The following is a 51,654-nucleotide window of genomic DNA, read 5'->3' as shown; positions in this document are numbered from 1 at the left end:
AACAAACGACACTTAAGGTGGTTTTTAGTGATTATGGAACTTGAGACCATCAACCTCTTAAGTTCAAGACGATTAAAAATAACTCTGTAACTCGTATTTTCATGTTATATATTTGTATAAGTGAAGTTTTTTTTATTATTTTAGAAAGTCCATATATAATATTATTATTATTATTATTATGAATAATGATTCATATAATTAAAGAATGAAATAAATAGTTGGATAAATATAGGTTGCTCTTGAAAATAGTAAATATTATATAATTAATATAATTTTAATCAATAAATACAAATGAGGCGATTAAATCATAGTAATTGCATAGAACCTGTTTCAACAAACAAAGACGTGATACTAACATGGCATTAGTTTTTTTTTTAATTCAAACATGATTTCAATTCAAAATAACAATTTTTAAATAAAGAATGATTTATTTAAATAAGCCGACCACATTTCACATCAAGTATAATTAGGCCATAAGGCCCATAACCACATTATTATTTCAATTTATTGTTTTCTCCTTCTAAAGGACAAAACAACATTATTGTCTTGTTCAAATTATTATATATTTATTTTTTTTATATATTTTCGAAAAAAACTTAATAAATAATTTTGTTTAAAATATGTTAATTTTATTTATAAATACACAAATGGTTACATAACAATAATTAAACAAAACAATTATAATCATATAGTTATAGATATAAAACATTACAAATAAAACACGAAAAATTAAATAGAAACAACAATCATGAATTTTAGATTGAGTAGTTGAATGTAAAAGAATGAATATTAATTCGATATTTTCTTTGGACAAACAATCAAATCGATAATTTGAGATTATGAATATAACCATTAGCTATTTCAAATTAAAATGAAGTTTCTTTATCATATGAGGAGCATATTTTTATGTATTCTAATATTATATTTCAACTTACTTGATGAAAACAAAGCAAATAGATAACTTGGATCCAGCTATATTCTAACATTTTCTTTGTACCTTGGTATTAGATGAAATTGAGGCAAAACTTTATATATAATCTAGGCCTAATTTATTTTCTATTTTCAATTGGTCCATTAATTTCTAGGGGAGGACAATGGCGGTTCGGTACTATCCCCCATCCCGTTTTACTTCGGGAATTTTTTACTACCATTCTCGTCGCGTTCGGTTTCGAAGAATCTCTGTGGGGCACCGTTTATATATATATATTCTTTAAAAAATATATATAATAAAATTATATAAACAGATTTTTAATATAATATATATTGTAATATATAAAAAAATTATATTATTATAACTTAAAATTCTTATAAAGTATAATGAATAAATAAATATATGAATGATTTTATATATTTAACTGTGTTTATAGTGTTCGGGATAAAATCGAGACGGATCAGAGTGGAAGATAAAATATCATCATGTTTCATCCCCGATTAACTACCGGTCAAATCGAAGAAAAACCACCTCAAATAGTAGAGCAATTCAATTCGATTACGTCTTGACTATTTAAATTGTTATCCTTTCTTTTTCGCCCATAAAGTGTTGCATCAGTGGTTTATCTTTTATAAGTATAGAACAAAAATAAATTCAATCTCAATAGATAATATGAGCCGACATAGAATTGCAATAGTCAATTTAAATTTAAAATTTTCTCCCTTCCATCCTACTTAAAAGTTCTTTTAAATTATTTTATATATTTTACCATTTGTATTAGTTGCTTTTGCTTTTTTGCTTTACTGATTATATTGTTTTTGTGATTATTTTTTAATAAAACTCATCAAATATTCTATCGCATCTCATTTTTTTAATCATCTAATTATACAATTAATCAATCAAAATATCAAAATAATTTAAATATAAAAGGCATTGCTATTATTGTTTTTGTGACTTGACTCGTTTATTTTATTTTTATCATGGTTTCGTTTTAATAAAAAAAATAAGTAATTATTTAGTAAAAAAATATAATAATAAATTCATAAAACCAAAAAATTGAATATAACATGGCTTGCATATATGTAAGGATGACAATTTTAAACCATCCCGCGAAAACCGAATTGAATTATCCTGTTTGGGACGGTTTTTCTCCGAAATCAAATATGAATGGGGCGGGAATGGTATTTGTGTCCCCCAATTTCACCCCGATTATGTTTTGAACACCATAAACATGATTAAATATATTAAATCACTCATATATTTATTTATTTACTATATTTTATAAAAGTAGTAAGGTTATTTCTTTATAATAATATAAAATTTTAATATACTACAGTATATATTATATTAAAAAATTCGTTTATATAATTTTATTGTATTTATAATATTTATTTATTTAAAAAAAATGATTAACGATGCCTTGCGGAATTCCTTGAAATCGAAAAAAATCAAACAAGACAAAAATGTTATAAAAAAAATCCCCAAAATTAAAACAGGATCCGCCCCCGTTGCCATCCGATAGCCAACCCAAAAACATTGTTCTGCCAAAAATATATTTCTTCTCAATACTTATGGTTTCTTCGAGAAAGTGAAAGCTGGATTGATTTGACCTTGTTTTAGAGTTTTATTTAAATAATTTAAAATAATAATAATAATAATTAATGATAATTTTAAAAAGATAATTTTTTTTAATTATTTAAAAGTATTAATAAATAAAATAAAAAATAATAATTTAAAATAAAAGGTATTTAAATATTTTGATTAAAAAATTAATTTATTTTATAAATTAAAAGAGGGTGAAATGATGTTTAATTTTTGTGAGTTACTTAATTAATTCAAAACCGAAATGAGACTTTTTGATTTTTATTATTTTTACAATTATTAAATAATTTAACACTTTTCAAAAAAAAATACATAGACAATTAAATTAAAAATCAAATATATATATATATATAATTAATATAGTAGAAACTTTTAAATTAATATTCAATAAATTAATAAATTCTTTAAAATAAAAATTTGTCGGTTCCGACTTAGACCAATGTAAAAATTGAAAATTTTGATAAAATAATATTTTTTCGGGAGATCTCTTTATAATTTTCGGTCCCAAAATAACCATAAATTAATAGTTCATAGAAACTGAAAACATATATTTTACGTCTTATTAAAATATGATTCAATAGTTGTCAACTATTTGATTTTCTTGAAAGTTTAAGTCTATTTGAAGCTCATCTCTAACTTTTTCTTATTACATCAAATAATTAGGTGTTGTATTTTTTTTACTGTATCATAAAGTTGTGAAGAATGTTCGACGCCATAAGTGCTTCCTTTCACGTAATAGGCTCCAAAGACACCGTACCATCATCGATGTCATCCTCTGCATTGTTCTCAATGATAGTACCCACAATATCTTCTAAACTCTGAACCTCCGAACATGCTTGATTTTCACCTTCATTAGATTGTCGATATTCATCTTATTACGATAACCACATTGATTGAATCTCTTTAAATTAATAATTATTAATTTATCGATAAATTAATAATTATTAATTAATCAATAAATTAATAACTCTCTAAATTTATAAATTTCTCCGATCCCGACATTATTAATTTAAAGAGTTTCTACTTTATATATAATAATAATCTCCTCTTCTAGCCTAGCGATAACCAAATGTGAATATCTTCAGCCTCTTAAGAGGTTCTAGATTCAAACTCGTCGGCGGCAAGTTCTACGATTGGTTAAATAGTTTAAGTTAAAGACGGACCCAGGATTTGGTGGTAGGTGCCCTTAAAAAAAATTAAGGTGGGCTTAAATAAATAACGAGTAAATAAATGTAAGTTGTACCATTTTTAATAATTAAATAAACAAAACAGTGAATTCTTTTGAAATTTTTGTAAAAATTAGGAGGTAATGTCAAATTTTAATCGTAAAAAAATAATAATTTATTTTCGGGGTGGGTTTTAGACCACCCAAACCCCTACATATATCCGTCCCTGATTTAAGTGTGTTTATATGATATGTGTTTAACCTCTTATAGTCACATTTTTTTTATATATAATCGAATTTGCTATATTTTGATGGACCTTTAAATTTTAAGTTGGTATGATATTGATTTTTTTAAAGATTTTTTATTAAAAATTTGTTTATTATATTATAGTTATTATTATTTAAAATATAAAAAATATTTATTTTACTTTTATAAATTTTATTTTTGAGTTTTTCCAGAATTTTATTCCAAAATTAAATTATTAATTCAACCATCTAATCAATTCATTTTATATATTTAAATACTAAAATTATTTTTTATTAAATCTAAAAAAAGATGGAAAAATTAAAATATAAGTTTATTTTAGTAATTTAACCAAAAAAAAATAATTTTTAAAAAATATTTATCAAACAAGATTTTATAAAAAAAAAAAAAAACTCTAAAAAAACATGTCCTCACATAAACCCTTACTCTGCTTATTTAAATACATCATAGATTTATTTAAATAAAATTATTATGTATGAATATATATATTTTTTAAATATTCATATTTAATGAGAAAATATATTATTTTTAAAAATAAAATAGATAAAAGAATTAATATTTTAGTGAATGAATTAAATTATAGGATTATAAGATAATGAATTATAAGATAAATATGAGTTTTTTAAATTATTTTAAAAAATCCAACCTAAGTTACTTGTTCATTCTTAGGATTAAAAAAAATAAAAATTAAACCATAATTAAACATATTTTATATATTTAAATCATTAAATTCATGTATTAAAATATTTTTTATTTAAAAAAATATAAAACATTTTAAGCTTTACTATATAACTAAATATGAATTTATTTTAATAAACTCAAACCCAACAAGTTTTTATTTTGATTAATTTGAGAGTTTTATTAAATTTAAAAAAAAAATAGATAATGAAGTAAAAATAATGTAATAGTATTTTCCTTATTTGATACAAAGTTATTAAAATAATTTAGGGACTGTGTTTCATTTTGTTTGGTATAACTGAAAAAAAAAAATACTATACAATGATAAAATAAGTGTATTTTAGGATTTGAATTGAATACTATGAGAAAATAAATTAAATGATTTTTTTTTATTAAATTAGGATTATTTGAAAATGTATTAATTATTTTTTTTCTAAATTCAAAAACATAACATAGTAGTATTCCCATAACTCATCAGTCTTCTCTGTATAGTCCACAACGATAGCTGTCTATAGTTTTTAACGTCATCTATATGAAACAAAAACGATTACAACATCTCTTTTCAACCACATAAAAACAATAACCAATCCCTCCTCCCCTTCATCATCAAGCTCCAACCTTGAAAGCTTAAACCAGAGCTGCTTTAATGGCGATTTCTTCTCCATCCCATCAAACCCAAATCCACATAGTTTTTGTTCCCATGTTAGCCCCAGGCCATTTCATCCCCATGATAGATATGGCTAAGTTATTAGCTATACATGGTGGCATCAAAGCCACCATCATCATCACTCCCACTATTGCAGCCAGATACAACCAATCGTCAGAACCCAGTTCAAATTCAATCCCCATCAGTTTCGTCCAAATACCTTTTCCGTCCGACGAATTCGGCCTGCCGGAAGGCTGCGAAACAGTAGACACACTCCCGTCAGGACAATGGGCTAATTTCGGTTCTGCACTCAAGATATGGCAGACTTCAGTTGAGAATTTCATCGAAAAGATGGAGCCTTTACCAACTTGTATGATATCCGACAGGTTTATTCCTCAAGTTGCTGGAATTGCAGAGAGGTTAGGTCTTAAAAGAATTATCTTTGATGGAATGGGTTGTTTAAATCTTTTAATCACTCATCAAATTGAAGTGTCTAAAATTTATGAAACTGTTGAAGAATCAGAACACTTTGTTGTTCCTGGTTTACCTCATGAAATTGAATTGACAAAAAAACAGATACCAAGTTTCATTTGTCCGGTATTACCTTCAATGATTGAATATCGAGACAATATAAAAGAAGCTGATCGTCATGCTTACGGGATTCTAATCAACAGTTTTGAAGAATTGGAACCTGATTACATTGTCGAATTGCAAAAAATATACAAGAACAGAGCATGGTGCATTGGACCCTTATCACTCCGTAACAAAGAGAAGAAAGAAAAAGCTATTAGGGGAAACAAAGCCGCAATCGACGAGCACGAATGTCTTAAATGGCTCGATAATCAAGACTCAGACTCCGTAATATACGCGTGTCTAGGAAGCCTGAGTAAAATCGCTCCGCCGCAGTTGGCGGAGCTAGGACTAGCCCTTGAGAAATCCAACCGTCCCTTCATTTGGGTATTGAGGGCAACCGAGACAAAACTAGAGATAGAGAAATGGATGTTGGAAAACAAGTACGAGGAAAGGATACATGGAAGAGGTCTTTTGATATGGGGATGGGCGCCACAAGTACTTATTCTGTCTCATAAGGCTGTCGGGGGATTTATTACACATTGCGGTTGGAATTCGACTATTGAAGGGATAAGTTCGGGGGTTCCTATGATTACTTGGCCACTTTTCGGGGAACAATTTTTCAATGAGAAGTTGGTTTCGCAGATTTTAGGAGTTGGTGTGAGTGTTGGAGCGAAGACGTCTATTGGTATTACCTCGGAACAAACAGAGGTGGAGGTGCTAGTAAAAAATGAGGAGATTTTGGAAGCGATCGAGAAGGTGATGAATGGAGACGAGGGAGGAACGGAGAGGAGGAAACGAGCGAAAGAAATGAGTGAGGCGGCGAAGAAAGCGACAGAAGAGGGAGGATCGTCTTACCATAATATTACTATGTTCCTTCAAGATATGGTCATTTCATAAACTAGACAAGTGTTTGATGAAATAAAAGTTTTAAAATCATCATAAATGCATATGAAAATTTGAATTTGTTATCAAATAAATTATATATCATATAGGAAAGATTGTTTTGTTGGGGGTTCTCTTTTTCTATTTTCTAAAAAATGCCACACAATAAAATAGAAACATCTGCGACATAAATATCGCACCATGGATAGTTTGACATGAAGTTTGTGATGCTTTAGTCGGAAAAAATAATTTTATTTAATGTTAAATTGATTAATTATAATAGTTTTATATTATAACTATAACAAAATAATATATATATATATATATCTAATTTAATTGTTTATATGTTATGCTAATACATTTTAGGAGGCCCTTAAGAGGGGTGACCTAGACGGTTTTCTGCTAACCTTACCCTAGGGCCGACACTAACTCAAATACACCAAGGACTACACTTAGATTTATTGAATTTGTTGTTAAAATTTCAATATTAAACTCGAAACTTTTGGCGAATGGCCAGTGGCCCAAAGAAATGAAAGAATGGAAGTCCAATGGCAAAAGGAAGGGGATTCATTAGCTCGTTATTTAGTACTAATTGGTGAAATGAAAAATTCTATAAAAATGGATTAGGCATATCGTCTGGGTACGCTGGTTCATATGGGGTTGCTTAATTTTCTCTTAGGCAAAAGTAAAGATGTCTCGGGCTAAACCTCCAGGATTCGAGCTCTTCGTTCTTTCATGCTGCTGAACGAACTAAACGGGCCAGAAATTCTACCTGCGTTAATCGCAATTCATTTTGTGTGTCGGACAGCGCAACACGCGTTAAGATTCGTCGCGTGATTGATAGGGCGAGGTAGTTGATCTATACAAACTAAGCAGTACACTAATGTATAAATTTCCTATACAAGATAACTTAACAAAGTATAAATGTTTTGGTTGGAGCAGCGGAAGATCCTTCTAGGGACTTGGGTGGGCTAAACCCACCAAATTTTTTTGTTTTATGCTAAAAATGTGATATAAATTCTAATTTCTTGATTTTTTTCAATTTAATTCATTATTTGTTTATCTTTCTTTGAAATAGAAAAACTTACTTTTATCCTCTCGTTTTATTCATAATTTTATCATTATTTATTGTAAGCTCACTCCAAACTTTTTAAGCCCACCCCAACTTAGATTTCTGGATTCTTTCTTAGGTCGGTATATGTATATGGACCTCAATGAGGTGAATCGGGGTGGGGAGTACATTTTTATCATCATAGTCTCATTCTACTTAAAAAGATTTTTTACTTTGTTCTACTTCAGAGTTTTTTTTATTATTATTAACTCTGCTATGTTCAGTTTTTGAAAATTCTCACAAGACACGGTTTATATCATATTTCTTTAAAAAAATAGTAATAAAATGTAATATTTTTTATATAATATATTAGAATATATTGAAATTTTATGTTATTTTAAATAAATAACTTAAAACTCTTATAAAGTATTAAAAAATATTATTATTAATGATCTTATATATTTGGAAAAGTAAGATGATTTCTAAGGGTTGTCGTTTAGTCTTTATTAAGAGCGCTATTTTTCAATGTCAACTTATATGATGTCTCTATTTATCCTCTCAAAGTGTGTGGCCGTGAAAATAGAGAGAATTATGTATAAATTCTTAAAAAAATCTTCTAATTCCTTGTTTAGTGAGTTTGGAATTAGGATAAAGTTAAATTAATAAAAGAGAATGAAGGGTTGGGCATCCACGGTTTTGTGGCTTTCAATAAAGCTTTATTATATAAATAATGTAGTATATTTATATTTGAGTAATAGAGTACTTGGACTAAATTGATTAAATGTAAATATGGAAATAATAAGTTTAGTTGGTTCACCAGGAAATCTTATAGACCCATGGAATGCAACATTTGGTGTGGTGGTAAATGCCACGTGGAAGGTTTATCGGGAGCATTCAATTTTATTGTGGGTGATGAACGCTCGATTAGTTTTGGGGACGATATTTGGTGTGGTGGTAAATACTTGGCGAATGTTTTCCCCCAGCTTGCTTCAATTTTTATTTGTAGAGATATTTCGGTAAAATATATGTTTGACATTCGGTCTAGTGGTTTTGTTAATCGTATCAGATATAAAAGAAGATTGAACAATGAGAAAATTATGTTCAGTGATATACTATTGTTCATGGTTAGCAATAAAGGGTTAAACTCGTCTTCTCGGGATTCTATGTGGCGGCGTGTACTTTCATGTGAGACATTATTACACTTTGTTCAATAAGGTCAGCTCGATTAATCTTTGTTGGGAAAATTTATGGCAGTCTAAGATGTCTACCAAGATCTCTTTTTTGGGTTAAAATGTTATTCACGGAGGAATTCTCACTAATGATAGATGTATACGAAAATGTATGAATATTGTGAGTCGTTGTCGTATGTGTTATAAAGAACTGGAGACAACTTTTCAACTGTTTTTACATTGTCACGTTCTTGTAAGTATATATGAAGTCTTTTTGTGGAATTTGACCAGAATCTAATGCGTTATGCCGAAGACCTTCGTTGGCTATTAAAAGACATGGATTGGAGAGACTAAAAAAGCGAGACTTAAAAGATGTATTTCTACCCCTATTATTTTATGATGGATTCTTTAATTGGAAAGAAATCGGAGAACATTTAATGATCAACCAAAGAAGACAGTTATAAATTATTCATAATGTCATTATATTGCCGATGTCGAAAATTAGATCCAGAAAACTTATGGAATCGTGTGGAGACCTTATTACCTTTCTTGAAAACATACGAGTCAATAAATGTTATGCTTAAACAATTATTACTTAATAAAATAGATCATTTAAAACAAAAACAAAAAACATATAAAAAAGCTTCAATAACGAATTGAATTTTTGGATATATATATATATATATATATATATATATATATATATTTATTTATTGAGATTCTTAAATTAAAGTTTTGCAGAATAAATTTATTAATAACAAAGTCTTAATAATTCATCTTCCACATTAATAAGATAATAAGATAAGATAAGGTCTTAAAAGGCGAAATAAAGATGAAGACGAAAAAATGTAAGCTTGGTGACGAGTCCCTTTTTTTTAAGGTAGACTGTGTGGACGAAGAATGCACATTTTTTTCAATAATAATATAAAAAATCATGCATATAGTTTTTGCAAAAACGGTTTCCGTCCTGAATTGTCCACGATAGTTGATCGGGATGAAGTCAAGATAGTATTTGTGTATCGAACACTAATAAACACAATTAAATATATAATATTATTAATATTTTATTTAAAATTTATAATAATTTTAAGTTTCGATTACATTAATATACATTTTTAATATATTATATAAATAATGTCCACAAGTATTCCCTAAAATCGAACAAAAACGAATAAGATACTAGAAAAGCATTCTCTTCGAAATGGTTATTGTTTTCCTTCAAAGTTTGTGCCAAGAGTAATTTGTCATCAAATTCTAAAAATGATATGGTGTGTGATTCTAGTCAAACTAGAAAATATCCTAGGGAAAATATTTGTTCAAAGGAGATAATAAAATATATAGAAAGGTTTGAATAATTGAGAAATGTGACATTTGAAACTCATGTTTGTTTTGGTAGACAAGATGGTCAATTTAAAATAATTTATATGAAAGTTGTGGGATAAGAAAGTTAAAAAAAAATTATTACTCAAATAGGGATGAATAATGAATGTGTTATGTGTCAATATGTCAATTTAAAAAAATAATAAATGTGTTAATGAATGGGTTATGTGTCAATCAATTTGTCGCTTTATTTAAGGAGTAAGGAGTAATGTCAAGGAGTAAAAGTTTTGCAGCGAAGAAGATGTGAAAGGGTGACATGACTAAGCATAATTTTAAATATTTATTTATCTCTCCTATTCATTAATAACTTATTTCTCTTCCCTTTATTAATAATTATTTTTTATCTTTACAATTAATATAAATAGATATTTATAAAAAATTAGAATAAAAATAAGAATAATAATAAATCAAATAAATAAATAACAAAATAAATATATATTATATTTGATAAATATATAAGAGAATAATAAAATAAATATAAAAATTCTTACTTTTTTTAATTAATTATTTCTCCTCTCGATTAATATATATATATATATATATATCTTAATAATTTATTTATTTATTTTTAAAATAAGTTATAATAAAAAAAATAAGAATTTATTGTTTTTAAAATGAGTTATAATAATAAAAAAAGAATTTATTGTTTTGAAATTCTACGTACTAATATTTAAAATAAATATAACCTAAATAAAAAAAATACTTTATAAGAAGAGTTAACCCAATATGATAATATAAAAGTAGATAATATAAGCGTTTGAGTTAATTGATTAAATTTAAAATATATATTATAAAAAAAAATAGAGAGTGAAAAATAATTAATTAAAAAATATAAAAAATTTATATTAAATTTTTTATTCTCTTAAATATATATTTATTTGAAAATATATATTTTTGCTATTTTTTTATTTGATTTATTATTAATCCTATTAATATTTAAAATAAATTATTAATAAAGATTAAAGATATAAAATATAAATCATTAAGTAAAAATTATTAATAAATATGAGAGATAAATAAACATTTAAAGTTATAATTAGTCATCCCCTTGTCAGAATTAGCATTACACAACATTTTCACTGCAAAATTTTCACTTTCCTTGTCATTACTCTTATTTAAAATAATTTCCCTTTATCATTACTCATATTTAAAATAATAAATGTGTCATGTGTCAATTAAATTTTCATATTTCAATATTTCAAATCGTGCGTATCGTGCGTATCGTGCGTAGTGAAGATTCGATCAGAAAGATTCGATCCAATTGATTCGGCCGTAGCAAGATAATCCAGATTTCTATCAACACTGTCTCTTCTAAATAGTCAGGATTTGAAGCTTTTTTTTTACTTACCCTCGATCTTTTACCCAGAGCTACAAATGGCGGCGATGTCTTCTCCATCCTCCCATGAAACCCTAATTCACATTGTTTTTGTTCCCTTGTTATCCCCAGGCCATTTCATCCCCATGATAGATCTGGCTAAGCTCATAGCTACGCGTCCTGGCGTTAAAGCCACCATCTTCATCACTCCCACTATTGCAGCCAGATACAACCAATCGTCGGAATCCGATTCAATCCCCATCAGTTTCGTCCAAATACCTTTTCCGACCGACGAATTTGGCCTGCCGGAAGGCTGCGAAACAGCAGACACACTCCCGTCGGGACAATTGGGCAAGTACGGTTCTGCACTCATGGTATGGCAGACTTCAGTTGAGCATTTCATCGAAAAGATGGAGCCTTTTCCAACTTGCATGATATCCGACAGGTTTATTCCTCAAATTGCCGGATTTGCAAACAGGTTAGGTCTTAAAAGAGTCATCTTTGACGGAATGGGTTGTTTAGGTCTTTTAGTTACTCATCAAATTGAAGTATCTAAAATTGATCAAACTGTTGAAGAATCAGAACCTTTTCTTGTTCCTGGTTTACCCCATGAAATTGAATTAACAAGAAAACAGATACCCAATTTCAGTTTACAGGAATCACCTTCAGTGATAGAATATCAAAACAAAATAAAAGAAGTTAATCGACGAGCTTACGGGATCTTAATCAACAGCTTTGAAGAATTAGAACCTGATTACATAATGGAATTGCGAAAAATACACAAAAACAGAGCATGGTGCGTTGGACCCTTATCTTTGTTGAAAAAAGAAAAAGCAATTGGAGGAAACAAAGCAGCAATCGAAGAGCACGAATGTCTTAAATGGCTTAATAATCAAGACTCGGGCTCCGTTATTTATGTATGTCTTGGAAGTCTGAGTAAAATCGCTCCATCGCAGATGGCGGAGCTGGGCATAGCCCTGCAGGCATCCAACCGCCCCTTCATCTGGGTATTGAGGGCAACGGAGACGAAGGGGGAGATAGAGAAATGGATGTCGGAAAACAAGTTCGAGGAAATGACAAATGGTAGAGGTCTTTTGGTATGGGGATGGGTGCCCCAAGTACTTATTCTGTCTCATAAGGCTGTTGGGGGATTTCTTACTCATTGCGGTTGGAATTCGACTATTGAAGGGATAAGTTCGGGGGTTCCGATGATAACTTGGCCTCTTTTTGGGGAACAGTTTTTCAATGAGAAGTTGATTTCGCAGATTTTAGGATTTGGTGTGAGTGTTGGAGCAAAGATATCTATTGGTATTGCAACGGAACAAACAGAGGTGAAGGTGCTCATAAAAAGTGAGGAGATTTTGGAAGCGATCGAGAAGGTGATGGATGGAGACGATGGAGGAATGGAGAGGAGGAAACGACTGAGGGATATGAGTGAGGCGGCGAAGAAAGCGACGGAAGAAGGTGGATCTTCTTATCATAATCTTACTCTATTGCTTCAAGATTTGATCCTTTCATAATCTATATAAGAGTAGGATGAAATAAAAGTTTCCTTGCTTATGAAATAAAAGTGTTAAAATCCTCGTAGATGCATTTGAAAATTTTAATTTGTTATCAAATAAATTATCATATATAAGGAAGATTGTTTGGTTGGGTTCTCTTTTTCTTATTTTCTTGAAAATGCCAAAAAAAAAAAAAAAATATATATATATATATATATATATAAACATCTTCAACATAAATATCTCACCAAGAAACTATCCATATTTCATATTATAATTTATAAAAAAAATATATATATAATTTAATTGGTTATAGGTTAGCAAAGACGGTGAATTAGAGCAAGGAGTGAATTGGAGCAAGGAGTGTATTTTTATCATTTCCGCATGAGAAGTTGGTATCGCAGATTTTAAGGTTTGGTATGAGCATTTGGAGTGAAGTCGGTTGTTTACTTTATAATTGAAACAATCCAAAGAAACATATGATTCAAATTTATGGTTAAAATTGATCATCTTTGTTTTCATGGATGTCAAACAACATGGAGGAAAAAAAATGCTTATTAGGGTTATTGGAGCTTGTCTTATTGACATTGAAGAATTATTTTTTTCAAAAGTTTATCATATACTCTAATAAATTTAAAGATTACTTGCATATAAATTTGTGCAAATAAGTTTGTACATATATAGTTAAGAGTAGTGATAGGCTAGAGTAGTGATAGGGAGACCGATGATAGGCTTCCGACATACAGTGAATCCCCGTGGCTGTCAAGAATATTTTGTCTCGTTGTATAAAAGACAAATAAAAGTGAAAAAGTTAAAACTACTTTCTCTTTTCTCTATCCTCTCTGAAGAAGACCACTTTCCTTTTACAAACCTTAGAACAGATTCGGATGCTCCAGAGAACCCTATTGACGGTGGTCGGAATATAACTCCATATAAATGTATATCGACGATGTCTGCTCCGTTGAACCCTATCGACGGTGGTCAGGTAACACCAAATAACTACTATATTTTGATAACGATGTATCTTTCATCGTTATCTTCTACTCAACGTAGTTATCTTCTGATCAATACAACTTATATTGACACGGTTATATTGAGCTCAATACAATGATATATTGAGCTCAATACAATGATATATTGAGCTCAATACACATTTATATTGAGTTAAATACACGGATATATTGAACTCAATACAGCTTAGTTAATAAGTAATTAACAAGTCCAAACATTTAGCAAATGTTAGTTTTTGCCTCATTGACTTGTTATATTGTGCTAGTCGATTAATTATATTGAATTCATTGCATTGTTATATAGAACTCATTGTCTAGTTATATTTAGTGTGATTCTAGTCAAACTACAAAATTCTAGTTATATTTAGTGTGATTCTAGTCAAACTACAAAATTTCTTATGATTTGATAAAGAGACTTGAGTAGTTTGTTCAAAGGAGTCCTAAAATATATAAAAAGATTTGAATCATTGAGAACTAGTCACATTTGAAATTCACGATGTTTGTTTTGGTAGACAAGATGGTCAACTTAAAATAATTTATATGAAAGTTGTGGGATGAGAAAGTTTAATTTTTCTTTTTTATAAAGAATGAATGTGTTATGTGTCAATTTGTCAAATAGGTGGATGAAGAATGATTGTGTTATGTGTCAATCAATTTGTCACTTTTTTTTAAATAATAAAATGTGTTATGTGTCAATCAAATTTTCATATTTCAACATGTATCATGCAGAGAGAATGACAGGTAGCAAAATAATCCAGATTTCTATCAACACTGTCTCTTCTAAATTCTTCTAAATAGTCAGGATTTTGAGCTTTTTTATATTTACCAGAACCACAATGGCGGCGATGTCTTCTCCATCCTCCCATGAAACCCTAATTCACATTGTTTTTGTTCCCTTATTATCCCCAGGCCATTTCATCCCCATGATAGATCTGGCTAAGCTCATATCTACACGTCCTGGCGTTAAAGCCACCATCTTCATCACTCCCACTATTGCAGCCAGATACAACCAATCGTCGGAATCCGATTCAACCCCCATCAGTTTCGTCCAAATACCTTTTCCGACCGACGAATTCGGCCTGCCGGAAGGCTGCGAAACAGCAGACACACTCCCATCAGGACAATTGGTCAATTACGGTTCTGCACTCATGGTATGGCAGACTTCAGTTGAGCATTTCATCGAAAAGATGGAGCCTTTACCAACTTGCATGATATCCGACAGGTTTATTCCTCAAATTGCCGGATTTGCAAACAGGTTAGGTCTTAAAAGAATTATCTTTGACGGAATGGGTTGTTTAGGTCTTTTAGTTACTCATCAAATTGAAGTATCTAAAATTGATCAAACCGTTGAAGAATCAGAACCCTTTCTTGTTCCTGGTTTACCCCATGAAATTAAATTAACAAGAAAACAGATACCCAATTTCAGTTTACAGGAATCACCTTCAGTGATAGAATATCTAGACAAAATAAAAGAAGTTAATCGACGAGCTTACGGGATTTTAATCAACAGTTTTGAAGAATTAGAACCTGATTACATAACCGAATTGCGAAAAATACACAAAAACAGAGCATGGTGCGTTGGACCCTTATCTCTCTGCAACAAAGAGAAGAAAGAAAAAGCTATTAGAGGAAACAAAGCAGCAATCGAAGAGCACGAATGTCTTAAATGGCTTAATAATCAAGACTCGGGCTCCGTTATTTATGTATGTCTTGGAAGTCTCAGTAAAATCGCTCCATTGCAGATGGCGGAGCTGGGCATAGCCCTGCAGGCATCCAACCGTCCCTTCATCTGGGTATTGAGGGCAACGGAGACAAAGGGGGAGATAGAGAAATGGATGTCGGAAAACAAGTTTGAGGAAATGACAAATGGTAGAGGTCTTTTGGTATGGGGATGGGCGCCACAAGTGCTTATTCTGTCTCATAAGGCTGTTGGGGGATTTCTTACTCATTGCGGTTGGAATTCGACTATTGAAGGGATAAGTTCGGGGGTTCCGATGATAACTTGGCCTCTATTTGGGGAACAATTTTTCAATGAGAAGTTGATTTCGCAGATATTAGGATTTGGTGTGAGTGTTGGAGCGAAGATACCTATTGGTATTGCGTCGGAACAAACAGAGGTGGAGGTGCTCGTAAAAAGTGAGGAGATTTTGGAAGCGATCGAGAAGGTGATGGATGGAGGAATGGAAAGGAGGAAACGACTTAGGGATATGAGTGAGGCAGCGAAGAAAGCTACCAAAGAAGGAGGATCTTCTTATCATAATCTTACTCTATTCCTTCAAGATATGGTCATTTCATAATCTATATAAGAGTAAGATATATCATCTTAATAAATGCATATGAAAATTTAAATGTTTTAAAATCTTTGAAAATTTTAATTATTTATCAAATAAATTATCATATAAGGAAGATTGTTTTGTTGGGTTCTCTTTTTATATTTTCTTGAAAATGTCACAAAAAAAAATATATATAGAAACATTTTCAACATAAATATCTCACCATGAATTAGCAAAGACGGTGAAATGGAGCGAGACAGTTACTTAGCGTGAATTCGATTTTGGAAGGAATATGTTGGGTATTCCTATGATAATTTGGCCTGACAGTTTTACTTAGCGTGAATTCGATTTTGGAATGAATATGTTGGGTATTCCTATGATAATTTGACCTATCTCCGCCGACGATTTTGGAAGGAATATGTTGGGTATTCCTATGATAATTTGGCCTATCTCCGCCGACGATTTTGGAAGGAATATGTTGGGTATTCCTATGATAATTTGGCCTATCTCCGCCAAGTGAGTGAAGTCGGCTGTTAGTGTTATCAACTTAGAAAATAATTATGGAAGCCATTGAGGAAGGATCGGAATATTAGTCGTAGAAGTAGTTAACTCAATGTTGTGTAAATTTGTAATCAAAACAACCAAATAAATTACAACTAAACAACTCCTTACTTTATAATTGAAACAATCCAAAGAAACATAAAATTTGGAAGTCCAACTTCCTTACTTGGAAGGTTAATAAGACTTAGACTAATATTGACAATGATTCAAATTTATGGTTAAAATTGATCATCTTTGTTTTCATGGATGTCAAATAACATGAAGCAAAAAAATGTTTATTAGGGTTATTGGAGCCTTGTCTTATTGACATTGAAGAATTATTTTTTCAAAAGTTTATCATATACTTTTATTAGATTTAAAGAGAAGACTTTCAGATAAGTTTGTGCAGATATAGTTAAATATGTGTAAGTAGGGAGATTTACATATTCATAAATTTATATTGAAAATTGATAATTATACACCAGTAAAAACAATTACCAACACACTGGTAAAGAAAAATATATGCGCGCGGAAATTTAATTTATCTAAATATTGATTTAATTCTTCTAAAATCATTTCACTAAATTTATCAATCAAAATATTGAATTAATATTATTTATTTTAATATTTTATCATTATATATTAATAAAAAAAATCATTTTCTTCAAAATTAAAATCAATCAAATATATATATATATATATCGAAGGTAGGAAGCTAACATGACTTTTAACACTTTCACTTTCATCAATATTTAATTCGATAAAAATCATAATTATCAATTTAGTTATTCTAACACTTTCACTTTCATCGATATTTAATTTCATAAAAATCATAATTATCAATTTAGTTATTCTAACAAGTACTTAATCAAAATACCAAAATATATTTTATTATTATATATTAATACATTTTAAGTTTAAAAAAAATCAAAATCACCTGATATCTATATAAAAAAATTATTTAAATAATCTCAACTAAACAAACTTAATAAAAAAATAAAAATAAGTTTTTCTTCCAATGTTGGCACCAACCCATTTCATTCTTATGATAGACATGGCTAAGTGTGGCATGACAGCCATTGCAGCCTAATATGGCCAAACCATTAACCAACCACCATTTGACAAAATTTTGATAAAAAATTCTTAATCTCTTATCAACTTCTTGTCGAAGATACTTAGTTCCTTCATTTTCAGAAGTTGATCATGGGCCATCTAGAGCTTGCCTCGTGAGCTTGTTCAATCATAATATAACACACACCCTCAAAACCTTTCTGAACAAGCTCTAAGAACAAGTCGTGTCTAATTTTTTAAATTTATTTTATAACCCTTAATTTAAATTAATTGTATGTTTAAATCTAAAGTTTTGTTTTAATTAGGTAAATCTAAAGAATTAGAAGTTGGTATCGCAGATTTTAAGGATTGGTACGAGCATTTGGAGTGAAGTCGGCTGTTAGTGTTATCAACTTAGAGGAAACTGAGGTGCAAGTAAAAAGTGAGGTAATTATGGAGGCCATTGAAAAGGTGATGGGCGGAGACCACGACAGACTTGAGAGGAGGAAACGGGTAAGAGAGTTGGGTGAGGCGGCGAAGAGATCGTCAGAAGAAGGAGGTTCGTCTCATCATAGTATTAGTGTCTTCCTCCGAGATATCGCCACAAAAAATACATAATAATACAGAAATAGTTAACTCAAGGCTGTGTAAATTTGTAATCAAAACAACCAAATAAAACTAAACAACTCAAGAATTTATAATTGAAACAATCCAAAGAAACATAAAATTTGGAAGTCCATGTTCCTTCCTTGGAAGGTTAATAAGACTTGACTAATATGACAATGATTCAAATTTATGGTTAAAATTGATCATCTTTGTTTTCATGGATGTCAAACAACGTGGAGTAAAAAATATTTATTAGGGTTATTGGAGCCTTGTTTTAATGACAAAGAATTGTTTTTTTCAAAATTTTATCATATACTTTCATTACTTTCATTAAATTTAAAGAGATTATTTGCAAATAAATTTGTACAAATAAGTTAAATAGGTGCAAGTAGGAGATTTACACATTCATAAATTTGTGTCAAAAATTAATAATTATACACAGATAAAAAATAATTACCGAGACATAACGTGTGCTGGTAAAAAAAAATTATCTACCCATAAAGTCAAATATTTATCAAAACCCATAAATTTGTACAGGTAAAAGATAAATATGTTTGTGAAAATTTAATTTATCTAAATATTGATTTAATTCATTTTTTAAAATCATTACACTAAATTCATCCATCAAAATATTTAATTAATATTCTTTATTTATTTTTAAATATTTTATCTTTATATTTTAATATTTTTTAATTATTTTTCTAAAACAAAAATCATTTTGTCAAAATTAAACCAAACAAACATTTTTAAACAATCTAAAATTTATTAAAATAAAATATTTAAAAATCTAAAAGATTGTTAATTTTTTTTTATGTAATCATAATTAAACATCCAAAATACTTTCACTTATTTAGTGTGATATTTAGTCTCTTACAATTATAATAGTCAATTTAGTTATTTAATGGAATTATTAATTAAAATACTAAAATATATTATTTTATTATTATATATTAATACATTTTAAGCTTAAAAATAAAATTCAAAATCACCCAACTATAAAAATATATATATTTATTTATTTAAATAATCTCAACTACACAAGTTTAATAAAAAAAAATATAATTTTTTTTTTTCCAATGTTGGCATCAACCCATTTCATTCTTATGATAGACAATTTGACAGCCATGAACCAACAATTTGACAATTTTGAAAAAAAAAAATCTTGAATTTCTTCTAGAAGACACTTAATTCTGTTATTTCAAAGTTGATCATGACCCTTCTAGAGTTAGCACTAGGGAGTTTTTTTTTTAAAAATAATCAAATATTATTTTATTATTTTTCTTATCAATTATACCTATTAATATCATTTTAAGTATTTTATGACCAAGTCCGTGAATAAGTTTTTAATTTATTTTATGACCCTTCATTTAAATTGAATTTGTATATTTAAATATTTAAAGTCTTGTTTTAACTAGGTAATTTATTTAGATTATATCAAACTTTTTACTTTAATAGCAACTTTGTCATGTTCTCTAGTCAAATGTTTTTTTTTCTTTTTTTTTGATAAATTGATGATTGATTGCTTTAATAATGTAACAGTCTACTTTAATAACAATTTCCCCATGTTCTATCAATAAAAAACAATAATACTTTCCAAAAACCTAAATCCAAAGTGACGTAACTGATGACTTAAATATTACTTTAATTTCTGTATGTGAATATTAAATTATAAAATAAAATAGGATTAAATATCCTTTAAGATTCACTCTTCACTTCACTCTTCAACCACAGAAAAACAGAGAGCTTCAAAACCAGAGCTTCAATGGCAAATTCTTCTCCATCTAATCAAACCCTTCACTTAGTTTTTGTTCCCATGTTATCCCCAGGCCATTACATACCCATGATAGACATGGCTAAGCTAATGGCTAACCATGGCGGCGTAACCGCCACCGTCTTCATCACTCCGGTTATCGCAGCCAGATACGGCGAAACCATTAACCAATTGTCGGAATCTATTTCCATCCGTTTCATTCAAGTACCTTTTCCATCGAAGGAGAATGGCCTGCCGGAAAACTGCGAAACCGCCGATAAACTCCCAAAGGGACAATGGATCAACTTTTTTCAAGCTCTCGATGAATGGCAAACATCAGTTGAGCATGTCGTGGAACAGATGGAGCCATTTCCTTCTTGCATGATATCAGACAGATTCATTCCTAAAATTGCAGGAACCGCGAAGAGATTAGGCATCAGGAGACTAATCTTCGATGGAATGGGTTGCTTATCCTTAATATTGATTCATCAAACTGAAGTTTCTGGAATTCTTGAAAGCGATGTGGAATTAGAACAACCTTTTGTCGTGCCAGGTTTACCAGATAGAATTGAGATAACAAAAGAACAGTTACCAGCTTTTGTATATTCGAATTCACCTGGAATGAAGGAATATCAAGAGAAGTTAAAAGAAGCAGATCGTCATGCGTATGGGATTTTAATCAACAGTTTTGATGAGTTAGAACCGGATTACATCCACGAATTACGAAAACTGCATCAAAACAGAGCATGGTGCGTTGGACCATTGTCCATGTCGAATAACAAGTCGGAGATGGCGAGGAGAGGAGACAAAGCATCAATAGACGAGAACCAATGCCTGAAATGGCTCGATGGTCATGAACCAGGGTCAGTAATCTATGTATGTTTAGGGAGTCTGAGTAAAATGACGCTACCCCAGATGTTAGAACTTGGTCTGGCCTTGGAGGAATCGAACCGTCCTTTCATTTGGGTAATTCGAGAAACAGATGGGAAGGAAGAGATTGAGAAATGGTTTTCGGATTATGAGTACGAGGAAAGGATATGTGGCAGAGGAATTCTAGTACGAGGTTGGGCTCCCCAGGTACTAATTCTGTCTCATGAATCTGTTGGTGGATTCTTGACGCATTGCGGTTGGAATTCGACTATCGAAGGGATAAGTTTTGGAGTTCCGATGATAACTTGGCCTCTTTTTGGTGAACAATTTTTCAACGAGAAGTTGCTCGTGCAAATTTTAGAAATTGGAGTTGGAGTTGGAGCTAAGATGTCTATGGCTGAATTCAAGCAAAATGAGACGTTGGATTATGTTTGGGTGAAAAGGGAGGCGATATTAGAGGCTATCGGGAAGGTGATGGGCGGAGGCGACGGCGAGGAGAGGAGGAAACGAGCGAGAGAGTTGGGAGAGGCGGCGAAGAAAGCGACAAAAGAGGGTGGATCGTCTTATTGTAACATCAATGATTTTCTTATAGATATAACTAAGTCACGATAAAATCATGAAAAAAATAAAAGTAAACTATTTTAAAAAATTTATATGTTTATTTGAAAACAATAGAAAGTTTAAATTAATTTCATTTTGGTAATTGACAATGAGATGTAATTTATGTATTTATTTTGAAAGAAATTTATGAATATTTACTTATATAATATTTTGAATGTTTTATTTTTATGAATGTAAACCATATTTGAAAATACTTGTTGAACTTAATATGAATTTATACTTAAAAAAATATTAATAAATTTAATATTTTTTTACAATATTTTATTGAGCATTTTATTGAGCGTTCATTTAAATTAGATAAAAAAAAATTTATATTTAAGTTATCTTGAAGGTGTCTCATTTGAAGTTTTGAACCATAATACGATGCGATGGACATTATTATTTTTTTAAACAGTTGTTCCGTGTTTTGTGAGAAGAAACTATGTGAGTTTAAGGTTTTCACTTAGTCGATATCGTTTGTATCTCAACCATCTCAATTGTCCTTTTTCACATCCTTGCAATGTTATCATCACTAGTAAATATTGAGATATTCCTCAGTAAAATAGTGAAAAAAGATTAGAGGGAATTTAGATGAGTATACAACCATCTCAATGGTCTTTTTTCACGTCCCTTACAATGTTATCATCACTAGTAAATATTGAGATATTCCTCAGTAAAATAGTAAAAAAAGATTAGAAGGAATTTGGATGAGTAAATGACGTTACTTAAAAATAAACACTTCTTAAAAATAAACACTTCTTCGAACCAATGACAATATGATGTATATACCGGCTAAATGTCCTTATATGAAATAAAATTTCTCCATCTCATTACTCTTTTGAAGAAATTTTACACATTAAGTTTTATTTATTTGTTTGATTTCTCACCACCATCATTATCATTATGAATCAATTACATAATATCATTGACCATTTAAATAATATATACATAAACATTTAATATTAAGATTATTCCAAGTTCAATCAAAGAATACCAATTGTGAAAAGGATTTTTTATTTTTTTTGCTTTCAGAATAGTATTGATAATAAGTAGAGCTGATAAGTCCTTTCCTAGAAGGAAGACGACTCAGAATATGAAGAAGCAAATGCAGGCTTGGTTTGGCGCTCTCGAACTTTCATATACAAGCCCTGTCAATTAGCGGAAGTTTGTCAGATCACCAATGAAGAAAATGAAACTAAAAAGAGAAGGATTTTGAATCCATAACATACATTTGTTGTGTGAATGGTGGCTCCTGTTGTCATGCTAATATTCTGATCAGGAACCAGTTCAAACTCCATCTTCTGAATAAAGATTGCAAGTGAAACAATGGCTTCCATCAAAGCAAACTGATCTCCAACACATTTCCGAGGCCCTCCACTAAACGGTATGAATCTACGATGAACACAAACACAAATTTTGAACCAATATTGTGTTAACTAAACATTAATTATTAAGAAGTGTACCTAAAATCAGTATTTGTTTCATTTGGCACTGGACCATCTAAATCAAATCTTTCTGGTATAAACTCTTCTGCCCTCTCCCAAACCTACAAAAAAAAAACACTTCTCATAACTTAATTGCGCGATTAATCTTAAAGTAAGGCCGATTGATCAAACCTGAGGCGAATGATGAATATTGTAAACTGAAATCATTATATCTTGACCCGGTTTAACATTATAATTTCCGGGCAGTTGATCGACAATCTGAGATCTTCTTATCAACACCTGCACCAAGAAAAACCAATCAAAAAATGGCGTAAAACAAACAAAACAATAAGAGAATTGAGAATTACGGGTGGATGTGGATATAAACGCATAGATTCATTGATGCAACGCATCAAATACTTAAGATCCTTTATGTCTTCATACGACGGAAGCCTTCCTTGTAAAACTCTATCAACTTCTTCTCGAGCCTTTTCCAAAGATGATGGATTCTTTCATCATGAAAAGAATTAACAAACTGAATTGATCACAAGTTTATATAATAATATAAGAAATGGAAACTATTATCTGTTAATGTTATACCTTACTTAGAAGATATGAAGTCCAAGTTAAAACTGAACCAGTCGTCTCATGACCTGCAACTAACATCGACAATAGGTCATCTCGCAATTGTACACTCGAAACCTACAATAAGTGGAAAAACATGAATATTAATTCAAAAACACACAAAATAAAACAACAGTTAATTGTGTTTTAATTTAAATACACCTCTTCTCTACTAGCAATCAAAAACCGAAGAATACTAGGATCTGCATCGTTTACATACTCCTCGTCGCCACTAATCCTTTCACCCTCAGCCTCGACAATTTCTTTACATTTGGTAATGAGTTCTTCCACAGTCCTTCTAATGACTGTAACAGCTTTTTCAGCTTTTATCTGTCTTGGAATGATCTTACATAGAACATCAATCTACAAATGAAGTTAAATGAAATGGGTATCGTTCAAGATTAACAATAATATAAAACCCAGAAAAGAATCATATTCATATACATAGATAGATGATATGCCTGCCAATAAGGTAACAGATCTGTAGAACGAGCTTCAGCTTCTTTTAAAGCAGTGTAAACCGCATCAATAACAGGGCTATCAGTTGTAAGAGAATCGAAATTGTAGTTGAAAACTGATAAACCAATTACATCCAGAGTCAGTTGAGAGAATTTCGCCTCCATGTTCACCGGAGTTCCAGTTAGGGAAGCAAGTTTAAGCTTTTCAACCAGTCTTTCAGCACATTTGCAGAATACACGATCAACCATGATCGATAAATACTTCTTGTGTAAAGATGGAACAACAGCCCTACGTCTAGCCTGAAAATGAAAACCCAATTTCTCTCAATTTGAGCTAAGAAACGTCAAAAGAGAACACAAAATTTGGAAGATTGTTTAAGTATACCGTCCAAAGGGGACCTTCAGCAATGGCGAATCCAGAACCAAATAGAAATTCAGATACCTCAGCAACAAGCCCTTTTGAGTATTTACCATAATTTCTCAAAACATGTTTAGCAATTGCAGGGTCACTTACAATAACGAAATTTCTTGGACCAGCTGCAAGTCTGTAAATTGGGCCATATTCATTCATCCATTTAAACAGAGGTAGAAAAAGAGCGCCGCCAAGAAGGTCAGACACATCTTCAAGCTTTGCATTCGCAATTGGTATGTTGGAATCGTCTTTTCCGATTGTTATGGATCGAGTTAGGGAAGTGAGCCAATTGGGGCTGACCCATGATCCTGTATTGGTATTGTTGCTCGGTTTGCCGTTTGAAGTTGTGGGTTTGTCTTTGTCGGCGGAGGATTTAACGGAGAGATGGTTTGGCGGCTTGGAAATGCGGTAACAAGGGCGGTTGTGGGAAGGAAGAGGAGAGGTGAGGAGAGAAAAGGAGAGTGAAGAAGGCATGATGCTTATGTTAATGGCCCAAGATGAATTTGGTGTTCTTCCTCCATTATCACTTTTACATAGTCGAGCTCAAGCTAGTGGTCCATTCCATTCAACAATTTCATTTTTCTTATTTTTCTTCCCGTTATACCCTTCTAAACTCATTAATTACTTCGCTTTAATTAAAATTAAAATAAAATATTTATTTAATTTTATAAATATAATACATTATATACAGGAAATTTGACGAGAAAGTCCTTGAATTTAATTGTGCACTGTAAACGATCCTGCCTTTTGCGAGACGATCTTGTCTTCGCGTTATGATTATGCTCTTCGCGTGACGATATTGCTCTTCGCGTGATAATATTACCTTTCGCGTCTCTCTTCACACTGTTTTGTCTTCTTTCCCCTTTTCTCTCTCCTCGTTGCTTTGTCTTCTTCCTTATTTTTAAAGATTTTTTCATCGCGAAACGATTCTGTCATTCGCGTTATGCGTGACGGTATAATTTCGTCAAAATATTTAAAAATTGTATCAACCAATTAATTTTATACCAGCACATTTAAGATATTTTTAGGGTCATTTCGTCACATTTTCCTTATATACATATCTAATGAAACAAACAACTTTTGTTTTAAAATAAGTTTATGAAATAAAATTAAATTACAGAGATAAAATATATTTATTTTTTTAATTTTATATAATATATTTAATTTTAATTTGTACGAAATTTATTTATTTTAGTTTATCATATTTATTATATCTAATATTATATTATATTTATAAATTAAGTAAGAGATAAAATGTGTGTTATTTTAATATTTATATAATATATTTTATTTTAATATTTATATAAGTATTTTTATTTTTATTCTAATATATATTATTTAAATTATTTAATTAAGTATTATTAATTTTAATTATATATATTTTATATTTATAAAATGAAGTAATTAATTGATTATAGAAGAAAATATATATTTAATGAGTTTTGATAGAAAAATATAAAAGATGGGTAGAGGATGATATGAATGAACTCAATTATTAACTAATTAATTTATATTATTAAATAAATAATTATTAAAAATACATTAAGTTAAATTAAGTGCTTATTAATTAATATAAGGAACTTATTAATGTTGAGTAACGTTTTTATTTTATATATTAAATTTATCTTCTCTTTATATAATAAATTGAGTTTTTTTATGCTAATATTGTTTAGTATGATTTTGAATAGTTAATTTTAGGTACTTTTTAAGTTTATTTTGGATTAATATGTTATTTTTCAAAATAGTAACACTATTTTATTGTAATCTTTTTTTTAAAATAGTTTTATATTTTATTAAAGCATACAATGAGAAGAATGATATTTAATTAATAATTTTAAATAAAAATACTTTAAATTGGATAGTGTAATCTTCAAAATAATTAAAAAAAGAAAGATAAATAATAGATTAAGTTAATTATATTGATTATCGCTGCGATTTGCCGCGTGGTTGCTGCGTTCCGACGCGTTTAAGCAAAAAAAATCAAACGCGAAGTGAACACTGTAGAAGAAGACTTCTTCTTACTGAGCATTTGGAAACATCTCCGACCGACGACTGATCGGACGGCCGGCCGGCCATCAATCTTGCTCACTTATAGTCAGTCATGTTCAAGTCCTTCTGGTAAATTAATCCTTCTTCTTAATTATTTCCTAACTTCTCCGCAGGATTAGGTTTTATCTGCTCGGCAGATTTCATATCATCCAATTTAATAATTGAAGCTGCTAAATGTTTTATCTTATAGTCTTTCCATAGATTCTAAGAAACTGAAAGTCCGAAATCAATTTTCTTTCTTTCAATGTACTATTGGCAGGGGTTCTCAAGAGAAACAGGATCAACAACAGATCCCTACAAACTCATGGTATCCTCCTCCTTCTGGAAGCTCTACCACTGTACATAATAGGTTTTCAGATCGCCCACAATCATTGTCTCCCGTTTCACCTTCTGAGGCTGCTGGATTTGTTTCTGTATTAAAAGATAAAAGGTAACCCTTTTATGTCCTTGGTTCTTATTATTACCTAAAAACTTTGCTTAATTTTGGGTCTAACATGTTTAGATTTGAACTTACTTTGAACAAGAACTTGATTATGTCTTCAATTTGTTTCAGTCTGGATGAATTAAGGAAGCTTTTGTCTGATAAAGATGCATACTATCACTTCTTACTTTCACTTGATCAGGTCAAAACACAAAACAATGTGAGTATTTTGACCCACCCTTTTACCACCTTTCCTTTTTACATTTAACCATTTCTCTTAACCTTTTCATTGAATGGTTAAACAAACAAAGGATATTGTCAATGTCAATGTTCCATATAGCTTGTGTCTCTCATTTTCATTTTAAAGCTCTCGTATATGTCTAGTTGCCAATGTCATTTACAATAACTGTTTTCTTTTCTTATAAGACGATTCCAAATGCATACATTGTGGCTTTTCAGAATAATATAGCATACAGATCATATTGTTAATAACTGACTCACAGTATGTATATGTCCACGTTCTATGGATCCTTTTCTGTTTCCTGAACACACAACTATCGAAAGTCTCAAACACAAGCCATATAAACTTGGAGATTATGATCAAAGAAATATTGAAAGTCGTTTAGCACAATCAAACTTGAGATCTTATGGTCTTAGTTTAAGACTCTTATTACTTGAGATCATTAATTTTATTCTAATGCTTCTTCTGTTATCAGATTTAGAATCAAAGTTGTCGTGCATGATTCGTAATCAAATATAGTAATGAAATTTCTTATATGGTTTGTTCGTTTTTACCCTAATGTCAGGTAAGAGATGAACTTCGCAAGGAAACCGTGCAGCTGGCTAGTGAGTGGTTCCATCTTGTGTTGATTAATTTAATTTCCTTTCCCTTTCGTTTCGAGCTAATTATGTTATTATTGTGGTGTTCCTAATGCTTTATTTTAAACTAGGGTCAAATCTGGAGAAAGAACCTCAGATAATGGAACTAAGGAATCAGGTGTGAGTAGACATAGGAATTTTTTATTATCACCCTTCAAATCATTCATTTGAGATATTCAAATAAACCACTGTACTTTACATTCATGTCAAAATTACAGTGCAGGATTATTCGAACAACTGAATTGGCTGCTTCATTGGAGAAGCTAAACGAGTTGGAGAGACAAAAAGGCGATATACTCAAGTTTTACTCCCCTTCATCCTTGCTCCAGAGGCTTGAAGGTATAAATTGCATTATTTAGTGATGATGAGAATTGAACCTAATTTAAGACCTCAGCTGGTCAAGACTGTTTCTACTTGAACTATCGCGGGTGGTTCATAAATTGGACCCTAATTTTGATGTGACCCGATATTGACAGATGCAATGAAGAAGAATGATGAGGAATCGGAGAGATTGCACGAGCAGCTGGTGGAAAGAGAGATCGAGGTTAGTGTTTTTGTTCAGAAATACAAGAAGATCAGGAACACATACCATAGGCGCGCACTCACACATCTCGCAGCAAAGACATCTCTACCTACATGAGTAATAGGCCAAGCCAAGCCAAGCCAAGCCGCCTTAAGATGGTCAATATATATTGTGTATATACGCTAAGTATTTGTGTCTTTGATCGTTATTTATTGACTTATGTTAGTTTAAGGCTAGAGTTTTTGTTGTTTTTTCCTTCTAGAAACACAACATGTCTCAGAATTCATACGATAATGATTGTGTGTTTTTCTTTATTATTGGTTTAACTTATTGAGCTTCCAAGTTTCTGTATTTGATTCTTCCAACTACAGCGAACAATAGGTACATTCATTTCCAATAATCCAAACTTGGGATCCATATATGACCCTCTTGGTTTTTGTTAATTGTTTATGCTGTTGTGTATGTTCTTAATTTTCTTATAAATTTGCATAGTTTTAAAATACGCGGTCTGACCGTCCGTCTAATCGATCCGACCGCGAAACCGTGGAATAGACGGTTCGGCTTTTGACTTATATACGGTAACCTTTCGAACCGGTCAAAATCCGGTTCGACCGAAAATTAGAGCCAGAAATTTTTCCGGTTAAAAAGGTTACCCACTGATCTTAACTCTAATCGTTTTTGCATTAAGAAGATTAGATATTTTCACTTCGTCTGATCAATTCCAGATTTGTTCAAGTTTAGTCGATCATATGTCTTCCTCTGTGTCCAGAGTCTTACCTTTCAAGTTTAGTTGATCATATGTCTTCCTCTGTGTCCAGAGTCTTACCTTTCCTGGAAGATGAGATAGTATGAAACGGTAAATCTCTAGTCGGAAGATGATACTGAGAAATATTTTGTTATTGTTATTTATTACTTTTAAATAATCCCATTTGTTTATTTATTTGTTTTACCTTTACAAAAATTAATTCCAGTCCAACTTAAAAAATTGGGTTGATGACCCGCAATGGTTTTCAAAAGAATGTGAATTTGTATATATTCTCTTCTAATTTGAATTATTTCATCACACAAATTAGTTAAAATCTCCATTGGATTACTAAAAGCGAAACATTTTACTACTACTACGTAACATTTTAGAGAATTATTTTAATTAAACTTTTGAATAGTTAAACTTTTACAATATTATAAATAATTTTGATTTTACTATTTCATAAAAAAAAAATGAATTTTATATTTATAAATAAAAATTTAATTATTTATTCAAATAAATGAATTCATATAATTTGTTATGTAAAATGATTTTTTTTAGTTTTATTTATTATTTATTTAATTTTATACTTAATTATATATAAATATACTTTAATATTTTTTAAAATAAACTATTTTAAGTAAGTTTTCAAAATTAACTCTTAATCTCACATTAAAAATAACTAGAAAAATGGTATATTTTAGTAAAAAAATTAACAAGTAAATGAATTATTATTACATTTTGTTTAAACTTTTATCTCTTTAGTTTAGGCCGAATAAACTTTAAATATTGTAAAAAAACAATTTTTGTTTTATAAATGTATGAAAGCATTTTATTGATCAAAGTAAGGATTTTAGTAATATATCCCCTTTTGTAATGAACTTAAAAATTAATAAAAAAAAACTGATAAACTAAAATTTGTTTTCATGTTAATAGGAATTAATGTTTTTTTATTCCATTTTACTAAATTAAAATGATAGAGACTAATTACTCTCATTCAACTTACAACTTTTTAAGAAAAATAAAATTTAAGACTTTTAGTTAAGTAGATAAATTTTAGTGGAATAAAACTTAAGATTTTTAACTAATTACATAAAACTAGTTTAAATTGAAATAATGATAATTAAAAATAAAACAATAAAATCAAATATAAAATCAAACAAAACAACAAAGTCAAAAGATAAATTATTTGTGTGCCTCCATCAATCTCTATTACCGATTTTAAATTGTTGATAAATGTATAATTAATATAAGTTACAAACCATTCAAAATAAATTTCCAAACTCATATTAAAAATATTACATAGATTTTTTTATCCTATGTACTTTAATATACACAAATTTCAAATAGAGTCACAAAAAGGTATTAAACACAAATAATAAATACATTCTATTATTAAAATTATATATTTTTTTTCAATCAGTGGTGCAAGCAAAATCAAAAAATCGATCCGAACTGATCAATCCACCGATTTTATAACCAACCAAACTGAACCATCCTCCTACCTTCAACATCTTGAAAAACATGACACCAACCATTGCGTGACTTTTTTTTTTTTTTTTTAACAACCTAGTCCTTAACAACCCTATTTTCAATACCACAATTCATATAAAAAAACAAATCTCATCATCAAAGAATAAATTAGTAAATAAAAAAATATGTGTATTAGTTGGAATTAGGTATTACTACACTTAGAACCCTTTTATCTTCCCCGCCACTTCCAGTCCAGTCTCCGCCAGAAGCTCGAGTAAACGTTTCCATGGAAGCCCTTCATTTTGCTCCTACCCATCAACTACTTCTTCGCCAAAAAAATACAAACAAAACTAAATCCCATTTCAACGATATCTTCACTAGCAAGCCCGCCGCCGCCGCCGCCGCCAACAAGATCAGACCATTAATCTACTCCGCCCTATCTAAACCCACAGACGGGGCATCCTCAAAACCATCCCTTTTGAATGGCACGACTTCACCTCAGTCAAATTTACCGGCGCCGCCTTTGTTACGTGTGTCATCTGATTCTCTCCAATACCCAGCCGGGTTCCTCGGCGCAGTGCCCGATCAAGACATTCAAGGATCCGGCACCAATTTGCTCAACGCGATGGAATACTTGACCAATGTATTGTCTTCGAAGGTCTATGATGTTGCTATTGAATCTCCTTTGCAGCTAGCTCCAAAGCTTTCAGAAAAACTTGGTGTTAATATCTGGCTAAAAAGAGAAGATTTGCAGCCAGTAAGTTAGATCTATTACTGATGGGGAAATAGAATTGATGTCTTTCTTTAATTAGTGACTAAGAATGTTTATAAACTTTAGGTGTTCTCATTCAAACTTAGAGGAGCTTATAATATGATGGCTAAACTTTCAAAAGAGCAATTGGAAAGAGGGGTTATATGTTCATCTGCTGGAAATCATGCCCAAGGGGTTGCTTTATCTGCTCAAAGGCTTGGTTGTGATGCTGTGATTGTGATGCCTGTTACAACTCCTGAAATCAAGGTATATGATTTGTTTCTTCTACATTCTGAAAATGCTTTCTATTCGTTTTAATCAACATGGGTTGTAAAATAAAACAGTGGAAATCAGTTAAACGATTGGGTGCTTGTGTTGTTCTTATTGGGGATTCATATGATGAAGCACAAGCATATGCAAAGAAAAGAGGAGAAGAGGAAGGCCGGACATTCATACCTCCATTTGATCATCCTGATGTTATCATAGGACAGGCTACTACTGGTATGGAGATTGTGCGTCAAATGAAATCCCCATTGCATGCTATCTTTGTGCCCGTTGGAGGTGGTGGGTTAATAGCTGGTATTGCAGCATATGTGAAGAGGGTGTCTCCAGAGGTTTGATTTCTATCTCTTTTGTTCAATGATGGTTTTCTTTTATTAAATATCAACATCAAGTTGCTATTTTTTAAATGTAATTTTTTTGAAAAGGTCAGCAAATATTGTGATGGATCTACATAATTTTCCTATTGACATTTCTCAATAGGAAGTATAAGGTCTTGCCATTTCTTTATATTTAAGCGTGTTTCATTGACCTTTTCTTGAATTCACGAACACTCACGTCGTGACTTGTACTATTTGAATATATTTCTTTTATTGCCGACGCGACTGTAGCTTTGACTGAGGTTGTAATGAAATTATATATTTTTTTTTTCAAAAGAAAAAGGTCAGCCCTTTCTTGCAACTGTTGAGAATGAGGTGAATGGTCTTTTCATTCTAAGATAGATCTGGGCTTGTTCTTATAAATCTTTGACACAAGCCATATTGTTTAACTGCCAGCCATCTTCTTATGAGTTCTCCTTCAGCCTTTCTAAAGTTTTACACTAGGAAATCATCAAGGCTATATCCTTCACGAGTTTTGAGCTTGTCTACTACTAAATGCCAAGATTTAGTTGGTTTATTGGTTCTTATTACTTTTAGTGTGTGATGTAATAGTTTGTGAGGGAACTAGAGCTATGTTTCTTGACGAGTAAGAAAATTTTATAAAATTTAAATTTTTAAGTACAAAAGGTCATTACAGTAATTTCACCAATTAAAAACTCAAATAACCCAACATTAAACATGTAAGCTCTAAGTGTTTCCAAATGGGGCCATTTGGAAAGATGCGATGTTTTGATTCTTGGTCTCTTCCACAAAGGGAGCCCCTACCTGCTGTTTCTTATTGTTTCCTAGTATTTTTCATCTAAAGAACATTTGCCCTTATATTGAGGTGCTGAATTCTAATGGCACTTATTTATGCTAACTTGTCATAAACATATTTCTAGAACATGGGTTGTTTGAACCGCTGATCGAGAGTAAAGTTTTTTTCCACATATTTTAAGCTCCTATTCTTTGTACATGTGCTCCAGGTGAAGATAATCGGTGTGGAGCCTGCAGATGCAAATGCCATGGCATTATCATTGCACCATGGACAAAGAGTCATGCTGGATCAAGTTGGAGGTTTTGCTGATGGTGTGGCTGTTAAAGTAGTTGGAGAAGAGACTTTCCGTCTGTGCAAAGATTTGATAGACGGAATTGTCCTTGTTAGTCGTGATGCTATTTGCGCATCCATAAAGGTAGTAGACCTTTTTCGTCTATTTGTTATCATACCTAAGTTGATTCATTTAGTTTGAAACTATATTCCTAGTTTACTAGGGATTTTTTTGGGAAAAGACTAGCACATAGAACAACATCCTATCGCCATGACTCCCCCTCCAGGTGCTTTCAGTGGAAATTGAACTTGAGACATCACCTCTCAAGTTCATCACTCTTTCCACTTGAGCTACCATGGGTGGGTTCAGTTCTTATTTTACTTTTTTTGTGACCGAGATTTATTCCATAGGGAGACTATTACGAATTTACGACCCCTAACTGCCATGACCCTACATTTAATTCAGAGTGTACTTAGTGGAAACTAAAACTGAGAACTTTGATAAGACTCTTTTATATATACTTGAGCTATCCTAATGGGGTTCGGTTGTTATTTTTGGTAACTAGCATTTTTTTCTTTTACGTGTTAATAAATGAAAATGGTAATTGACAGGACATGTTTGAGGAGAAAAGGAGCATTCTTGAGCCAGCGGGTGCTCTGTCTCTTGCTGGAGCTGAAGCTTATTGCAAATATTACGGTCTGAAGGGAGTAAATGTTGTAGCTATAACGAGTGGGGCTAACATGAACTTCGACAGACTTAGATTAGTAACCGAACTGGCAGATGTTGGTAGGCAAAGAGAAGCCGTACTCACAACTTTCATGCCTGAGGAGCCTGGAAGCTTCAAAAGATTTTGTGAACTTGTATGTCCTCCCTTCAAAACCTTTACATAAAAACAATATCTTTCTGCTTCGGTTCTTTGGAATATTTTTATAAATTTTCAGGTTGGTCCGATGAATATAACAGAGTTCAAATACAGATATAATATCAATAAAAAAGAAGCTCTAGTGTTGTATAGGTGAGCGAGACTTCGCTCTTATGTTTTTTCTTCTGTTTTTTGCTGTAATAAATGATGAATTTGATTTGTAGTGTGGGGCTCCACACTGTTTCAGAGCTTGAAGCAATGGTGAAGAGGATGAAATCTGCTGGACTTAGAACAAACAATCTAACAGACAATGATTTGGTTAAGGATCATTTAAGACATCTGGTAACTGCCCCCCTCTAACTAATAATAATCGATTAATCTGTTTTGTTTCATTTGATGAGGTTTTGTTTGTTTGTTTGTTGTAGGTGGGGGGTCGATCCAATGTTGACAATGAGCTTCTGTGTAGATTTGTGTTTCCAGAGAGACCCGGGGCTTTAATGAAATTCTTGCACGTGTTAAGCCCGCGATGGAATATAAGCTTATTTCATTATCGAGGACAGGTAAATTCTTTTTATCTTTGTTTCGGGTGGGAGAATAAATGAATTGATTGGTTGTTTGAAATAAAATGAAGGGCGACACTGGAGCTAATGTGCTGGTTGGAATTCAAGTTCCTGTTAGCGAAATGACGGAGTTCAGAGATCTTGCCAATGATTTGGGCTACGAATACAACATCGAGAGTGATAACGAAGCCTTCAAACTTCTAATGCAGTATTAAATCGAACAATGATCCACCCAAAAAATTTCAGATCTCACTTAATGCGATTGAACTGTAGATGTTGGGCTAGCCCTCGGTCAGAGATTAAAGTAATAAACACAAAAATAGTTCTGAAATATTTATTGTCAATTTCTCTATATATTTTTATTAGATCTTATTTGCAAAGAGGATTTAGTATATTTGTAACTGGAGTCACCAAGAAACTGTCTATTTACTATTATTATTATTATTGTTTTTATGTAAAAGTGTGGTAAAGATAAATAAAGAGATGCTAGTCTTTTTGTTTCCTTGTTACATTTGCATTTTAACTAAACAGTTGGATGCTTATGCCAATTAAAATATTTTGACCTTAATGAGGGTATTCCGGTTAAATGGTTTCTAAGTTATTTTCGGTTTTACCATTTATATTAATAACCTTATTTGTATCAATTTGTATTAGTTTCGGTCGGTCTAACCTAGAACCGGTAGGTTAAGATGTACTAAAATATTTTTCGTGTCTCGACAGATCTCACAACTCTCTCATCTGGCAAAGACTTTATCGGCAAAGGAGGTCAGTCGACTTAACCAAAAAAGGAGAGGTGGAGATGGTTCGATTATATTAATAAAGGTAAAGTTTGATGTGTAAAATAATATAGTTATAATTTAATAATAAAATAAAATAAATCTAATTTTATAACTTTTGTCTAATAGATTACTAGTTAGAAATTGGAAGGATTCCTCACAAATTAAGGGGTAAAATGGTCATTTATAATAATTATTTTTTTACCATTTTATTCCTCCTGAATTACTAGTTGACCATTGACCAGATTAATGGCATTTTGAATAGTGTCATATTTGGTTACTTTTTTTTAGGGATGGCAATGAGGCGGTTCGGGGCGGAGAATGCATTTACCATTCCCGCACCGTTTTAATTTCGGGGATTTTTTTAATACCATCCCCGCCCCGTTCGGTTTTTTTCGGTTTCGGGGAATCCCGCGGGGCACCGTTAATAATTATTTTTATTTAAAATAAAATAAAAATTATACAATAAAATTATATAAACGAGTTTTTTAATATAATATATTATAAAGAAATAACATTACTACTCTTATAAAATACAGTGAATAAATAAATATATTGATAATTTAATATATTTAATTATGTTTTTGGTGTTCGGGGCAGAATCGGGGCGGGTCGGGGCGGGGGACACAAATATCATCCCCGCCCCATCCCCATTCGGTTTCGGGGAAAAACCGTCCCAAACGGGGCAATTCGGTTCGGTTTTCGCGGGGCGGTTTCAAATTGCCATACTTACTTTTTCCTAATTAGGAAATTAAACAATAAAATAATTTTTTATTTTTGAAATAAAAAGTTTTATTTAATTAAATAAAATTATATTTTAAGCAAAAAAAAAATGTATGAAAAAGTCTAACAGAAATTTTTTTATCTGTTACCCATAATGGCACGAAAACTAGAAATATAGAACAACATATCATTAATTATTATTATTTTTTTCTTCTACTATTTAAATAGGTTGGCAGTTTGCCAAAACTAGATTAACCATTTAAAGTCATCTGCCGCTTCCAAACTACCATACCATATTATAAGTTCAAGAAATTAATATATATATATTCAAATAAGATTATGATTTTAGTTAATCTAGATATATCAATTAATCTCAAATTAACGCATTGGATTAGTTACCTATTATTAATATAATCAATTAAATTTGTTATTGCAAATAAAATTTAATGTCTTTAGTTAAGTACTATATACTCGCCCTTTACCAAAACTAAATCTAAGATATATTACTATAATGTATATATAATAATTATATATAATAATATTATTATTTGTACAATAACGAGGAGGCATGATACATAATGGTCTTAATTTCTCCTTAGTTGCCGCGCTACGGGGCTTCATTTTCAATACAATTCCATTACCATATTATAAGTCAAAGTTATAAGTTATTTTATGTTTATTTTTAATTCAAGTATTATTATTATATAATTAATATTAATGTTTAATTAATTATTTTATATTATTTACAAGTTTTGGGGTTATTTTAAATTTCTTACTAGATTATTACAATCTTTTTTAACCTTAAAAAAAAAAGAACAATCTTGTTTAACTTATAGAAAATTATTATATTTTAATACCAGGATTATTCATGGTTAATTAAGACGTTTGTTTAAAAGCAATTTTTTTAAAATATTTTATAATTGATTCATATAAGTTACAAAAGAAAGTAAAATAATCTATAAATTTAATTAATTAATTTTTTTTTATTCTACCAAGGTAGTTCAGTGATAAGAGTCAGCTTAATAGACAAAAAAAAATGTTACGATTTCGATTCCATCTAAAAAAAACGTTTTGCTGTGAAGTGTTATGCTAATTTTTCTTTAATTTCAAAAAAAAAAATTAATCAAATTCGGAAAGTTAACACAATTAATAGAAATTATAGATTATATATATTGGCTAATAAGAAATTATGTAAAGATTATTATAATCTCTTGAGTAATTGTAAAAATCATCCAAAACTCCAATTCTTGTAAACTTCATTATAATTGTTGCAAATTAATCTTCCCCTCTCTCATTTTTTTTGGGACATCTCTTTATTAGTTATTGACCTTCTTTTTACATGTTTGAACAAGGGAAGCACCAAAAACTAGAGAGATAAATAGAAGATGAGTAGTGGTGGCGGATGGATGATGTCATTTTCCGGTAGGGTTTTTTGGACGGTGGCGCCGCTGGTTCTGGTCTCATTGATGGTGGTGCTGGTGGGTCAACCAGATGCTTTCAATTGGGTTATGAGTTCTCATCATTTTTGGCTAGGGAAATACTCCATTTCTAAGGCATCTTCTTCCATTACAAATATGGTGGTTTCAAGTAGCTCTAATTCTTCTTCTTCTTCTCAAGTAAGTAAATTATTGTACTTTTTTCAAAAAAAAATGAATAATGTTATGAAAATTTACAATTATGATTTATTAATATAGTTAAAAGATCGGGAGAATAGACATGTCTCAAACAAGAGCGACAACATTGGCTTATCGAAACATAAGCAATATAGTCGCTTAGAAAAACTCGAAGCTAGACTACAACAAGCTCGAATAATCATAAGAAATGGAAAACGCGACAAAATTCAACACGATCATCCTGATCCAGATTACACCCCCAATGGTCCAATGTATTGGAACTCAAGTTCTTTCCATAGGTAATTAATTAATTTTTTTGTTTTGTTTTCGAGGATCATGACTCGAAAACCCTAATAAATGATTTGTAGGAGTTACATAGAAATGGAGAAGGAAATGAAGGTTTATGTGTATAAAGAAGGTGATCCACCAGTTTTTCATAATGGACCATGTGTGAACACTTATGCCATTGAGGGATTGTTCATAAACAACATGGAGATTAGTCATTTTAGGACTGAAGATCCAAACAAAGCTCATGTCTTCTTCCTCCCTTATAGCACCACAATGATAACTAAATATGTTTATAATGGAGATCATAGATGGGAACCCATGAAAGCTGCAGCTATGGATTATGTTACACTTATCACTTCAAAATATCCTTATTGGAATCGAAGCCTCGGAGCTGATCATTTCATCGTCGGTTGTCATGATTGGGTCGGTAATAGTTTCTTCTCTTATTTTTGCAATTAGTTTTATAAAATAATTGTCTTTTTTAAATGATAAAACTCATTTTATTAACCAATCAAATTGCGGAAATATGATAAAAACAAATTAAAAAACTATTCAGCTTGTTATAAAATTTCCAAATATTTTAACACTCATTTAAAAAAAAATTGTAGCAAAAAATAGTTGATTGATTAATTGCACATTTCTATTTAATTTGCAAATAGTTTGAGAAACAAGTTACACATTTAAAAAAAAAATTTTTTTAGTGAATTCTCCAAGAGTAGTTTAAGTGAATATTAGAATCTTCTCAAAGTTATTAAATTTTTCAGATTTAATTCTATTAAGAATACTGTAATTATTGATTTATTAATATGTTTTGAAACCTACTCGAGATCAATTATAAATTCATTTTTGTTATAGTCACCCGAAATATCTTTTGCCATTCCAAATCTCTATAACAACTCTATAAGGGCTTTGTGCAATGCAAACACCTCGGAAAGGTTCAACCCTGCAAGAGACGTCTCCATTCCTGAGATCCGCCTTACAAAAGGAATGACACTCGGAGGCCTGTCTCCTTCACAACGTTCAATTCTCGTGTTCTTCGCAGGCGGTGGCGATCATGGCCCGATAAGGCCCATTTTGCTACAACATTGGGAAAACAAAGACCCCGATGTCCAAATCCACAAGTACCTTCCAAAGAAAGTTTCTTATTTTGGAATGATGAGGAAAAGTAAATATTGCATTTGCGCTAGCGGATATGAAGTCGCGAGCCCTAGAATGGTCGAAGCTCTCTACATGGGATGTGTCCCGGTTCTCATTAAGGATCATTACTCTATACCATTTTCCGATGTTCTCAATTGGAAAACCTTTGCGGTTATAATCCCTAAGGAGGAGATACAAAATTTAAAGAAAATATTAACGAGCATATCTAGTAGACAATACATAAGGATGCAAAGGAGGGGGACCCAAATGAGAAGACATTTTGAGGTTAACACACCTCCAAGACGATACGATGTCTTTCACATGATTCTTCACTCGATCTGGCTAAGAAGACTTAACATTCGATTGTATGATACTATTTAATTTAGTATGAACCTATTTTAAACCATATTATTTTTTTGTCACAATCAATATTAGATACTTCTTTAATAAGGTGCATGAGCACGTGGGTTCAACTATATATAATTCATAATATGAGTTGTAACAGATCTCTATATAAATTTTAAAAGGATTGTTGGAAAAGGCTGCGACAAAAAAAGGTGAGGAGACACTTTTGCTTCATATGAAAGAACACAACAAATATAATTAGATTTTAAATTAAACTCAAAATTAAAAATAAATTCAGTTTAAAAAAATATGTATATAAATTGTAGGCATACATGAAAGAAAAGAAGCTATAACAACATGATGGAACAAGAGAGAAATTTATAAGAAAACTAAGGCTAAAGAGGTATAGGGGAAGATGAAATCAACCAAAGAGCTTAAACAAACAATTTTCTTTGAAAAACTTTAAAAGAAAATATATTATTTTGCATGGCCATGTTTATAGATGGTAAAAGTACATGGAAAATCCACTTAGAAAATGAAGTCAAAAGTATAATCAAAGGAAGAAATACATTATAAGTCATATTGTTTCACTAAAGCTTTTCCTTGGCATCTTCCTCCTTCATCTTCTTGTAATCTGCAAGCATTTTCTCCATCAATTCAGCTCTATGAGCCCTCTTCTCGGCTGATATTCCTGTCAGATTTCGATTCTTCTACATGATTAAGATATTCTTAGATTTTGAATCTAGCTACCATGTAATCATATGTATTATGCATATAGAGTGATATTCAAGAACACATTCTGAAAGCTCAACCCTATTGATGAAATTTATAGTCTTCACACTACAAATTTCTTGGGGCCCTAACATATTCATCAATGGCAAGTGATCCTGAGAACAAATAACAATCTAAAAGATAGCAATCTTATAAGACAAAGTATTATAGGATATATGAGTAGAAATTAAAACCTATTATTTGGGGTGGGAGAAAACTCGGTCATAAGTCATAACTAATTAATTTCAACTTATAACCTATAAATAGGGGATCCTTAATATATATTATCTTTAAAAAAAAATTAATAATAAACATATACTTTATTTTATTTTTTGCTTAATTAAGCCTATTATTCTGTGATATATAGGATTTTATATCTTTATAAATATCATAACTCTCATCGTCCCAAAACATATCATTAACCAACTTATTTATCTCTTTTTTGCATTGCTCTTAAGAATGGTGGTACCAGATATTAAAAAATATTTGACCGATTTTCTTGATAGCATTGAAGAAGTTTTAAGTAGTAGTAGCGATGACGATGATTATAATAGCAGCGACTATGATTTCAATAGCAGCGATGATGAAAACAACAAATTTTCGTGGGCGAATGAATCTAATATTCTTCCTCATTTCAAAGATATTGCTGAGGCCATTCAGAATGGTGATTTTAATCAACTTCACATTGCCGTAGGTATATTTCTTATTTTATTTTAAATAATTATTCCTTTGTAAAAACTCTAACCTATAAAACTCTAATTGAATACATCTTTTTTCTATATTTTATGAAATTTTGAATGTTTTTATTGTTTTATAGAATAAAAGTTTATAAAAAAAAAATAGGATTGGTTATTTGGGATTAGATTATGTTTTAAATTAGGATTATTCAAATTATTTAAATAAAAATATATTTTTTAATTTATTTATTTTTTTACTTATTTAACTTAATATATTATTTTGTTTTACTTTATCTTCTTTTTCTAAACTATCATGTTTGAACTAACTAGTCAATTAAAATAATTGAAACTAACAAATAAGATGTTATCAAGAATTAGTCAATTAAAATATTTGATATTAATAAATGAGATGTTTTAGAAAATATAATTAAAATAAATTTAGAGTTACTATTGATAGATAAAATATATTAAAAAAAAATTATATATATATATATTATTTTATAAATAAGTTATTCATAAAACATATAAAACATTAATTAGTAAAATAAAAAGAAAGTAAAATAATAAACATATTAAGCAATTACATAAAAAAACAAATTAGATTAATCAAACCATATCAAATCCAAATCTAATTTGTTTTATAAGTATATTTCATATTTTTATTTTAAATAATTATGTTTTAAAAACTTTAACCTATAAAACACATGTTTCTACTATATTTTTATGAAATTTTGAATGTTTAAATTATTTAGTATATTTAAAAAAAAATTATCATTAAAAACTTCAATGTGTTTTAAATGTTACACTATATTGAATTCACACTCTAAAAATTTATTAATATGAGAATATATGCTTTTAGATATTAAGTTTTAAATTATGATTATTCAAATTATCCAAATAAAAATATATATTAATTTATTTATTTTTTATTACTTCACCCCAATATATTATTTTGTTTTACTTGATTCACTAGGAGTTATTTGAAATTGGATTAAGTTTTAAATTAAGAATATTCAAATCATTCAAATAAAATTATATTTTTTAATTTATTTTTTATTCATTTTATCCAGATAATTTTACTGGAAATATTGATAAACATTCAATTGACGGAGAAACGGTTCTTCACCATGCATGTAATTGTTTGAGTAGACGATCTTTTGAGGTAAGTTTATAATAATCAATACCTAAATTATATCAAACAAACTAATATGAATATTGAATTTATTTATAATTTGAGGTAATTTGTGATAATCAATAACTAAAATGTATATTTATAATATAGTTTCTAGTTGGAAAAGGGGCTAATTTAGAGGCTAGAAATAAAGGAGGAGCCATTCCTCTTCATACGGCTTGTGAATTAGGTTAGTTTTTCTCTTTATTCTAATTTTATATTAACATTATATAAATTTTTTGATAAAATATTGTATTTTCAGGTTTGTTTAAGATTGTTGAATTTATATTCAATAATGTAAGGGACGAAGATACAATAAATAGAATGTTACATTCTGTAGATTTATATGATCAAACGGTGAGTGGATTAATCTTCTAAATTAACATTATTTTTGTAAGTAAAATGAATTTGCTTTTAACCTTAAATTTATTATTTATTTCGAACAGCCTTTTCATGAAGCAGTAGCAGGTGGAAATATCAATATTGTTAAATTATTATTAGATATTGAAACTCGTAATTCAGGTAGTATAAACAAAATGATAGAAGCAGCTGATATATTTGGTGAAACGGTAAGTTTTATGTACATAAAAGTGAAATATTTATATTTAAATTATGTTATAATATTTATCTTTTTGGTATAGCCTTTGCATACAGCAGCATTAAATGGAAATGCTAAAATTGCTAAACTATTGTTAGAAGTTGGTGCTTCCACTCAAAAAACTAACAGTGATGGAAAGGTTAGTTTTTTATAAAATATTTTTATTAGTTTTTTTACTATTTCAAATATTTATATAATATTTGTTTTGTGTGCAGTTTCCATATGAATTGGCTAAACCTAACTCAGAAGTGAGAAAAATATTGGAGGGAATTCATTAAAATAAATTTTTTCTAGTTTTTTTTTTGTAAATTTTTGTTGGTGTGTCTTTCTATTTTATTTTCTTTGGATATTTTTGTGGGAATAATTTTAATTTATTTGATTTTTGATAAAATAACTTAGAATTTTTTTGTTTTTTTTATTTAATTTTTTTGTTTTTTTTATTTAATTTTTTGTTTTTTAACTTTATGTGAATCCTACTTGAAATTTTAGTTGTTATTATTACTATTATGAGTTTTGATTAAGTAAATTTGTAATTTTTAACCCTAGAAACTTAAATTTTTTCCTACTATTTAAATTGAGTTTCCAAACAGCATATTATATGCTTCTAAACTGCCCTAACATATTATAACTAAGAATTTAATTATTAATAGGGACATTCATGCTATTGTATGTTCGTCCCAGGTTACACAAAAAAAAATAAAAAAATATTTTTTTATATCATATAAAAATAATTTAATCATAAAATTTGTATAATTATATTAAAAAAATTAAAAAGACAACTTTTAAAATTTATGAATCGCAAAATCTATAAATAATAAAATCTTAGGCCTGGTTCTCTAAAAAAATCCATCACAAATCAATTTTCCAATCAATCACTTCTCAACAATCACATCACTCATTTCATTAATCAAAATACTAAAATACCCTCTATTTTATATTATTATTTTTTATTTTATTCATATATATATCAATACCCTTTAAGTTTTGAACCATTTCCTGTACTACCCACCTTTCAAACAATTTTTCCCAAACTACCCACCTTTTCATTCACATTCCCAAACTACCCACCTTTCTCTCTCTAAATCATTAATCAACTTTTTAATTACTCATCTTCTACATTAAATTCACTAAAAATACAATACCCACCTTTCTCTCTCTAAATCATTAATCAACTTTTTAATTACTCATCTTCTACATTAAATTCACTAAAAATACAAAAGGAGTCATTATGCTTGTGAATTGGGTTAGTTTTATCCTTATTCTAATTTTATATTAACATTATATCTTTATTCCAATTTTATATTAATATTATATATAATATTTGATAAAATGTTGTATTTTCAGGTTTGTTTAAAATTGTTAAATTTATATTCAATTCAAGTGATGAAGATACTATAAATAGAATGTTACACTCTGTAACTGCATTGAATGAAACGACGATATTAATCTTCTAATTTGACAATATATTTTAATTTTAAATGAAAAAAATTGCATTATAACCCAAAATTGATTATCTTGTTTCGAACAGCCTCTCCATGAAGTAGTATTCAATAAAAATATCAATATTGTTAAATTAATATTAGATATTGAGACCCGTAATTCATGTAGTATAAACAAAATGCTAGAAGCTGTTGATATGTTTGGTGATACGGTAAGTTTTACATAATTGAAAGTTAAATATTTATATGGAAATTATAAGTTATAATTTTTACTTGTTTTTGGTACAGCCTTTACATACAGCAGCATTCTATGGAAGATATAAAATTGCTAAACTGTTGCTAGGAATGGGTGCTTCAACTCAAAAATCTAACCAGGATGGAAAAGTTAGTTTTTTAAAAGATATTTTTATTTGTTTTTCTTATTTCAAATATTTTATAATATTTTTATTTATTTATTTTGGTACAGTTTCCATATGAATTGGCTAAGCCTGACTCAGAATTGAGAAGAATGTTGGAGGGAATTCATTAAAATGATTTTTTTTCTAGATTGTTTTTTTATTAACTTTTGTTGGTACGTCTTTCTATTTTATTTTCTTTGGATATTTTTATGCGAATAATTTTAATTTATTTGATTTTGATAAAATAAATTAGACATGTTTTGTTTATTCTTCATTTTTTTTACTTTGAGACCTTAGTTGTTAATATTACTATTATGAGTTTTGATTAAGTTATAAATTTGTAATTTCTATAGTTCAAACTTTTTTTTTCTACTACTTAAATTGAGTTTCCAGAAAAACTAGGTTAACCAATTAAAGTCGGTGCTTTTAACTTAATCATAAAATATAAAATAAGACCCAACTTTTAAAATTTATGAATCACCAAATCTATGAATAATAAAATCTCAATAAAACAAAATTATGTTTTGTACATGTTAAAAATAACATTTCAAGTTAAATTTAAATATATTTATGAAATAAAAGATCCAAAGTTAAGGTGCTAGTGAAATTACAAATATATATATATATATATATATATATATATATATATATATATATATTATATATATAAAACGTTAGTAATAACCTCATTGGTTAATTGGCTGTTTTTTTTATAAAAAAGAATATGGTAGGAGTCAAATTATGATGATATTGGTAAGGGTGTCATGACTTCGTCCTAATGGTTTAGGTACAACATGCACAGAGATGTTATGTTCGAAAGTAATTTCATATTTCGAATGAATAGTACAAACATAAAAGTTTCAATTCTCTTGAGTTATTCACTCCCAAATCGACTTTATAAAACATCATGTTTTGATGTCTTGTATTATAAAATTTACAACATTTTATTTTATTTGTCTAAAAAATACGATTACACAAAATTAAAATTCATTTATTATATTTAAATAAAATATAAAATATTTGATAAATCATAAATAAACTTAAAAGATATGATTAACATTCACCAAAAAACAAAAAAGAATTATATTTTGTTTTTTATTTATTTATATATATATATATTTCATATTATTTTATTATAGTAAAGGAATAGATAAATTTAATTATGTTTAATTATTTATTATTTTAAATTATTTTCTTTAAATTTATAAGTTTATATTCTCATTAATAATAATAATAATAATAATAAAATTAAAATAAAGAACATTATTGTTGGTGTATAATTATTTGAAAGATTTATCTAGCATTCATTTATATTTTTATTTATAAATTTTATAACCTGTTATTTTTTTTTCTTATCATCAAGATTTAACTTTGTCAAAAGGATGATTAAAGTAAGAATATATTTATAATAAAATCTCAATAAAACAAAATTATGTCTTGTGCAGGTTAAAAATAAAATTTGCAAGTTAAACTTAAAATATGGTTATAACCTCGTTCTATTTTTATTGGTTAATTGGCCGTATAAAAAAATATTTGTAAGTGTCAAATTATAAGACTTGTGCTGAAAAACAAGTTTTTGTATAGCTATTTGAGGATATTTATACTAAAGGTGTGACTTCGTCCAAATGGTTTAGGAACAACATAAACCATGGATACATAATTTACATTATACTAATTACTAAATTGATTATGATAAGTTCTAAGAGGTTATATTCTCTCTTATATAATATAATTTTTTACTTTATCATGAAATTCTTAAACATATATACTTATTTGTATAGTTTAAGTTTAAAGTTTAGAGTTTATCTATGGACAAAGTATAAATATAAAGTAGATGGTAATTGCTGGTACCCAATTGTTTGAGGACATTGAAAAGAATTTTGATAATTTGTTAGGTGTTTCTTGGACCAAAAATAATTCATCATAAGTTAAATAAAATATTATATATATACTTCGTATAAAAATTTAATGAAAAATAGAAGATAACTTAATCTATAGAATTTTCTCACGAGAAAAAGAGAATTGAATGGAGTACTTGAGAAAATAAAATATAGTTTGACACTTTCACAAAAAGTAAAATTCCTTTCAAATGGAAAAAGATTGATCCCTCATAATTACATATTAAATTTGTTAAACTTGTCAAAAACGTGTTAAACGTATTAAACTTGTCAAAAATGTATTAAACGTGACAAAAACGTGAAAAACGTGTTAAACGTGTTATTAGTGTGAAAACGTGTTAAATGTATCAAAAACGTGAAAACATGTTAACCGTGTAAAAAACGTGTTATAAGTGTAAAAACATGTTAAAATGTCAAAAACATGTTAAACGTGTCAAAAACGTGTTAAACGTGTGAAAAGCGTGTTAAACATGTCAAAAACGTGTTCGACTTAAAATTGGAAGATGATTAGTTTATATTGGATTAATAATAGAGAATTAAATTAAATTTATATAATTTGGATAATTTGGGTAACCCTAACCCAACTCATACTCAACCCATCCCAACCCAAATTCAACCCAACCCAAATTAACTTACCAAAATTAATATTTTAAGTTTGGGTAAACCCAAATTATGCTCACCCCTAAGGACGACAATCGACTCAAACTCTGGTCCATAGCCTCCGAGAATCTATAGCAAAAGGTTAAAAAGGTGTGTTATGCTCTTTAGTTAAAGGTTCATACCATAGAAAAAAATATGGTTTTGTTCCTACTTTGTGATCTTCAAAATAAGTTTTCGTCTTGTTAATCATGGAAGGATCCATGAGGTTGTTTTGATTGTGAAGTAAATATTTAACTCATATTGAAAGTTGTTAGTTAGGACTTAGGAGAATTGTTTAATGAGTTGAATTAGGTATAACTTTTGTTAGTAAAAAGAGTGATTGACGTCTAACTTAGGAGAATTTATCATCAAATGCTAATAAAATGAATCATATGTGTTTCTTACAGCAAATGCAAAGTGATCATAACCTTATATTCAATACTGTTCTAAAAGTTAAAAGTCCATTATTGTCTGAAACTACGTTTGTATTAGGTAGTAAACATAACATAATTGAGAATCAAATATTAAACATTTGATCTCTAAACAATACTTTTTTCACTTAAGTTAGTTGTATTAGGTTAGTTCTTTTTTGGTTATATATTATGACAGTGTGTTGTTTAGTATAAGTTTTACAACACAACTTTTTGTAAAATAACTCTTATCGGTATTAAAAAAGTTATTGACTATCTTAATAAAAGACATAACTTGATTATTTGAAAACTTACCAATAAATCAGGACTAATTCAAAAATCAAAATTAATTAGATTTGATTAGAATATTATTATAACGAGCATTACTTCCACTTTAATGCCTAGCCTAATTATTGAGAAGTTTTTAATGGGATTTGATTTTTAAACATGAATCTTTTTTTTTGAGTGGATTTACCTGTTTTAGAATCAATCTAAATAAAGGTATATAGAGTTTATTAATAAACACTTAATAACTAATATAAAGCTACTTTCCTAAAATATTGTAATATAGAACTATTATTATTTTTAAATATTAATTAGGACATCTAAAATTTGCATGTAATAATTTTGTACGACTTATATACCTTTTACTTATTGGTCAACAATAGAGACTTTTAATATTATTGTTAATGTATTTATTATTTTATTCGGTGCAGGATTATTATTTCAATACATTTTGTTAACAAAAATAAATAATATTTGATTATGAAAACAAAATCAAAAGAAAATGAAACATTTTAAGTTCAAAGTATTAATAGTGCCATAAACAAAGCATTGCTTCTATTAAAGCCTAATATTATTTTAACATAGAGGGATGTTAAAATAATATATTGTGAAATTGAATTATTTAATGGGTTTGAAATATTTTAATAACCCAAACAAAATTAAATATCATTTTACTCTGATTTCATCCATCACATGATTCAATAAATTAACCAAAATATTAAAATAACATTCATTTTAAATTATTATTTTATATTTCATTTATATATATATATATATATATATATTCAATACCCTTTAAATCTTTTTATAAAAAATAATCACCACATCCTCAAAATTATCAATAATCATTATCTTTTTCTCCCTGTATTAAAATAAGTTATGTATCATGGGAATGCCCATGTATCGAGTTGTAAACATAGCAATGTCTATGTATCAAGTTGTAATAATTTATTTATAATTTAACTAGAAAACTTAGAAGATTAGATTTGATATAATTAGCATATTCAGAAGCTAATGTTAAGTTTGATATCGTTTTGTAATTACAACAGAAGTCTAAAGACTATATTAAACTCATTTTAATAAACGGGAGGTGATCCCGTAGTAGTCATCACATTTTGTGTTTTCATTCTCTTGCTTCTCTCCATTAGCCCTAAATCTCTATCAAGAATCTCTCAGTGTTAGTTTGAATCTTTAGATGGTATCGGAGCAAGATAGATCTGAAGAAAGTAGTGATAGATCTGAAGAAATCGAAGTTACGCCGAAATCAAGAGTTGAAAAAATATCGGAGAAGATCGAATCGAAATCGTCGATTAAAACTCAAGAAACAATGACGCAACTTTCAGATGATCCACTCTACGTTTCAGCACATGATAATCATGCTATGCCAATCGTTACAACTTTCTTTAATGGAAACAATTATATGAGTTGGATTAGAAGCATTTGTATTGCACTCACAGCAAAATCCAAGCAAGGATTTATAGATGGATCGATTTTTGTCCAGAAGATGTTACTGGACAAGTTCGATGGATTAAAGTTGATTCACTTGTTAGGTCTTGGATGTTGAATTCGCTAACTGCAGAAGTGAAAGAAAATTTTGTTCATACTGAGACTACAATGGAGTTATGGCAATGAATCAAGAAACGATATTGTAGACACCCCATTTTTACACCCTAGATACCTAATAAAAAAACCCGACCCGAAATAATACTCATGTTTGTTTATTGAACCGGGAAAACAAAAATAGAATCACCTCGTGGAAAACTGACCCGGTAAAGCTTAAAAGATAACGATCCAAATGTCGAATTTCATAACGACTCTGTTTTCCCAACCCGTGACACGTTCATGTTGTACGTTTTGAAAAATCTTGAATTTTGAGGATAATGTTATTGTTTGCAAATTTGTGCAGAAAATGCTCAAAAAGAAGGAAAAACTACCGATTCAAATCCTGGGAGCTAGCTGAAGTTATGTTGCACTTCTAAAAATCATATCTTTTACACCAATGATCCATCTTCAGTGTATGAGCTACCGTTGGAAAGCCCTTTGAATTATATTTTTAACGACACCAAATACTTCTCCCAGTTCTCCCTGAAGCTCAGTCCAAGTCGCCCGCAGCGAAGGTGATGCGTGAACTGACACGTTTTTGTGAGGCTAGTCTCCTGACCAACACGGACCATTTCGTAAGCAAAGGAGAACATGGGGATGTAGGCAAGAGTCTTGCCTTTCCAATGGTACCAACCTCATTGTGGGGAAAGCTCTGTGCACAAAGTTATGGGCTATTAAAGTTATGAAAGTGAAAACCGCGGGATTGAAAAGATTGAAATGGAGGGGTGACTTTAAAATATCATAACTTTGGATAGGAAGGTCCGTTTGGGTTCATTCAAAAAGGAGATTCATGTTCGTTGTTTTAAGAATTGACCATAAAATTTTCACAATTATCTGAGCAAAAACGCGACCGGGATGATTCGTTTAGTGTGAAGGTGCAAAGAAAGAAAAATGGAAAAGGAGAAAAACGAAGAAAAAAGGGAAAATATATATTTTTTCTTTTCTTCCAAGCGTGCCCTTCAACTTTTGGGCTAATTACAAATGAACCCTGTAATAAAATTAAAAAGAGGGGAAGATGAGTTTGGGAGTTTTTCAGTTGGTGAGTTTTAGAGAAAGAGAACAATTTTTTTTCACTTCTTGGAGTTAGAGGAGCGGTTACAAAATCCTAGAGAGAGTTTTTTGGATATTGCTTCCATTGTTGAAGAAGGAGAAGGAGTAATCCGAGCTCATTGCCTTGGACGATTGGATCGATGAACGCAAAGAACGGCAGAAACTTTGGCTGAAGCTTCTTCGAATCCGGCTGATTCATTTTGTTTCATCCCCTTTGCTAATCAGGTAAACATTCAAACTGAATGACGTTCTTGAAAGGTTGATTGGAGGCATCGGTTATGAACACTGATGCCGCTTGATGATTAGAAATGTGATTACAGTTTGTTTCATACAAATTTCAAGTATGTTTCCTTTGCTGCTATAGTTATTTCCAATTGATTGAATGCTTGGCTGATTTTCGTTTAATTCTGGCTGATAGATCTTTAATTAGGAGTAGTTAGGATTGAGGATAAGATTAGAAACCAGTCCCCAGCCTCTCTCTTTTCTTCTTCTATCTTCTTTCGCCGGGGAGATCCGCGCCTGCCATCGCCGCCGCCGACGGCCTCTTGCTTCGATTGATCAATCCAAATCTGTGTAACTTCTCTCCTCTTCTTTGTGATTCCAGCTGGACTTATTGGAGGCTTTGAATTGATGATTGGATGCAGAGTTGTTGATGTCTCTTTCTGTTGCTGGTAAATTATAATGGTTCAGGTGAAACTTAGGGTTTCTCTTACCTCGTTAGTTGGATCCTACGGTGAAATTGATACGTGATTTAGTTGTACATACTCGTAGTTTTCCTATTCTGTGAGTGTTATCCGCGTGATTCGTGTACAGGGAATCGTTCTGTTATCTAGTTTTAGAGTAAATCCCAATCAACCCTGAATTCACATAACCCACAGTCGCAGAAGCACCCAGCAGCAGCAGCTAGAAGAGAGAAATGGCGAGATACGACAGAGCCATCACGGTGTTTTCCCCCGATGGACATCTTTTCCAGGTCGAATACGCCCTCGAAGCTGTTCGCAAGGGAAACGCCGCCGTCGGCGTTAGGGGAACCGACATCGTCGTCCTTGGCGTGGAGAAGAAGCCCACGGCCAAGCTACAAGATTCCAGATCAGTAAGGAAGATTGTA

General features: G+C 29.9%; 8 protein-coding genes across 8 annotated transcripts in view; 7 read left to right on the top strand and 1 right to left on the bottom strand.

The window, feature by feature from the left end:
• The first annotated feature begins 5,200 nt into the window (after positions 1 to 5,200).
• LOC124937018 (UDP-glycosyltransferase 73C4-like) lies at positions 5,201 to 6,846 on the top strand. Its single transcript, XM_047477534.1, has one exon. It carries the CDS (start codon positions 5,288 to 5,290, stop codon positions 6,755 to 6,757), a length of 1,470 nt encoding a protein of 489 aa, XP_047333490.1. The 5' UTR covers positions 5,201 to 5,287; the 3' UTR covers positions 6,758 to 6,846.
• Positions 6,847 to 11,582: 4,736 nt separating this feature from the next.
• Positions 11,583 to 13,296, top strand: LOC124936147 (UDP-glycosyltransferase 73C4-like). The gene has a single exon (XM_047476610.1). The coding sequence runs from the start codon at positions 11,717 to 11,719 to the stop codon at positions 13,175 to 13,177; it is 1,461 nt and encodes a 486-aa protein (XP_047332566.1). The 5' UTR covers positions 11,583 to 11,716; the 3' UTR covers positions 13,178 to 13,296.
• A 1,694-nt stretch (positions 13,297 to 14,990) lies between these two features.
• LOC124935608 lies at positions 14,991 to 21,978 on the top strand. The gene is made up of 3 exons (XM_047476029.1): positions 14,991 to 16,454; positions 18,426 to 18,591; positions 20,336 to 21,978. Exons 1-3 carry the CDS (start codon positions 15,006 to 15,008, stop codon positions 21,868 to 21,870), a joined length of 3,150 nt encoding a protein of 1,049 aa, XP_047331985.1. The 5' UTR covers positions 14,991 to 15,005; the 3' UTR covers positions 21,871 to 21,978.
• An 807-nt stretch (positions 21,979 to 22,785) lies between these two features.
• On the bottom strand, positions 22,786 to 25,306 carry LOC124935681 (carotene epsilon-monooxygenase, chloroplastic). The gene is made up of 9 exons (XM_047476098.1): positions 24,750 to 25,306; positions 24,368 to 24,664; positions 24,069 to 24,269; positions 23,883 to 23,984; positions 23,651 to 23,791; positions 23,475 to 23,582; positions 23,322 to 23,404; positions 23,088 to 23,250; positions 22,786 to 23,006 (listed from the first exon to the last, which is right to left on the bottom strand). Exons 1-9 carry the CDS (start codon positions 25,248 to 25,250, stop codon positions 22,929 to 22,931), a joined length of 1,674 nt encoding a protein of 557 aa, XP_047332054.1. The 5' UTR covers positions 25,251 to 25,306; the 3' UTR covers positions 22,786 to 22,928.
• A 1,436-nt stretch (positions 25,307 to 26,742) lies between these two features.
• LOC124936334 (vacuolar protein-sorting-associated protein 37 homolog 1-like) lies at positions 26,743 to 28,990 on the top strand. The gene is made up of 7 exons (XM_047476827.1): positions 26,743 to 26,894; positions 27,085 to 27,255; positions 27,379 to 27,466; positions 28,053 to 28,092; positions 28,197 to 28,243; positions 28,344 to 28,464; positions 28,602 to 28,990. The coding sequence occupies exons 1-7, from the start codon at positions 26,878 to 26,880 to the stop codon at positions 28,763 to 28,765; spliced, it is 648 nt and encodes a 215-aa protein (XP_047332783.1). The 5' UTR covers positions 26,743 to 26,877; the 3' UTR covers positions 28,766 to 28,990.
• Positions 28,991 to 31,103: 2,113 nt separating this feature from the next.
• Positions 31,104 to 35,175, top strand: LOC124935993 (threonine dehydratase 1 biosynthetic, chloroplastic-like). Its single transcript, XM_047476443.1, has 9 exons — positions 31,104 to 31,623; positions 31,705 to 31,884; positions 31,962 to 32,231; positions 33,242 to 33,448; positions 33,916 to 34,164; positions 34,246 to 34,319; positions 34,391 to 34,508; positions 34,592 to 34,726; positions 34,798 to 35,175. The coding sequence occupies exons 1-9, from the start codon at positions 31,153 to 31,155 to the stop codon at positions 34,939 to 34,941; spliced, it is 1,848 nt and encodes a 615-aa protein (XP_047332399.1). The 5' UTR covers positions 31,104 to 31,152; the 3' UTR covers positions 34,942 to 35,175.
• Positions 35,176 to 37,610: 2,435 nt separating this feature from the next.
• On the top strand, positions 37,611 to 39,644 carry LOC124935606 (probable glycosyltransferase At5g03795). The gene is made up of 4 exons (XM_047476028.1): positions 37,611 to 37,841; positions 37,920 to 38,137; positions 38,207 to 38,549; positions 38,982 to 39,644. Exons 1-4 carry the CDS (start codon positions 37,611 to 37,613, stop codon positions 39,642 to 39,644), a joined length of 1,455 nt encoding a protein of 484 aa, XP_047331984.1.
• An 11,745-nt stretch (positions 39,645 to 51,389) lies between these two features.
• Positions 51,390 to 51,654, top strand: part of LOC124935605 (proteasome subunit alpha type-7-like) — a 1,288-nt gene continuing 1,023 nt past the window's right edge. Inside the window, exon 1 of the mRNA XM_047476027.1 lies at positions 51,390 to 51,654. This exon is cut by the window's right edge and continues 1,023 nt beyond it. Coding sequence (XP_047331983.1) covers positions 51,463 to 51,654 — 192 coding nt within the window. The 5' untranslated portion in view covers positions 51,390 to 51,462.

This window comes from Impatiens glandulifera, chromosome 4 (genome assembly GCF_907164915.1).
Source record: "Impatiens glandulifera chromosome 4, dImpGla2.1, whole genome shotgun sequence".
Classification (NCBI taxonomy): Eukaryota; Viridiplantae; Streptophyta; class Magnoliopsida; order Ericales; family Balsaminaceae; genus Impatiens; species Impatiens glandulifera.
The sequence above is the reverse complement of the archived record's forward strand: the minus strand, read 5'-3'. Positions and strand labels throughout refer to the sequence as shown.

Bases quoted from the DNA above. Each gene is read 5' to 3' on its own strand.
- LOC124937018 (XM_047477534.1), top strand. From the start codon at position 5,288: ATGGCGATTTCTTCTCCATCCCATCAAACCCAAATCCACATAGTTTTT.
- LOC124936147 (XM_047476610.1), top strand. From the start codon at position 11,717: ATGGCGGCGATGTCTTCTCCATCCTCCCATGAAACCCTAATTCACATT.
- LOC124935608 (XM_047476029.1), top strand. From the start codon at position 15,006: ATGGCGGCGATGTCTTCTCCATCCTCCCATGAAACCCTAATTCACATT. The intron at 16,455-18,425 runs GTCATTTCATAA...TTTGGAGTGAAG, and splicing joins CTCTATTCCTTCAAGATATG to TCGGCTGTTAGTGTTATCAA. The intron at 18,592-20,335 runs GTTCGTCTCATC...TAAATATCCTTT, and splicing joins GAGATCGTCAGAAGAAGGAG to AAGATTCACTCTTCACTTCA.
- LOC124935681 (XM_047476098.1), bottom strand. From the start codon at position 25,250: ATGCCTTCTTCACTCTCCTTTTCTCTCCTCACCTCTCCTCTTCCTTCC. The intron at 23,251-23,321 runs GTACACTTCTTA...TGTTCATCGTAG, and splicing joins GAAACAAATACTGATTTTAG to ATTCATACCGTTTAGTGGAG. The intron at 23,007-23,087 runs GTATGTTATGGA...GCTAATTGACAG, and splicing joins CCACCATTCACACAACAAAT to GGCTTGTATATGAAAGTTCG.
- LOC124936334 (XM_047476827.1), top strand. The intron at 28,093-28,196 runs GTGAGTGGTTCC...ATTTTAAACTAG, and splicing joins GGAAACCGTGCAGCTGGCTA to GGTCAAATCTGGAGAAAGAA. The intron at 28,465-28,601 runs GTATAAATTGCA...CGATATTGACAG, and splicing joins CTTGCTCCAGAGGCTTGAAG to ATGCAATGAAGAAGAATGAT.
- LOC124935993 (XM_047476443.1), top strand. From the start codon at position 31,153: ATGGAAGCCCTTCATTTTGCTCCTACCCATCAACTACTTCTTCGCCAA. The intron at 34,165-34,245 runs GTATGTCCTCCC...ATAAATTTTCAG, and splicing joins TCAAAAGATTTTGTGAACTT to GTTGGTCCGATGAATATAAC. The intron at 34,727-34,797 runs GTAAATTCTTTT...AATAAAATGAAG, and splicing joins TATTTCATTATCGAGGACAG to GGCGACACTGGAGCTAATGT.
- LOC124935606 (XM_047476028.1), top strand. From the start codon at position 37,611: ATGAGTAGTGGTGGCGGATGGATGATGTCATTTTCCGGTAGGGTTTTT. The intron at 37,842-37,919 runs GTAAGTAAATTA...TTATTAATATAG, and splicing joins ATTCTTCTTCTTCTTCTCAA to TTAAAAGATCGGGAGAATAG. The intron at 38,550-38,981 runs GTCGGTAATAGT...TTTTTGTTATAG, and splicing joins TCGTCGGTTGTCATGATTGG to TCACCCGAAATATCTTTTGC.